General features: G+C 35.0%; 2 protein-coding genes and 1 non-coding gene across 4 annotated transcripts; 2 read left to right on the plus strand and 1 right to left on the minus strand.

The window, feature by feature from the left end:
* The first annotated feature begins 6284 nt into the window (after positions 1-6284).
* On the plus strand, positions 6285-58044 carry LOC130981237 (lupeol synthase-like). Its single transcript, XM_057904843.1, has 18 exons — positions 6285-6364; positions 6761-6958; positions 7113-7197; positions 7300-7466; positions 7961-8149; positions 8240-8353; positions 8680-8799; positions 8901-9023; positions 44644-44742; positions 44844-44900; positions 45583-45629; positions 45730-45873; positions 46538-46715; positions 47394-47474; positions 53205-53288; positions 53394-53507; positions 55768-55852; positions 57920-58044. Exons 2-18 carry the CDS (start codon positions 6806-6808, stop codon positions 58042-58044), a joined length of 1965 nt encoding a protein of 654 aa, XP_057760826.1. The 5' UTR covers positions 6285-6364; positions 6761-6805.
* LOC130980008 (uncharacterized) lies at positions 38002-41414 on the plus strand. 2 transcript variants are annotated; one of them, XR_009086841.1, is made up of 4 exons: positions 38002-38229; positions 38314-38412; positions 38526-38652; positions 41170-41414. XR_009086841.1 is itself a non-coding variant. In XM_057903596.1 (3 exons), exons 1-3 carry the CDS (start codon positions 38282-38284, stop codon positions 41266-41268), a joined length of 357 nt encoding a protein of 118 aa, XP_057759579.1. In that variant the 5' UTR covers positions 38002-38281; the 3' UTR covers positions 41269-41414. The 2 variants fall into 2 exon arrangements, 1 of the variants encoding a protein (XP_057759579.1); XM_057903596.1 differs by having other exon boundaries at positions 38002-38412.
* An 8824-nt stretch (positions 58045-66868) lies between the features above and the next one.
* On the minus strand, positions 66869-66977 carry LOC130983517 (small nucleolar RNA R71). Its single transcript, XR_009087502.1, has one exon. It is a non-coding gene; the product is annotated as a small nucleolar RNA R71 (small nucleolar RNA).
* Positions 66978-72089: the final 5112 nt, after the last annotated feature.

The following is a 72089-nucleotide window of genomic DNA, read 5'->3' on the forward strand; positions in this document are numbered from 1 at the left end:
GGCATAAGATTTATGCCTGACCTTAGGTCACACAGAGCCTTCTCAAAGGTCATGGTACCTATGGTACAGGGTATTAAGAATTTTCCAGGATCTTGTCTCTTTTGAGGTAAAGTTTGCTGAATCCAAGTATCTAGTTCATTAATGAGCAAGGGAGGTTCACCTTTCCAAGTCTCATTACCAAACAATTTGGCATTCAGCTTCATGATGGCTCCTAGATATTGAGCAACTTGCTCTCCAGTTACATCTTCATTCTCTTCAGAGGAAGAATAGTTTTCAGAGCTCATGAATGGCAGAAGGAGGTTTAATAAAATCTCTATGGTCTCTATATGAGCCTCAGATTCCTTTAGGTCCTCAATAGGGAACTCCTTCTTGCTTGAGAGACGTCCCATGAGGTCTTCCTTATTAGGATTTACGTCCTCTCCTTCCTCTCTAGGTTCGGCCATGTTGATTATGTCAATGGCCTTGCACTCTCTTTTTGGGTTCTCTTCAGTGTTGCTTGGGAGAGTACTAGGAGGAGTTTCAGTGATTTTCTTACTCAGCTGGCCCACTTGTGCCTCCAGATTTCTAATGGAGGACCTTGTTTCACTTATGAAACTTAAAGTGGCCTTAGACAGATTAGAGACTAAGTTTGCTAAGTTAAAGGTTCTCTGCTCAGAATTCTCTGTTTGTTGCTGAGAAGATGATAGATAAGGCTTGCTATTGCTGAGCCTATTTCTTCCACCATTATTAAAGCCTTGTTGAGACTTTTGTTGATCCTTCCATGAGAAATTTGGATGATTTCTCCATGATGAATTATAGGTATTTCCATAAGGTTCACCCATATAATTTACCTTTGCTATTGCAGGGTTCTCAAGATCATAAGCTTCTTCTTCAGAAGATGCCTCTTTAGTACTGTTGGATGCATTTTGCCATCCATTCAGACTTTGAGAAATTATGTTGACTTGCTGAGTCAACATTTTGTTCTAAGCCAATATGGCATTTAGAGCATCAATTTCAAGAACTCCCTTTTTTTGAGGCTCCCATTGTTCACAGAATTTCTCTCAGAAGTGTACATGAACTGGTTATTTGCAACCATGTCAATAAGTTCTTGAGCTTCTGCATGTGTTTTCTTTAGGTGAATGGATCCACCTGCAGAATGGTCCAATGACATCTTGGAGAACTCAGATAGACCATAATAGAATATATCCAGAATGGTCCACTCTGAAAGCATGTCAGAAGGACACCTTTTGGTCATCTGCTTGTATCTTTCCCAAGTTTCATAGAGGGATTCACCATCTTTTTGTTTGAGAATCTGAACATCCACTCTAAGCTTGCTCAGCTTTTGAGGAGGAAAGAACTTAGCCAAGAAGGCCGCGACCAGCTTATCCCAGGAGTCCAGGCTATCTTTAGGTTGTGAATCTAACCATATTCTAGCTCTGTCTCTTACAGCAAAGGGGAAAAGCATGAGCCTGTAGACTTCAGGATCTACTCCATTAGTCTTAACAGTCTCACAGATCTGCAAGAACTCAGTTAAAAACTGGTAGGGATCTTCTGATGGAAGTCCATGGAACTTGCAGTTCTGTTGCAGTAGCACAACTAGTTGAAGTTTCAGCTCAAAATTGTTTGCTCCAATGGCAGGAATTGAGATGCTTCTTCCATCAAATTTGGAAGTTGGTGTAGTATAGTCACCAAGCATCCTCCTTGCATTCTTATTTTTGGCTGCCATCTCCTCTTCCTTTTCAAAAATTTCTGTAAGGTTGTCTCTGGACTGTTGTAATTTAGCTTCTCTTAGTTTCCTCTTTAGAGTTCTTTCAAGTTCAGGATTTGCCTCAACAAGAATATTCTTGTCCTTGCTCCTGCTCATATGAAAAAGAAGGGAACAGAAAATAATAATAGGGATCCTCTTTACCACAGTAGAGAGATTCCTTTATGTTAGTAGAAAAAGAAAGGAATAGAAGAAGGAAAAGATAAGAATCCAAACACAAGGGTGAAGATAGGTTCTGATTCTTGAGATGAAGAGAAGTGTTAGTAAATAAATAAATAAATAGAAGAAGATGAGAGGGAGAGAATTCGAAAATTAATTTTGAAAAAGGGTTAGTGATTTTCGAAAATTTAAAAGAAGAAAAATTAAAATTAAAATTTAAAACTTAAAACAATTAGTTAATTAAAAGAATTTTGAAAAAGAGGGAGGTAATTTTCAAAAATTAGAGAGAGGAAAGTAGTTAGGTGGTTTTGAAAAAGATAAGATATAGTTAATACAAACAAAAAGTCAACTAGCTAGTTGAAGAAGATTTGAAAATCAATTTTGAAAAGATAAGAAGTTGGAAAATACATTTTAAAATCAAATTTTTGAAAAAGATTTGATTTTTAAAATTAAAATTGATTACTTGACTAACAAGAAACTAAAAGATATGATTCTAGAATTTAAAGATTGAACATTTCTTAATAAGAAAGTAACAACAAATTTTTTAATCAATCACATTAATTGTTAGTAAAGTTTTTGAAAATCATGAATTAAAGATAAGAAAAAGATTTTAGAATTCAAATTAAAAATTTTCGAAAAGTAGTAAAAAAAAATGAAAAAGATTTGATTTTTTTGAAAAAGTTTTGAAAAGATAAGATTTTTTTAAAATTGAAAATTTGACTTGACTTATAAGAAATAGCTAAGTTTTTTAAAAATTTTTTACTAAGTCAACTCAAATTTTCGAAATTTTGAGAGAAAAAAAAGGAAAAGATATATTTTTTATTTTTAAATTTTTAATGATGAGAGGGAGAAACATAAAAATGACCCAAAATATGAAAATTTTTGGATCAAAACTAATGATGCATGCAAGAACACTATAAATGTCAAGATAAACACCAAGAACACTTTGAAGATCAAGATGAACATCAAGATTTATTTTTGAAAAATTTTCAAGAAAAGAAAACATGCAAGACATCTAACTTAGAAATCGTTAATGCTTAGACACTATGAATGCAAAAATGCATATGAAAAACAACAAAAGACACAAAACAAGAAAACATCAAGATCAAACAAGAAGACTTACCAAGAACAATTTGAAGATCATGAAGAACACCATGCATGATTTTTCGAAAAATGCATATTTTTTTTATTTTTATTTTTTTTAAAACATGCAATTGACACTAACTTAAAATTTGACTAAAGACTCAAACAAGAAACACAAAAATATTTTTTTGATTTTATGATTTTATAATTTTTGTATATATTTTTCGAAATTTTATAGGAAAAAAAAAATAAGAAATTCAAAATTTTTAATAAGAATTTCAAGAATCTTTCAATGTTAGCCTAAAACTCCAATCCAAGGGTTGGACATGGCTTAATAGCCAGCCAGTTTTAGGATATAAATCAGGCATGCAATAGCTGATACTTCATCCAACTCCATATACATGCCTTTTATGTTGACAAGTGGAAGCCTCAATCCAAAAGAATTTGGACATGGCTTTACAGCCAGCCAGGCTTCAACATGTTACCATGAAACTCTAGAATTCATTCTTAAAAATTTTGAATAATTTTCGAAAACAAAAGGAAAATTTTTTTTTTCGAAAATAGAACAAAAAGAAATTTACCTAATTTGAGCAACAAGATGAACCGTCAGTAGTCCAAACTCGAACAATCCCCGGCAACGGCGCCAAAAATTTGGTGCACGAAATTGTGATATCTAATAATGGCATTCAACTTGGTATGCGCATCTACTAACTCAGCACTTTCTTCACAACTCCGCACAACTAACCAGCAAGTGCACTGGGTCATCCAAGTAATAAACCTTACGTGAGTAAGGGTCGATCCCACGGAGATTGTTGGTATGAAGCAAGCTATGATCATCTTGTAAATCTCAGTTAGGCGGATAATAAATGGTTATGGAGTTTTCGAATAATAATAATAAATAAACAGAAAATAAAGATAGAAATACTTATGTAAATCATTGGTGTGAATTTCAGATAAGTATATGGAGATGCTTTGTCCCTGTTGGATCTCTGCTTTCCTACTGCCTTCCTTCAATCTTTCTTACTCCTTTCCATGGCAAGCTGTATGTAGGGCATCACCGTTGTCAATGGCTACTTTCCATCCTCTCAGTGAAAAAGGTCCAAATGCTCTTGTCACAGCACGGCTAATCATCTGTCCGTTCTCGATCATGTCGGAATAGAATCCATTGATTCTTTTGCGTTTGTCATCACGCCCAATAATCGCAAGTTTGAAGCTCGTCACAGTCATTCAATCCCTGAATCCTACTCGGAATACCACAAACAAGGTTTAGACTTTCCGGATTCTTATGAATGCCGCCATCAATTCTAGCTTATACCACGAAGATTCTGATTAAGGAATCCAAGAGATATGCGCCCGGTCTAAGGTAGAACGGAAGTGGTTGTCAGTCACGCGTTCATAGGTGAGAATGATGATGAGTGTCACGGATCATCACATTCATTATGGTGAAGTGCAACGAATATCTTAGAACAGGAATAAACTAAATTGAATAGAAAATATTAGTAATTGCATTAAAACTCGAGGTACAGCAGCGCTCCACACCCTTAATCTATGGTGTGTAGAAACTCCACCGTTGAAAATACATAAGTGATTGTCCAGGCATGGCCGAATGGCCAGCCTCCACAAAATACATATGAATTCGAAAATAGGGAAAAGGACCAGATATGTGGTCAAAAGATGACTAATACAATAGTAAAATGTCTTATTTATACTAGACTAGCTACTAGGGTTTACAGAAGTAAGTAATTGATGCAGAAATCTACTTCTGGGGCCCACTTAGTGTGTGCTTGGGTTGAGCTTGAGCTTTACACGTGCAGAGGCTTCTTTTGGAGTTAAACGCCAAGTTGTAATGTGTTTTTGGCGTTCAACTCTGGTTCGTGACGTGTTTCTGGCGTTTGACTCCAGAATGCAACATGGAACTGGCGTTGAGCGCCAGTTTGCGTCATCTAATCTCGAATAAAGTATGGACTATTATATATTGCTGAAAAGCTCTGGATGTCTACTTTCCAACGCCGTTAAGAGCGCGCCATTTGGAGTTCTGTAGCTCCAGAAAATTTATTTCGAGTGTAGGGAGGTCAGAATCCAACAACATCAGCAGTCCATTGTCAGCCTTCTTATCAGAGTTTTGCTCAGGTCTTTCAATTTCAGCCAGAAAATACCTGAAATCACAGAAAAATACACAAACTTATAGTAAAGTCCAGAAATATGAATTTTACATAAAAACTAAGAAAAACATCCCTAAAAGTAGCTAGATCCTACTAAAAATTACCTAAAAACAATGCCAAAAAGCGTATAAATTATCCGCTCATCACCTATCACCAATGTTACCGTTATTGGTGCGAACTACAGCACATGGAGCAAGGCCATGGTCATTGCTCTCACTTCAAAAAATAAATTAGAATTTGTTGATGGCACCATATTGAGACCAGAGAAAACTGATCCGATTTTCAAGGCATGGCAGCAATAATGTAACACATATGTTGTAGCCTGGATAAATCTTTCCCTCAATCCAAACATCTATGAATGCACCAAGTATATTGAGGCGGACTGTCATATTGTACGTGACAAATTACAGGAACATTTGATTCATCTTTTATCCATCTCTACTGACAACCAAACTGCTGACATTCGCACCAAACCACTTAATTCCTGGTTCCTGTGCTGCAACTTACTCTTAGCTTGGAGCCTTGGACTATTACACCTCTTCTCTTTCAATACTCCAACCTTACGAAAGGATGTTACTTAATTATACTGGTTGTTAATTATTATTTAATAGAAAATTAGAAATTGTTAGTATTTCCTTGCTTAGTTAGGCAATTTGTTAAGATCTATTATCATTAACTTTGCTGAACTGTACAAAATTAGTTAGAGCAATATAATTATATATATAGTTATCATTAATATTGTAAATAGTGTGATTCTTCATTAATGCAAGTTTGTTATTCACTTTCATCTCCATTTCTATGATTATGTGTTTTTTTTCACACACACATCAAATTATCACAAGCTTTAGTATTTTAAAACCACAATTTCAGCCTTATGCTTATACCACCTAGCTAGCAGCTAGCTAGGTTATATTAAAGTTTTCATATGTAAATTGTTTTTTATATTTATTAATAATGATGTCATTTTGATAAGTTGGCAACTTGGTATTACATTTGATCATATTTGGTAATCTTATTTATTTTTGAGATGATGTCATATAAATATAAATATAAATATATATGCATGGATGTTAATGAGCATTTTTTAGCTTTACTTATTGATTCAATTGACCATGATTATCTGCAGGTAATGGCATTATATATTACAGGATCCCTTGATGTTGTTTTAGGAGCAGAACACAAGAAAGAAATTATTCGTTATTTGTATAATCACCAGGTAGCTACTATACACTTTTTCACCATTCCATGCATGGGATCTTTATATTAAAGATATAATATAAAATTTATGTAATTTTTTTAATATCACAATAAAGACTCAAATTATTTTCATATAAAAATATTTTTTTTATTTATTATATTGTTGAATTTAATTTTGATATGTTATAAAAGTATTATTTTTATTTAAAAATATTGTTATTCTCTTTAAATTGTTACTTTTTTTACAAGTTAGGTTCGTTTTTACAGTGTAACTAAATAAATATCTTTGTAAAAAATTAAAATATATATATTTTGTAAGAAACATGTCCATTTAATTTAAATTGGCAATAAGTGAAAAGATGAATAACCAATAAAATTATTGGTTGGCATTTTCCCATGATAATTAATGGGACAGAGCAAAGATGGCGGTTGGGGTTTCCATATAGAGGGACACAGCACAATGTTTGGATCAGCATTGAGTTACATTGCATTAAGAATACTTGGAGAAGGACTTGAAGATGGTGAAGACATGGCAATGGCTAGAGCCAGAAAATGGATCCTTGACCATGGTGGTTTGGTGGCTATTCCTTCATGGGGAAAATTCTGGGTTTCGGTAAACTTATCAACTATTATTTTTCTATTACAAGTAATGTTCAATTTAGTCGTTAATAATGTATATGTGCTTCATTTTACTTGTTGAATAAGTAAATTATTTTTTTCCATCTAAAATGAATATGAATCATGTTTAATTTGATTTATTGGTGAAGGTACTTGGAGTTTATGAGTGGTCAGGGTGCAATCCACTTCCACCAGAGTTCTGGCTTGTTCCCAATTTCATCTCTGTTCACCCAGGTATATATATCTCAAGATTCATAATTTGTTATTCTCTTTTCTTTTTTATTTTTGGTACTACCATTTAATTTCTCTAAGTGGTTTTAACAAATATTGTGCCAGGGAATATGTTATGCTACTGTCGCTTGGTTTATATGCCAATGTCATATTTATATGGAAAGAAGTTTGTGGGTCCTGTCACCAATTTAATCACATCTTTGAGAGAAGAAATGTACAATAAACCTTATGACCAAATCAACTGGAATAAAGCTCGAAATTGTGTTGCTAAGGTTCATTGAATATTTATTTAATTTCTAATAATGATTAATACTCATTTAAATATTGTGCTTTGTGTCATGCATGCAATTAGGTACTATTTATTTTGAGAGAGTATTGAGACTAAAACTAAGGAATTGGATTCAATATTGTGTTCCATAATTAAATATTGGAACTAAAATTTCAGTTTTAGAATATAAAATTTAGTTCTTTTAGTATTTTTCAAAAATAGAACATAAAAAACTAAAATTTTAATAATATATTTTTTTAAAATATTTATATTTAGTTTTTTAAATTTTAAATTTATTTCTCAATCTTTATATTTATTTTAAACTAAACATACTACTGATCAATCTAATATATTTTATACCAGAAATTTAATTTAACTTCTATCTTTTAATTTTCTTTTGGTCTCATCTCTCAGCGTCAATTTATATTTCAAGCGCAGTCTTATATATATGCCTAATTAGTGTCAATAATGACATACATACATGATGCAAATATATAGGAGGATTTGTATCATCCACATCCTTTAATCCAAGATATGTTATGGGGATTTCTTCATCACGTGGGAGAGCCTTTGCTGAATTCTTGGCCCTTTTCTAAGCTTAGACAAAAAGCATTAGAAATTGCAATTAGTCATGTCAGATATGAGGATGAGAATAGTAGATACCTTTGCATTGGAAGTGTAGAGAAGGTAAATAAAATAATCTTATATTTTATTCATTTACAATGCAATAATCTTATATGAATAATTGAAGGAAATGAAAATCATGACATAGTGCAGGTTTTGTGTTTGATTGCGCGTTGGGTTGAAGATCCTAATTCGGAGGCATACAAATTCCATTTAGCCCGAATTCCTGATTATTTTTGGCTCGCCGAAGATGGCTTGAAAATTCAAGTAATTATTGCTTTTTAAAAATAATTTTGTTTAATTATACTCACCTCTGTATTTTTCAATGATAATGTAGTTAATTAATATTAAAGAATCAATTTAAATTGATTTTCCAATATTGGTATAATAACTAACTATGATTCACTGTTTTCTTACGGCATTAATTATTATAATTATTTCTTTTTCGTAATTTTAAGGTAATTATTGTAAAATTTATAAAATATTAAATTAAATTAAATTATACAACAAGCTGTAAAATATAAAAAAGTTTTACACTAAATGAAATTTAAGAAAAAATTAGTAATTAATAATTGTTCTTCAAAATGATGTAGAGTTTTGGTAGTCAAATGTGGGATGCAGCATTTGCAATCCAAGCAATACTTGCTTGTAATCTAAGTGAAGAGTACGGTCCTACACTTAGAAAAGCTCACGATTTTGTAAAGGCTTCACAGGTACGACCAATTAATACCTATTAATTAATTAATTAATTAATTAATGTTTCTTCATTATACATATCTATACTATTAAAAGAGACTTTAATTTGAAATTGAAGGCTAGTGAAAACCCTAGTGGTGACTTCATGGGAATGTATAGACACATCTCAAAAGGTTCATGGACATTCTCAATGCATGACCAAGGTTGGCGAGTCTCTGATTGCACAGCTGAAGGATTACAGGTTCATACAAATTCTGTCGAAATTAATCTTTTAATTTATATTAGATATATAATCAATTATATATCATGACCTAATAATTTAATTTTTTTTTAGAATAAATAATTTTATAATATAATATTAAACAATGACATAAATCTACACTAATTGATCACTTATTTTTATTTGTAAATTTTTCACCTAGTACATAGTTGAGTTATATTTTTTTCTAATACAATAATATATGATTAGACAGATGTTTAAATCTTATATTTATAATATATTAAAATTAAATTCATTTATAATTGCATTAAACTAAAGAGAGATGGGAGTGTTTTTATCATTTGTTTACGGGTCAGAGAAGAAAATAGGAGTTGGCTTGTTGTAATTGGGTGATATGGGCGTGTAATGTTTGTAATTGTTCTTGGGCCTGAATGGTTTTATTTTGAGTATATACACATTTTGGTCCTCAAAGAATTTCAGACTGGACACTTTACTCCCCAACTAAAATTAATTACTCGATTGGTCCCTAACAATTAATTCCGTCAGTCACTTAGGTCCTTTACTCCGTTAACTCTAACGGAGGACAAAATAGTCCTTGACAACTCTAATAGGGGACAAAATGGTCCCTAACAACTCTAACAAGGGACAAATGATCCCTGACCCCTTTATTCGAAAACGACACTATTCTTCCCCAATTTTTTTCATATCTCGCATAACCCTAACATTCATACTCTCCTTCTTCACCTTCACAGTCTTCTTTTCCATCTTTTCCTTCCTCCTCTTTAACTCCAAGATTAAGCCATTGTGTAATTGTCATACGTGTCGCTCCTACCTCAACATGTCATGGACCACACACTTCCTAAATCTTTGTGACTCGTACATCCACCCCCTCTACACTTCACCCACCAAAAACATCCACTTCCACGTCTTCGATAACATCACCTCCAACCCCGACATGTCTACGACATCCTCAAGACCAAGTTCCACAACTACTCCAAGGGTACACCTTTCTCCACTCTCCGACAAGCAATATAGATTGTTGGACATTAGGACATCATGAGAAGATTCTCCTTCGACATCATATGCAAATTCTCATTTGAAATAGACACCGAATGCTTCATTCCTTCTTTTCCAGAGTCCAAGTTGGCAGACATCTTTGACCTCACATCCAAGCTATCAGTACAACGAGCAATGTCGCCATTGCCGCTTATATGAAAACTGAAGCGATTACTTAACATTGGTTCAGAGAAGAAGTTGAAGGAAGCGATCGGAGTGGTGGACAATGTAGTCATGGTGATGATAGGGCAGAGGAGGAGGAAGATGGCAACGACGACGACGGATCTTAACAAATCAGACTTGCTGTCAAGATTCATGGGATCCCTCGAAGATGATAACTAGTTGAGAGACATACGCATTAATTTCCTGAATATGAATTGGTTGAGAACAAGTTGAGGATTTTTTTTCTTATGAACATTAAATTTATAGAGTGTGCATTGTGTAGTTTGAAGTTACAGTGTTAGACTGCTAGTGTTATGCGAGATATGATGGAAATCGGGAGAGAACAGTGTCGTTTCTGAACAGAGGAGATCAGGGACCATTTTGTCCCCTGTTAGAGTTGTCAGGGACTATTTTGTCCTCCGTTAGAGTTAACGGAGTAAAGGACCTAAGTGACTGACGAAATTAATTGTTAGGGACCAATCGAGTAATTAATTTTAGTTGGGGACTAAAGTGTCCGGTCTGAAATTCTTTGAGGACCAAAATGGGTATATACTCTTTTATTTTTATTAGACGCCTGCACAATGAACACACACACATCTCATTTATTTTCGCGTTTTCAACCCAAAACTATCATGTTGGTCATCATTTATTATTGTTATTTTTTTAAAACCCAGCATCTCCTTCTTGATGACAAACATTAGAAATAAATGAATTGAAATTAAAGGAAGTAAGAGGAGTTTTATGATGCTTCTCTTTAATGTTTCAACTTCAGGTTAATCTCCCCATTTTTTTCGTTCAGATGGCTTCTCCTGTGTACTTTTCTTAACATGTAATTATTAATAAACAGGCATCTATATGCGTCACCAAAAAAATAGGCATCTATATGCAGAACTTATAATCAAATCACTTCCTTAAAGCATTGAACCAGCATTTCAAAAACTATCAAGCTTCAAAGTTCATAATGCAGCATCAACCAATAAGAAACTGTTAAACAACCAATAGCATCAAACAGATAGTCTACAACTTAATTAATTCAATTCATTTTTATATTCACTTCCTCTTTTGTTATCAAAGAGGTAACATATGTCCTGCATAAAATGTTGTTAGATAGAAACAGTCATCAGTTCAAATTTTTAAATCCCATCAATCAGATTACAATCATCCAAATAAAGTAAAGAGTATAAAAAGATCATAACATAACAACAAAAACAATTTTAAGCAACAATAATAGAGACAATGGACTAGACATCAGATCCCTTATCCTTGGATTCCAAGATCTCTTTATCTTTTTTATCAATGGTTCCTTTTCCAAAGAGTCAATATACTTAAGAAGCACTTCAACTCGGCTTTGAAATTTTTTCAAGAAATTTTCATTTTGAATTGTCAATTTTCTTGCTTGCTTGCTCGAATTAATTAGATGTTTGGTCAAATTCACAAATTCTTAGTCTTTCACTACGCCATTGACCAGATACTTGTTGGAGGAGGATGTGCCAACAGCCGAGGGAGGAGGAAGACTTTTATTTTCTTTTTCTTCCATGACAGTGTCATTTTCATTTCTAGTCCCTTTTTTCTTAGATTGTTTTACTGGACCACCGCCTTTTAGATAAGAAGTTCTATTATCTTGTTTTTCATCAATTAGATCAACACCAAAATGTTCGAAAAATTAGGTTAAAAATATACATTTCGTAAGAAAATATTTTTGTCACTGCGGATGCAATCGTACATGTGACACATCATTAAGTATGCAAAAAGAGATTTCAGCTTTGTTAAGAATGGCAAATAGAACCAAGGTGTCACAGAGAGTAACTCTTTGATAGGAACCACTTTGAAACAAGAGAATATGAGTGATGATATAATGCAGCTGGACTCTAACAAGACCTAGGATCGGTGTAATGGCTTGTAGTGACATCAACCATAAGAAAAATGTTCACATCTATTGACCAAAACATCTTTGTATAAAATGTCCATATCATTATTCCACTTACCAAAGGTGTAAATATTTACACCTAGGTCATTATAATATAGGACTTTACTGATTGAATCTTTGTTTAAATAAATTCCATGGCCATTAACATATGAATGAATAGTTTTTTTTATAATAGTACATGTTAGCATAGAACTCTCAAAACAATTCAAGATAAACTGGTTTTCTAATTTTAACAAGATTTTTCCATTTTAGGTAAACAATATTTTCAACAAAATTTAAACCTTTTTTAGCCAAGACATCTAAATAAGCCAGGTATGTTAAATGTAAGGGGCGATTAGACACAATAGCCCTGTGAAATTTGAAGTTCATGCTTGAAAAGAAACAAAATGGGTCAAAATGAGAATGAGAAAGGTTGCCAAAATCAGTTGAAATCGACAAGATCAAAGTCATAAGGTTCCTTTTCAGATTGAAGAGAAGGTTGACGATTACCTTTGGTCGAACGGTTTGATGAGGCTTTAAGAGTAGAACGTCCTTTTGGACGAGAAAAAGATTGAGGAGGAAGAGGAGACAAAGGTGGTTCTTCCTTGGTTATAGGCTTCTTCCTTGGCCACATTTGCCCTAAAAGTGCCAACATTTGGAAGAAGTGTTGATGGATGATGAGAGGTTGCTTTCATTTGAGTCATTGTCTCTGAAATAGGTGAGGAGTGTGATGAAGAGTGAGAATGAATGTGGATATGGGCGTGTACTTAATTCTTTGGAGGAGGATTTCTAGGTGGAGGGTTTGCTAGAGAACCTCTGCAGGCTACCTTCTTTCTCATTATAATAAACATCGATGAATTCAGTTTTTGAGAATAATGGAAGTTAGACGAGGAAGATGAGCGATTTCCGATAAGTAATTAAAATGAATACTTATTTTGAAAACACAAAATATCTTTCAAAATACTTTGAAAAGGTGTTTCAAAAATATTTTATAAATATATGGAAGTAAGCATGTGAAAAGAGAAGTAAAAAAAAAATTTGGGAATCTAAACATGATTTGACTTGGTAAAAAATATAAAAACAAATATTTTGGATTTATGATCAAAGGTATGATGAGACCTAATTCATAGAATACAACTTTTTTTAGCCCAATGGTGAAGTTTAAGAAAACACAAGGGACCTCCAAAAATATTCAGCTTGACCCATATCAAACAGAAGGTAATACTCAGCGTTGATTAAGAAAATCTAGAGGGGTTCATCATTTGTCCAGTTTTGTCTCCTTTCGACTTGAGAGACAAAAACACAGAAAATTCACCATCAAGTTAGTTTAAGGATTCAACACAAATAATACCCAAGGTTATTCTCAACTTGCAAAATCTGTTTTTAGATAGTGGTTTAGTAAATATATAAGCAAGTTGGTCATTAGATCTTACAATTTAAATGTCAATGTTTTTCTTTTGAATGTGTTCTCTAATAGGGTGAAATATTATTTCAATGTGTTTGGTTCTAGAGTGCAAGTTGGGTCTTCATCTATAGCAATTGTGAACAACATGAGGATGTAGCTATGTATTCAGCCTCGGGTGTAAATAAATCTACAGTAGCTTGTTTCTTACTTGACCACACATTTAGTGACTGTCCAAGAAAATAGTAGATTTCAAATGTGCTTCTTCGGTTTACTTGATCACCGGCAAAATCTGCATCACAATAATCCACTATAACTCAGCAGATTTAGGATACCATAAGCCAAAATCAGATGTGTCATTTATATATTTAATGATCCTTTTAACGGCTGAAAGATGGGATTCTTTAGGATACGATTGGAATCTAGAATAAATTTTAACATTTTGAACTATATTCGATCTAGAGGAAGTGAGATACATGAGTGAACCGATCATTCTTCTAAATCTAGTTTCATCCACGTCTTTGTCATTTTCATCCTTTTCAAGTTTAGAATTTGGATGCATTAGTGTGCTCATTGGCTTAGCATTTTTCAAACCAAATTTTTTTACCAACTCTTTGGCATATTTTTCTCGGTGCACAAAAGTGTCACTAGGAGTTTGTTCGATTTGGAGTCCAAGGAATAATGTAAGTTCTCTCATCATACTCATATCAAACTCACTAGTCATTAATTTGCTAAAACCAGCACATAAAGATTTATTAGTCAAGCCAACGACAATATTATCCACATAGACTTGAACCAGAATGAAATGATCATTATATTCTTTGATAAATAAAGTTGTATCTGTGGTACCTCTTAGAAAACTATTTTTCAATAAGAAAGAGCTATGTCTTTCATACTAAACGTTAGGAGCTTGTTTCAAATCTTAAAGTACTTTTGAGAATTTAAAAATATGGCTTGAAAAATCTTTATTTTTTAAAAATCTTCATTCAAGAAAACACATTTAACATATATTTGAAATAGTTTAAAACCACAATGGAAAATAAGCAAGAAAAATCCTAATTTCTTCCATTTGGGCTACTGAAGTAAAGGACTCATCAAAATCTATTTCTTCCTCTTGGTCATATCCTTGTACCACTAGTCTTGCCTTGTTTCTTACTATGCTTCTGTCTTCACCCAATTTATTCCTAAAAATCCATTTTGTTCCTGTCACTTTTTTTCTCAATTGGAACCAGCATTAATGTTCACACCTTATTTTTCTCAAATTGTTGCAACTCCTCCTCCATAACTTTGACCCAAGAAGAATCACCAAGAGATTCTTTCACATTTTGTGGTTCTATTTGAGAAATAAGTACTAAGTTATTTTTTTTAAATTTTTTCTAAATGAGGATCTAATTGTGACTCATTGAGATGAATTTTCAATGATAAAGTCTTGAGGGTAGTTCTTCAGAAATTTCCATTCTCTAGGTTTGGAGATTTAGAAACAGATTTGGACAGGTTTGATTCATGGTTGCTTGATATTTTAGAAATTTTTACAGTATCAGGAGATAAAATGAGATTGTCTCTGTAAATTGGTCTGTAATATCAGGATCAGGGACAACTTGCACGAATCCATATTTGACTTGACTTTGATCTTCAGTTTACTTCTTTTCAACTTGATTTCCTGTATCATTATCTACTATAACACTAGGAACAGAATTAGAATCAAAGAAAATAATGTGTATGATTTTTTCAATGGTCCTTGAAACTTTAAGGTATACTCTATAAACTTTGTTAGAGGTTGAATATCCCACAAAAAGATATTTATATGACTTTGGATCAAATTTTTTAAGATTGTCTTTTGTATTCAAAATAAAGCATTTACAGCCAAAGGTATGAAAGTATTTAAGATTTGGAAGAGTTTCTTTTCATAGCTCATAAGAGGTTTTCTTTAAAAATATAATTGGTTGTATTTACAACTTCAGCCTAAAAGAATTTAGGTACATCACTTTCACAAAGTATGACTCTAGCCATTTCTTAAAAGCTTCTATTTTTTCTTTCCACAACATCATTTTGTGGAGTGTTCTAAAACAAGAGAAATTGTGTGAAATACCTAATTTATCGCAAAATGATTCAAAATCTTAATTTTCAAATTCTTTCCCTGATTACTTCTAATAGAAGTAATTTTTAAATTTTTTATTTTGAATTTTTTTGCACAAAATATTGAAGATTGAAAAAGCATCATTTTTATGAGTTAGTAAGAGAACCTAATCAAATCTAGTATAATTATCAACCACAACTAAGCCATAGTATTTTTCTCCTAGGCTTTAAGTTCTAGTAGGATAAAAAAGATCAATATGTAACAACTCTAAAGGTCTCTTAGTTGAAACATTTTTCTTTGGTTTGAAAGAACTTTTAGTTTGTTTACCCATTTGACAAGTATCACAAGTAATGTCTTTGTCAAATTTAGTTTTAAGAAGACCTCTAACTAAGTCTTTTTTTATAGCTTAGAGATTTGAAACATGCTTGCATGTTCGAATCTCTTGTGCTATAAATATTTTTTCAAATCCATGGAGGTGGAGCATGTTACATTTTGTTCTTTAAGTTCTTCTAAAGAGAGACCATACACATTATTACATTTTTTTAAACAAATAAAATATCATTAGAATTTTCATTTACAACTAAGCATTTCAACCTTTTGAAAGTAACCCAATAACCTAAATCACAAAGTTGACTAATGATTAAAAGGTTGTGCTTCAATCCATCAACTAAGAATACATTATCTATGAAGATAGAAAAATTCTTACCTACTTTACCTACGGCAATGATTTTGTTCTTTCCATCATCACCGAAAGTTACGAATTCACTATTGTACTTGTTGAGTTTGATGAAGAACGTAAACTTTTTAATCATGTGCCTTGAGTATCTACTATCTAAGTTCCACATATCTTTCTTTTTATTGGATGCAAGACAAATTTGCACAACACTTTAGGTAAATTTAAGTATCCAAATCACTTTGGATCTTTTGATATTAAACCATCTTGATTGTCCACGAGTATTGAAATTGCTAACAACCTTATACACTTTATTTCCAACTTTTCGTTCAAAAATAAAATATTGATGAGATGAATAATCATATTTTTTACATGTTTGACAATGATTTCTCTTTGCTAATTTTTGTAAGTGATAAGAGATTTGAAGTTCTTTGTTTTTAGAAGTTGAAGCTTCTATTTTAGTATGAGCTTTTTCAAAAGCAGTTTTATTTTTGTTAAAATATCACAAGCCAAATTTTTTAAATAAAGGTCTTTGACCAGCTAGTAATTAGTTCAAGTTTTCAAAACTTTAAGCAAATTTCTCTATGTCTAAGTTCAAACCTTTGATCAATTTATGCAATTTTTCATTTTCATCAATTCGGTCCATTAAAGCAATAACCTAGTGCTTCCCCTTAAATTTTTTATTTTTAGATTTAAGACATTATTTTCTTCAATTAAATCAATAACACCTTCGGTTTCGTTTGATTTTTCTTTGAGGAATACATTTTCAATTTTTAAAGAATCATTTTTAGTATAGCATTTATCCAAAATATTTCTAACATGTGCAGTCAACTCATCAATTATTTGACATAATTCTTCATTAGTTAGGATAGGATAGTTTATCTCTTCCATTTGATCTTGGCTGGCCATGAAAGTTTGTGTTTTGTCTTCTGATTCTTCATCATTGTAAGACTCAGAACCTTTGAAAAGTCTTTTTATGATCAAGTCCCAAATCATATAGTTATTTATAGCCTTAATTTCAGAAATTGTTTTATTAAGGATAATTAAGACAAGTTTTGATTTATTGGGTTTGAGACGAGTTATGATCCTTATCCAATTTTATAATTGTTGGATTATTTTCTATATTTGAATTATAAGGTTGATAGTTGTGAAATAATAAGGATTTTATATGTTATGGACTAAATAATCAATATTTTAATATATTGATATTGCTATTTTGAAAAATAGAGAAATTAATTATATTATTTCTAAAGTTTGGATTTGGACACTTTATTGAAAATAATTTGTGAAATTGATGAGCAAATAGTATTTTTATACATTACTATTGTTGGATTAGAATTTATTTCTAATTACTATACTATGCCTATTTTTTTTGTGAAATTACCAAAATGTCCCTAACCCTAATCTTTAAAAAAAAAAAAAAAGAAACTCTAAAACCCTACCCGGTGACCCGTTGCTCCCCCATGCCCCAGCAGCCACAACACACACGGTTTCTTTCCTCTCTTTCCATGAAAAGGGAAGAAACAGAAGCAGAAAAAAAATGAAATTGAGGGAGAAGGGAGAAGGGTTCGCCGGCGTGGAGGGGGAAGGGGGCTCACCGCGCCACCATCGTCCTCAGCCGCCTCACCGCGAGCTGTGCTTCGCAGCCCACACCCACACGATTTTCTTCACCGTGAAAGAAGAGAAGCTGAAAGGGGGACCTGAGAGAGGGAGGAACAGGCAAGAGAGCGAGAGGTCGCGCCGCCACGGTCGTCCAGGAGGAGCGCCAGAGAAGCTGCTGCGCGGCCCAGAATCCGCGTTCAACTCGCCGCCGTTCAGGCTCCAATTGCTGTCACCCTCGTGCAGGCGCCATCACGAGGTAGCCTTGCATCCGCCGCCGTCTTCGCGGGGCTTATGTGTGGCCGTGGTCGCTCCTTGCCGTGGAGCCCGTGTCGTCGCCGTTCAGCTATCGCCAGAGCAGAGACGCGCGAGGGAGATGGACACCGCCAGGAGTGTCGCGTCACTGCCGCTGCCTGTGCCGCCGTCGTCATCGCCGGCCTTCTTGAGCGCCGCCGTCAGAAAGGGTTCTGGTCGCCGTTAATGGAGTTAGCCGGGACTGTTCCAAGGCCTTGCCGCCCATTCCGATCTTGCTCTGTTCTGGTTAATGCTGTTGCCATTGTTCTGGCCGCCGGAAAACCTCACTGCCGCCACCTCTGCTACGGAAACAGCCGCTGAGTCTTCTATGATGGTAAAATCTAACTCTGCCTCAGCTTCTTTATCCGTTAATTTCTCCATGGGCCATGAGAGTTGTTGCTAAGGCTGGTTATGTCAGGAGTTTACCACGAGTTACTGTCGCTCTGGTCACCGGCTGTGACGTTGGTGTTACCGAAACCGCCACTGGTGCGGCCGCTACTTGGTTCCCTCGAGTACGGTAAGCGTTTTGTTTAGAAGAGTCCTTTAATCGCTGCTTTATTATCATACGCTGACGTTTTGCGGCGTTAATTGCTATACGATTGAGTTTCGGTTGTTGTATGTTGCGATTAGAGTGTTGAGGCTGTTGCGAAAGTGGCTTGGAACCGAGGTTTTGGATGCCGGGGTTTTGATTGTTGATATTGGGTCGAGGCGGAAAGGATTATGTGACGCGTTTGGGTTATGGAATTTGCGTTTTGAGGTAGGGGCGCTTTCCAAAAACTATGTTTTATGTAATGGAATTATTACATATGGATACTGATGTGAGATATTGTGTGTATCTGCCTTATGTATTATTTGATTGACTCGAATGATTATGGATGTTGGTTTGCTGAATTATTGTGCGGCTTTGTGAATTGTATGTTGAAGTCGATTCTTTAAAGATTTGAAATCTAAGTTTAATCCGTTGAGGATTGATTTGATTTGAGTTATTATTTGATGATTTGAGAAGTTGAATGCACTTTTGAATTCAGCCTGGTTTACTTTAATTGACTTGGTTTTGGACAAATGATTTATTTCTGAACCGATTCTTTTAAGCTTTGGAAATGAGTTAAATTGGTTGATATTGTGTTGATTTTGAAATGGTTTCCTTGAGATATGCCACTGAGGCAACTGTTGGATTTAGCTTGCTTTTGAATTGATTTCTGGTTTTGAGCTGTTGAAAAGGATTGTGGAACGGTTTAGTTGGGACCCGAACCGGGTGGCAAAGTCCAAGTTTTAGGGGAGATGCTGCCGAAATTTTTATAAAATCCGAGTTTTCAATTGAAATGTTATTTGGGAAATTTTGAGTTCAGTGCCTTTCCTAATTATTTGGAGGATTGTGAATTTAGGGCTTCTTTTATTATCTTTACTTAAAACAATTATGAAAGCGATGAAGCTACGCTTTGGAAGAATTATTGAAAAGGGAATCATAGTTTCTTCTTATTTTTCTAAGAAGCATAGTATGTTTTTGGGTACAAGTCATTCGAAAGAGAATTTTGCCTTGAGGCTGTTTTAAAAAGGTAAAACGGTTTTATGCTTTTAAACATAAAGATTGCCCTTTTGGAAGAGTTTTCGTTTTGAAAAGGATTTGGATTTGATTGATGAACCTTATTATTTTGACGTTTTAAATAAGCTTCAGAGTACCCTTTGAACTCTAAATTAACACAACGAAAATGATTCTCTTAGCAATTTAAAACGCTTCAGATTTAATTATGGAATTGAAGCCGATTTGTTTAAGTAAAGAAAACGGCTTTGAAAAGAGTAATTGATTACATACTCGGATTGGCTTAGATCCTATTTTACTACTCAAATCAGGAAGCCAAGGTTTTTAATGAATTTAAAATGAACTTGGCGAAATGAGTTATGTTATTCTCCCCTAAAGACTTGGGACTCTGCCGAGAAACTTTTGTATAAAATCCCATTGTTGGATGGGTGATTTTGAATGCTTTGAATAAATCCTTAACTTGCCATGGTTTTGGAAGTTTTGGAAAGAGAATGCCGAGAGTGGCTCTGTTTTAAAAAGGGAACTCACTTTGAGTAAATTTGGCTTATGAGCCTGAGATGATTTGAGAAACGAGATTTCTAAAGCCAAGGCTGAAAAGAGTTGAAACTTGATTTCAAAGTGAAATGAATAGAGAAAATGATTTATGGCTTAAATGCCAATTTCATGAATTTGATGTTTGAATGTGGAAGTGCTGTTTTGTTGAGAGCCGGATTGGCTGTGTATGTTTATACATATTGATTGGTTCTGGATTGAACCGTGAGCCAGAATGGCTGTGTGAAATGAATAGAGAAAATGATTTAGGCTTAAATGCCATTTCATGAATTTGATGATTTGAATGTGGAAGTGCTGTTTGTTGAGAGCCGGATTGGCTGTGTATGTTTATACATATTGATTGGTTCTGGATTGAACCGTGAGCCAGAATGGCTGTGTATGATATGAATTGGCTGGTTCTGGAATGAACCGTGAGCTGGATGGCTGAGATGGATGGTGATCCATGAATGAGATTGAATGCATGTTTATGTGATTCATTGATAAATGTGAATGTTGCACTTCCACTATCGGAGATGAGAGTTTCCCTGGGTAGCAGTGGCTAGCCACCATGTGCTCTAGGTTGAGACTTGATACTCTATTGACCCTGTCGTAAGTGTGGCCGGGCACTGTGAAAGCCCCGGATGAGCTCGCCCCCGAAATATTCACCAGTGAGGGGGATGGATGGATCATGTTTATGATCAAGTTTATGATGAGTATAACTCGAGTTGGGGATGCGCGACAGAGGGACAGTCCAATGGTTAGCTACCAGGATTGTCGGGTTGGCTCTATAACCGACAGATGATATCATCAGCCACTAGGGACAGGCATGCATCATATGCATCTATGTGACATTGTTGGGTATGCATATTGTACTTGGTTTGCCTATGTGATTAACTGCTAATTGTTCTACTTGCAATAACTGTTTGTTTGTGTTTGCATCTTCCTACTTGTGTTTGCTTCTGGAACATGTTAGATTGTGGTGGATGATTGTGGTTGGATTGTTTGGGCCTAGGGCCGTGGTTGAATGAGATGGACCGATGGTTGATTTCGGTTTTGTGGTTCTGGTTTGGAATAAGATATGAAAGGTTATTTTGGTTCAGTATAGATAAACCTTTTGGAATGCTTTGATGTTTTGAGAATTGAACGGTTCCTCTTTCAGAAAAGATTTCTGACTTTACTTTTATTGTAAACTGTGTTTTTGAAAAGAGGCATAAGATGGTTAATAATCACTGGTACGGTTTATCTTCATGTATCCTATTACAGTAATTCCCAAAAAAAAAACCTTCTACTGAGAACCCTTTCGAGGATGATGTTCTCACCCCTTACATTTTTCCCCTTTCAGGATATGGGCGCAGAAGTTACGAAGAATTATTTAGTTATTGTGTGATGTTCTGTATTGCTTTAGATTATTAATTATTGTACCCTCGCCTTTATCTTGATATATTCTGTAAGAGGGATAGGAATTGTATTGGTTAATGTCTGTAATATTATTTATATATATGTGTGTATATATATGGATGTACTCTTTATGAGTTTTTGTAAGTTGTATGGTTTCTTTGGATGTACGTTATCGAACGAAAGTATTTTTGGGAACGGTTTTTGCGGTTTAAAGTTTCAAACAGGCTCATATTTTAGTAATAAATAGTATAAGAGTCGTCGTAATGTCCGAGCTATCAGAGTAGCGCAGCCGGAAGCGTGAGCTTTGGTAGTTAGGGTATTACATTATGGTATCAGAGCAGTTCTTCCTGTAGAGCCTGAGGAGTGGACTGACTATGCTTCAGTTGCATACTCTGAGTATTTGTCATGTATTAGGTCTTGTCGAATGACGAGAATTAGAGCTTTATGCACATGACGATCTATTGATTTAACGCTGTTAGTCTTGCATTGCATAACTCCTAATATTAAGTTTGGCCGGCTTAATACTAGTGAATTATGTATATGAAAGCACTAATGGGTTATCATAGGTGAAATCCGAGTTTTGAGTAAAGCGAATCGCGGGTTTTGGGAACGTTGGAAACTTTTTCTCGAGGCTATTCAGTTGTGTGTCTTGAAATTCTATTCGAGTCGACCTGTTCTTTCATATCCTAACTTGAAGTTCTTGTTTGCTACTCCTCTTGAAAAGTAGTTTGATGTTCCACTCTATTCCTCTATTCATATGCATTCCTGTTTGAACTTAATTGCATATGCTTGTTTGGAATCCTTGTTGCATCTATCTTCCTCGGTTTGAGTTCTTCTCGATTCATGTAGTCTTTGATATAGCTTTGAACTTGTTCTATTGCGTTGTGCATTTTAACTCCAGATTCTGAGTCCATTCTTAGGGAACTTATTGATTCAGTTTTTTCTCTTATTTGACAGTGAGCACAGCCAATTGAGATTTTATAAAAATTGCTGTTGATTAGATATATATTTATCTATGTATAAAACTTTGAGATTTCTTATACAGTTTGACAGCTATTTATCCCTAATATCCCGCCTGTACTTTTACTGGTTTATGGAACTGTATTTACCTTAAATTACAATTTGACTTTCTAGTAATTTTACTATAGTTCCAATGCACATCTTCATTTGATTATGTATTGGATATTTTTCAAAATTTTGGAAAGGAAAGCTTTTCACTTTATCCCAGTTGAGTTTCATTGATAAGCTTTACTTAACTATTTGAATTGAGTTTGATTTAGCATGCTATATAGTTTATGCCATTGTTGTTCTTTTAAAAGTGCTGGACTCATAGCTTTCTTCCTATGAACGGAATAAATTCTCTATTTAACCTTCCATCTCTATGAATATCATACTTGACTTTATTTTAACTAATCTTTTTACAATGTGAACATTACCATGATCTTGGTTTTCCTTCTCTTGTGGATTTCATTCTTATGAGTTCAAAATAGTGCATCATTATCCTCTCATTATCTTTACAAAAGTTTTTAGTCAAAGATTTATCCTTGAGAAATTACTAATGATTGGGTTGTCTTTTCCTACGACTTTCTTTGGATCAATGGAAGCTTGTTGGATGTCTCACGACTAGTGAAATGTTTAAACTACTTTGATTTAAGATCTTTTCTTGTATGGCTTGACTCCTTTTCGAGTACATTCTAATTTTCTTGAATATCCTTCTGAGATGGTGATTTCAAGAACACTTTGGAGTCTTGTTTTGAACTCTTAAGAAGAAAAAAAAAATTTGAATTTTCTTTGAAGCAATTCTAAACGGAAATTTTCTGTTGCTTGATTGTGATTGAAACCATGTTCAATTTTTGACAAAATTGTTTTAAAATTGACATGCGCCATTTTAAATGAGGTTCTGAAAAGTTTTTGTTTAATGGAAACCTGTTTGTTTGTAACACACCGCTTGTTTCCTTACCAGATTGTAAGCAAAATTTTTACCTCGGGATTTCTTTTCTAAAAAGAGTTTAACTTCCTTTTGTTCTCGCTATAAATGTTATACACGCTTGTTCGAATATGGATTTTGAGGATTTTTGAACGAGCATTTGATTCTCCGAGTTTTATGATTGCTTTTGATTTAGATTGTACACCTAACTATCTTCCAAAATAGTTGAGGAAATACTTTTGCCCTTAGCCAAAACCTGTGTACAGTTGTTTTAAAATTCTACATGATCAGTTTCAACATGAAATTGTATTAAAGCAAAGCCACGTTTATGTTTTGTTACTTTTGAAGGATGTTATGCTTACCTTCTTTTAAACTGCGAGGTGACTTTCTTGCAAGTTTTCGATTCTTTTAAAAACAATGTACGAAAGTATTTGTAATCGTGCTTAAGTTCTGTGAGCTTTGCCTTGGGTTTGAGATATTCTCTTCTGTAAACCTCATACTTCTTTGACTCAGCTTAAATTTGTTTAAACCATGCGCTAATTTTCTTCCTATGGATCCTATTGAATCTTTGATCCAAGGGTCATCTTTGAGGTTGTCAATTGATTTATTTCTAGCAAAATTCATTGCTTGAGCATCCTTGTTTGTCTGGAATTGGATATTCTTTCTAATCTATGAGTACTATCCTGACATTTGACTCTCCTTCCTAAATCTTGTGTCCTTCTGAGTAGACTCGAGAATTGTTTGATATCACGTGCGACTTATAGACGTAGTGACGCGATGCGTTAGTTCCTTAAGACGTGATATGTGTATATGGAAGTTGAAACGGTAGGTGTGCAGCGTTAAGAGTGGTGGGTGTTTTGTTCCTTGCGAACGGACTTGCGGTCGTTAGGCTTATGATCGGTTATGGGGATTGAAAAGTGCCTGATGAGGTTGGAAAGTTGAAGCCTTGAGGCTGATATGAGATTAATGTGCGGATGTTGAACACGTTGTTTTAACCCCATCATGTGTTATACCCTTCGAAGCCTTGCTTTACTATCACATGATTGACCCATATCATCTTTTGTTTTGAGCCTACCTTGTAATGTTGCTTTGCACTCACATTTCTACCTTTGTATCTTTATGCATATGACCACCCAAGTTTGGAAACCGATGTATGTTTATATGTTGAGATATTTTTGCTTCTTCCTCAAATGTGTTCAAGGGTGGAACTGTTATGAAATTTTTTCATTTTGTATCATTTTCGAGGGCGAAAATTTTTATAAGGTGGGTAGAATGTAAGACCCAGAACCTTTGAAAAGTCTTTTTATGATCAAGTCCCAAATCATATAGTTATTTATAGCCTTAATTTCAGAAATTGTTTTATTAAGGATAATTAAGACAAGTTTTGATTTATTGGGTTTGAGACGAGTTATGATCCTTATCCAATTTTATAATTGTTGGATTATTTTCTATATTTGAATTATTGATGAGCGGATATTTTGTACGCTTTTTGGGGGTAATTTCATGTAGATTTTAGCATGTTTTAATTAGTTTTTAGTTAATTATTATTAGTTTTTAAAAAATCATATTTCTGGACTTTACTATGAGTTTGTGTTTTTCTGTGATTTCAGGTATTTTCTGGCTGAAATTGAGGGAGCTGAGCAAAAATCTGACTTAGGCTGAAAAAGGACTGCTGATGCTGTTGGATCCTGACCTCCCTGCACTCGAAATGGATTTCTTGAGCTACAGGAGTCCAATTGGCGCGCTCTCAACGGCGTTGGAAAGTAGACATCCAGGGCTTTCCAGCAATATATAATAGTCCATACTTTGCGCAAGGATAGACGACGTAACTTGGCGTTGAACGCCAAGTACATGCTGCTGTCTGGAGTTAAACGCCAGAAAAACGTCATGATCCGGAGTTGAACGCCCAAAACACGTCAAAACCTGGAGTTTGACGCCAAGAAAGGCCTTTACACGTGAAAAGCTTTAGTCTCAGCCCCAGCACACACAAGTGGGCCCCAGAAGTGGATTTCTGCACCAATTATCTTAGTTTATTCATTTCTGTAAACCTAGGTTACTAGTTTACTATTTAAACAACTTTTACAGACTCATCTTGTACCTCATGACATTTTCAGATCTGAATTACATACTTTTACGGCATGAGTCTCTAAACTCCATTGTTGGGGGTGAGGAGCTCTGCAGCGTCTCAATGATTTAATACAATTCCTTGTTTTCCATTCAAACACGCTTGTTCCTATCTAAGATGTTTATTCGCGCCTAACTGTGGGAGAAGGTGATGATCCGTGACACTCATCACCTTCCTCAACCATGAACGTGTGCCTGACAACCACCTCCGTTCTACATCAGATTGAATATCTCTTAGATTCCCCAACAGAATCTTCGTGGTATAAGCTGGATTGATGGCAGCATCATGAGAATCCGGAAAGTCTAAACCTTGTCTGTGGTATTCCGAGTAGGATTCCGGGATTGAATGACTGTGACGTGCTTCAAACTTTAACCTGCTGGGCGTTAGTGACAGACCAAAAGAGGGATTCTATTCCAGTAGGAGCGGGAACCAACCGGTGATGGCCGTACTGTGACAGAGTGCGTGCATTAGCTTTCACTGCGAGGATGGGAAGTAGCCACTGACAACGGTGACACCCTACAAAGAGCTTGCCATGGAAGGAACCAGGCGTGTGAGAAGAGGACTTCAAGGAAGAGTAGAAATTTAAAGGACAAAGCATCTCCAAAACTCCAACATATTCTCCATTACTGCACAACAAGTAACGCTAGTACTCTTTATTATTCCAATATCCATAATCCTTTATAAAAAATAACTCTGTTGTTCAAGTAGCCCAAACAATTTTCTTGAAATCCTGACTAAGACAAATAAAATAAACATTGATTGCTTCAAACCAATAATCTCTGTGGATTCGACCCTTACTCACGTAAGGTATTACTTGGACGACCCAGTACACTTGCTGGTCAGTTGAACGAAGTTGATCTTGGACCATATTCTATATCATATTCTATAAAGAGATACAATTTCGTCCACCAAGTTTTTGGCGCCGTTGCCGGGGATTATTGAGTTTGGACAATTGAAGGCTTATTTATTTAGATTAGGAATAATTTATTTTTATTTTATTTTTTATTGTTATAGAGTCATTAAATTGATAGGATAGTTTATTTTCAAAAAAAAAAAAATTTGTTTCACTTGTTTTTCTTGTGCTTTTTCAAAATATTAGTTTTCAAAAATTTAGTTATCCATAAAAATAATACATCTTTAAAATACATTACATTTTAATTCAGTTGGTTATAGTGTTGGCTTATGTTCTTGGCAATTGGGCACCAGTTCTTTTGAAAATCTTTTTCAAAATAATTTTTCTGGTTTAATCTGTGCCAAACTTTAAGTTTGGTGTTTTCTTGTTAATTTTAATAAAATTTGCGAAATTTGTCTTGGTTTTCTAAAAATTTTAAGTTTGGTGTTCTTTCTTGTGTTCTTGGTGTTCTTGTGAATCTTCAAAGTGTTCTTGAGTTTTCTTGTGTCTTGATCTTAAAATTTTTAAGTTTGGTGTTCCTTGGTGTTTCCCTCCAAAAATTTTCGAAAAATAAGGAGCATTAGATCTAAAAATTTTAAGTTTGTGTCTTTTGTGTTTTTTTTTCTTCATCATAAAATTCAAAATTCAAAAAAAAAAAATTTTATATTTTCCAACTACTTTTCGATTTTCTTCTTCTTTTTATTTTATTCCATTTTTATTTATTCCATCACCATATTTCAAACTATAAATTCTCAACTTGTATTCAATCATGGAAGCAAGTAGGAATGAACAGTCCAAGAGGACTCTGGGGTCATATGCCAACCCCACTACTGCTTCATATGGGAGTAGTATCTGTATACCCTCCATTGGAGTTAGTAGCTTTGAGCTGAATCCTCAGCTTATCATGGTGCAGCAAAACTGCCAGTATTCTGGTCTTCCACATGAAGAACCTACAGAATTTCTGGCACAATTTCTGCAAATTGCTGATACAGTACATGATAAGAAAGTGGATCAGGATATCTACAGATTACTACTGTTTCCATTTGCTGTAAAAGATCAAGCTAAGAGGTGGTTAAATAACCAGCCTAAGAACAGCATAAAAACATGGAAACAGCTGTCAGAAAATTCCTGAATCACTATTTCCCTCCCAAACGGATGACACAGCTAAGGCTAAACATCCAAGGCTTCAAACAAGGAGATAATGAATCCCTTTATGATGCTTGGGAGAGATACAGAGAGATGCTAAGAAAATGCCCCTCTGAAATGTTTTCAGAATGGGTGCAATTAGACATCTTCTACTATGGGCTTACAGAAAAAGCTCAGATTTCTCTAGACCACTCAGCTGGTGGATCTATACACATGAAAAACAATTGAAGAAGCTCAAGAGCTTATTGATACAGTTGCCAGAAATCAACATATGTATCTAAGCAGTGAATCTTCCATGAAAGGAGAAGCTAAAACAGTAACTGCAGAACTCAGTCCGGTGGATCAGGCTAATGAATTTAATCAGCAATTAGACTTTCTAACTCAGCAGCTAGCCGAATTCAAGGAGATATTACAGGAAACAAGAATGGCAAACAGGAACATGGAAGTGCAATTAAAGCAAACAGAAAAATGACTGTCAAAACAAATAGTAGAAGAATGCCAAGCAGTTCAATTAAGAAGTGGGAAAACATTAAATACCTCACTTCAAAGCAGCAAGAAGCAAGGACATGAACGAATAGCTAATCAAATCCCTCTGAGGACAAGCAGAGCCCAGAAAGGGATAAAGCTGGCGCTGAACGCCCAGACCATGCTGATTCCTGGCGTTCAACGCCAGAAACAAGCTTGAATCTGGCGTTGAACGCCCAAAAGGAGCATGGTTCTGGCGTTCAAACGCCAGTAACAAGCAAGGAAGTGGCGTCTAACGCCACTCCAGCTCCTACCTCTGGCATTCAAATGCCAGTAGGGAATCAGTCACATACAAGTGCTGATAACAAGGCTTCCCAACCCACTTCTGTAGGTAATAAACCTGCAGCAACTAAGGTTGAGGAATACAGAGCCAAAATGCCTTATCCTCAAAAACTCCGCCAAGCGGAACAAGATAAGCAATTTGCCCGCTTTGCAGACTATCTCAGGACTCTTGAAATAAAGATTCCGTTTGCAGAAGCACTTGAGCAAATACCCTCTTATGCTAAGTTCATGAAAGAGATCTTAAGTCATAAGAAGGATTGGAGGGAGACTGAAAAGGTTTACCTCACTGAAGAATGCAGTGCAGTCATTCTAAAAAGCTTACCTGAGAAGCTTAAAGATCCTGGGAGCTTTATGATACCATGCACATTAGAAGGTAATTGCACCAAGCAAGCTTTATGTGACCTTGGGGCAAGTATCAACCTAATACCTGCATCTACTATCAGAAAGCTTGGTTTAACTGAAGAAATCAAACCAACCAGGATATGTCTTCAACTTGCTGATGGCTCCATTAAATACCCATCAGGCGTGATTGAAGACATGATTGTCAAGGTTGGGCCATTTGCCTTTCCTACTGACTTTGTGGTGCTGGAAATGGAGGAGCACAAGAGTGCAACTCTCATTCTAGGAAGACCTTTCCTAGCAACTGGCCGAACCCTCATTGATGTCCAAAAAGGGGAAGTAACCTTGAGAGTCAATGAGGAGGAATTCAAGTTGAATGTGGTCAAAGCCATGCAACATCCAGACACCCCAAATGACTGCATGCGTGTTGACATGATGATTCTCTGGTAAGAGAGGTCAATATGGCTGAGAGTCTCGAATCAGAGCTAGAGGACATCTTTAAAGATGTTCAGCCTGATTTGGAGGAGTCAGAGAAGATAATAGAACCTCTGAAAATCCCTCAGGAAGAGGAGAAACCTCCAAAACCCGAGCTCAAACCATTACCACCATCCTGAAATATGCATTTCTGGGAGAAGGTGAAACCTTTCCTGTAATTATAAGCTCTACCTTGGAGCCACAGGAAGAGGAAGCACTAATTCAAGTGCTAAGGACGCACAAGACAGCTCTTGGGTGGTCCATTAGTGATCTTAAGGGCATTAGCCCAGCCAGGTGCATGCACAAAATCTTGTTGGAAGATGACGCCAAGCCAGTGGTTCAACCACAAAGGCGGCTGAATCCAGCTATGAAAGAAGTGGTGCAGAAAGAGGTCACTAAATTACTAGAGGCTGGGATTATTTATCCTATTTCTGACAGCCCCTGGGTGAGCCCTGTCCAAGTTGTCCCTAAGAAAGGAGGCATGACAGTAGTTCACAATGAAAAAAATGAACTGGTTCCTACAAGGACAGTTACAGGGTGGCGTATGTGTATTGATTATAGAAGGCTCAATACAGCCACCAGAAAGGATCATTTTCCTTTACCATTCATAGACCAGATGCTAGAAAGACTAGCAGGTCATGAATACTACTGCTTTCTGGATGGATATTCAGGTTATAATCAAATTGCAGTAGATCCCCAGGATCAAGAGAAAACGGCATTCACATGCCCTTCTGGAGTATTTGCATACAGAAGGATGCCATTTGGCTTATGCAATGCACCTGCAACCTTTCAGAGGTGCATGCTCTCAATTTCTCTGATATGGTGGAAAAATTCCTGGAAGTCTTCATGGATGACTTTTCAGTATTTGGAGACTCATTCAGCTCCTGCCTTAACCATTTAGCACTTGTTCTGAAAAGATGCCAAGAGACTAACCTGGTTTTAAACTGGGAAAAATGTCACTTTATGGTGACTGAAGGAATTGTCCTTGGGCACAAAATTTCGAACAAGGGGATAGAGGTGGACCAAGCTAAGGTAGAAGTAATTGAAAAATTACCACCACCTGCTAATGTTAAGGCAATCAGAAGTTTTCTGGGACATGCAGGGTTTTATAGGAGGTTTATAAAGGATTTTTCAAAAATCGCCAAACCTCTGAGCAACCTGCTAGCTGCAGACATGCCATTTATCTTTGATGAGGAGTGTCTGTAGGCATTTGAAACTCTGAAAGCTAAATTGGTCACAGCACCAATCATCTCTGCACCAGACTGGACATTACCATTTGAACTAATGTGTGATGCCAGTGACCATGCCATTGGTGCAGTGTTGGGGCAAAGGCATGACAAGCTTCTGCATGTGCTAAATGATGCACAAAAGAATTACACAACCACAGAAAAAGAGCTACTTGCAGTGGTTTACGCCATTGACAAATTCAGATCTACTTAGTAGGATCAAAAGTGATTGTGTACACTGATCATGCTGCTCTTAAATATCTACTCACAAAGCAAGATTCAAAACCCAGACTCATCAGATGGGTGCTGCTTCTGCAAGAGTTTGATATAGAATAAGAGACAGAAAAGGGACAGAAAATCAAGTAGCAGATCACCTGTCCCGAATAGAACCATTGGAAGGGGCGTCCCTCCTCTCACTGAAATTTCTGAAACCTTTCCGGATGAGCATTACTAGCCGTCAGGAAGTGCCATGGTTTGCAGACATTGCAAACTACAAGGCAGTGAGATTCATACCCAAGGAGTACAGTAAGGTGCAATCAAAGAAATTAATCACAGATGCAAAATACTATCTCTGGGATGAACCATATCTTTTAAGAGATGTGCAGACGGAGTAATCCGTAGATGTGTGCCTAAAGAAGAAACACAGAAGATCCTTTGGCATTGCCATGGATCACAGTATGGAGGACATTTTGGAAGTGAACGAACAGCCACAAGAGTCCTCCAGAGTGGCTTCTACTGGCCTACTCTCTATAAAGATTCCCGAGCATTTGTGCTTAACTGTGATAGTTGCCAGAGATCAGGCAACCTGCCCCACAGTTATGCTATGCCTCAACAAGGAATCTTGGAAATTGAGTTGTTGATGTATGGGGTATTGACTTCATGGGACCTTTCCCACCATCATACTCAAACACCTATATTCTGGTGGCAGTGGATTATGTATCCAAATGGGTGGAGGCTATTGCAACACCACTAATGACACTAAAACAGTGTTAAAATTCCTCCAGAACATATCTTCAGCAGATTTGGTATCCCCAGAGTGTTAATCAGTGATGGGGTACTCATTTCTGTAATAAGCAGCTCTACTCTGCTCTAGTCCGTTATGGAGTCAACCACAGGGTGGCTACTCCATATCACCCACAGACTAATGGGCAGGCAGAAGTCTCAAATAGAGAACTTAAAAGAATCTTGGAACGGACTGTAATTAACCGCAGAAAGGATTGGGCAAGAAGCTTGGATGATGCTCTGTGGGCATACAGAACAGCATTTAAGACCCCTATAGGGACCTCTCCATACCAGCTTGTGTATGGAAAGGCGTGTCACTTGCCAGTGGAACTGGAACACAAGGCCTACTGGGCAACCAGATTCCTGAACCTTGATGCCAAATTAGCTGGAGAAAAACGATTGCTCCATTAAATGAGCTAGAAGAGTTTAGACTCAGTGCTTTTGAAAATGCAAAAATTTACAAGGAAAAAGCAAAAAAATGGCATGATAAAATTGTCATCCAGAGTCTTTAAACCAGGGCAGAAAGTTCTGCTATTTAACTCTAGGCTCAATTATTCCCCGGGAAATTAAAATTCCGGTGGAGGGTCCATATGTAATTACAAGTGTATCACCATATGGCTACATAGAGCTTCAAGATAATGACTCTAACAAAAGTTCATTGTCAATGGACAAAGAGTTAAACATTATCTTGAAGGCAATTTTGAGCAAGAATGCTCAAGACTGAGACTTAATTGAAGAATCAGTGATAGTCCAGCTAATGACATTAAAGAAGCGCTTGCTGGGAGGCAACCCAGCCATATACAAAGTTTAATTACTAATTAAATAATTTTCTTTCTTTACAGGTTTAGGTCTAAGTATCTTCAAAGGTGAAATAACAAATTAACTGAAGTCCAAGAGTTACAGAGAAATTTGGAAGTTCACTGGCATGAAAAAGCCAGTAAGAAACACTTTGGGCGTTAAACGCCCAAAAGAAGCACCCACTGGGCGTTTAACGCCAGTAAGGGTAGCCTTCTGGGCGTTAAACGCCAGAAAGGAGCATCTTCTGGGCGTTAAACGCCAGAAAGATGCACCTTCTGGGCGTTTAACGCCAATCTGCTAGCATTCTGGGCGTTTAGAAAAACGCCCAGTAAAGAAGGACTTCCTGGCGTTCAACGCCAGAAAGAAGCATCACATGGGCGTTGAACGCCCAGGAGAAGCATCACATGGGCGTTAAACGCCCAAACCATGCACCATGTGGGCGTTTAACGCCAGGATGGTGGGAGGAGGTAATTTCGTTTTTCTTTATATTTTTTCCAAATTTTTATGTTTCAATTCATGAATTCTTGCATCAACATATTTCAAATTATCATCTCTCATCCCAAATTAGAGTTCTAAAAATCCTAATTTCTAATATCCCTTTTTCAAAATATCAAAGGTATCTTAATCCATAAAGGACAAATTAATTTTCAATCCAATCAAACTCTTTTAAAAATTTGTTTTCAAAACTCAATTATTTTTTTTTAAAAAAAAAAAAAATCTTTTTCAAATTAAATTTTTCAGATTTGTCTTTTAAATTCTTATTCATATCTTTCTCTTTTAAAAAAATTATATATCTTTTTCTAATCATATCTTTTAAAATCATATCTTTTATCTTATCTCTTTCTATTTTTCGAAAAATAACCCACCCCCCTCCCTATCTTGTGTTCGGCGCCCTCCTCATCATCCAAACTGCTCTCCTCCTATCCTCTTCTTTCTTCTCTCTCTTTTGCTTGAGGACAAGCAAAGCTCTAAGTTTGGTGTGGATATCCGTGATCATCAAATTCATGGCCCCAAGAGGAAAACAACCCACCCAAAAGGGCAAGAAAGCTTTCTTATTTTTCGAAAATAATACCCACCCCCCTCCCTATCTTGTGTTCGTGCGCCCTCCTCATCATCCAACTGCTCTCCTCCTATCCCTCTTCTTTCTTCTCTTTTGCTTGAGGACAAGCAAAGCTCTAAGTTTGGTGTGGATATCCGTGATCATCAAATTCATGGCCCCAAGAGGAAAACAACCCACCCAAAAGGGCAAGAAAGAAAGCGCTCCAAAGCCACTTTGGAATCAAGGGAAGTTCTTATCTAAAGAACATTCAGATCATTATTATAAAATAATGAGTCACAGATCATGATCCGGAGTCAGATTTGATTTGAAAGAAGATGAATATCCGCGATCCAAGAGCAAATCAGAAACAGGCATTGGGAAATTCTGGCCAATCCTGAACAAAAGTGGGAAGAAACATGGTTCAAGAGTTCTATGCTAATCTATGGCAGACAGAAAGGCAAGAATCGTTGGAGCTGCTATCTTTGATCATAAAACCGTGGTCAGAGGAAAGATCATTCATACCAATCCTGACAGGATCAGGGAGATATTCAAGATTCCTCAACTAAAAAGACGACCCAGACTCCTTTAATAGGAGAATGATGAGGTCAATAAAGGATTGGCAGGATCTGGAAGATATATGCGTTCCTGGAGCCAAGTTGGACTACCAGCACAACTGGCGACCCAGTTCAACTAAAAGGGAGGATCTAAAACCAGTAGCCAGAGGCTGCTGGATTTCGTAGGGCGTTCCATATTGCCCACCATCAACCGTTCTGAAGTAACCATCAAAGAGCTGTCATGATTCACTGCATCATGTTGGGAAAAGAGGTAGAAGTCCATCAACTGATCTCATGTGAGCTATACAAGTAGCAAACAGGAACTCTAAAGACGCCAGATTGGCCTATCCAAGCTTATTTCTATGCTCTGCAAAGATGCCGGAGTGAAGATGGGAATAACAGAGTACTCCCAGTTGAAAAGCCAATTACTGAATATCAATGGTCAGACAGCAACAAGATGATTCAACCAGGAAGAGAGCACAGAAGCTCTCCCAGAACTGCCTCAATTCGAATATTGGGAACATCTTGAAGCCTCTATTTCCAGATTGCAAGAAGCTATGGATCAAATAAAGGAAGAACAGAATAATCAAAGTAGCATGCTTTGCAAACTGCTCAAAGAACAGGAGGAGCAAGGGCGTGATCTAAGGGAGCTGAAGCGCCAAAAATTAATCCTTGAACAACACCCCAGAATTAGAAGAACACGTCCTTCCTCAAAACAAAGGTTGCTGAGTTCCAATTTTCCTGCTTTAATTTAGTATAGCATTTTTTATTTGAAATTCACCTTAGAGATATTTAGTAGTAATTAGTATGTCTATTTTGATTTTATTTCCAATTAAGCTATTTATTTTTTCTCATCATCATCAGCATGAATAAATTAGTAGATTTTATTTTAGAATAAAGAAGTAATCTATATTTTCGAGTTCTTAATAATAAAATTTATAATTATTATATGTGGTGGCAATACTTTTTGTTCTCTGAATGAATGCTTGAACAGTGCATAAATTGTATTTTGAATTTGATGAATATTGGCTCCTGAAAGGATGAGGAACACGAAAAATATTATTGATGATCTGAAAATCATGAAATTGATTCTTGAAGCAAGAAAAAGCAGTCAAAAAAAAAAATATATATATATATATATATATATATTATATTATATATATATATTACAATCAAAAGGAATAAAAGCCAAGCAGCCTTTAAAACCAAAAGGTAAGGGTAAAAAGGATCCAAGGCTTTGAGCATCTATGGATAGGAGGGCCCAAGGAAATAAAATCCAGGCCTAAGCGGCTAAATCAAGCTGTCCCTAACCATGTGCTTGTGTCATGAGGTCCAAGTGAAAAGCTTGAGACTGAGTGGTTAAAGTCGTGATCCAAGCAAAAGAGTGTGCTTAAGAGCTCTGGACACCACTGACTGGGGACTCTAGCAAAGCTGAGTCACAACCTGAAAGGTTCACCCAGTTATGTCTGTGGCATTTTGTATCCGGTGGTAATAGGAAAACAAAGTGCTTAGGGCCACAGCCAAGACTCAAAAATAACTGTGTTCAAGAATCAACATACTACACTAGAGAGTCATAATACTATCTGAATTCTGAGTTCCTAAGGATGCCAATTATTCTGAAAATTTAAAGATACAGGGGGATGCCAAAACTGTTCAGAGACAATTAGTTTTAGTTATTATTATTAGTTTTTAGGCAAAAAATCATATTTCTGGACTTACTATGAGTTTGTGTGTTTTTCTGTGATTTCAGGTATTTTCTGGCTGAAATTGAGGGAGCTGAGCAAAAAATCTGACTTAGGCTGAAAAAGGACTGCTGATGCTGTTGGATCCTGACCTCCCTGCACTCGAAATGGATTTTCTTGAGCTACAGGAGTCCAATTGGCGCGCTCTCAACGGCGTTGGAAAGTAGACATCCAGGGCTTTCCAGCAATATATATAGTCCATACTTTGCGCAAGGATAGACGACGTAACTTGGCGTTGAACGCCAAGTACATGCTGCTGTCTGGAGTTAAACGCCAGAAAAACGTCATGATCCGGAGTTGAACGCCCAAAACACGTCAAAACCTGGAGTTTGACGCCAAGAAAGGCCTTTACACGTGAAAGCTTTAGTCTCAGCCCCAGCACACACCAAGTGGGCCCCAGAAGTGGATTTCTGCACCAATTATCTTAGTTTATTCATTTTTCTTAAACCTAGGTTACTAGTTTACTATTTAAACAACTTTTACAGACTCATCTTGTACCTCATGACATTTCATATCTGAATTACATACTTTTAACGGCATGAGTCTCTAAACTCCATTGTTGGGGGTGAGGAGCTTGCAGCGTCTCAATGATTTAATACAATTCCTTTGTTTTCCATTCAAACACGCTTGTCCTATCTAAGATGTTTATTCGCGCCTAACTGTGGAGAAGGTGATGATCCGTGACACTCATCACCTTCCTCAACCCATGAACGTGTGCCTGACAACCACCTCCGTTCTACATCAGATTGAATGAATATCTCTTAGATTCCCCAACAGAATCTTCGTGGTATAAGCTGGATTGATGGCAGCATTCATGAGAATCCGGAAAGTCTAAACCTTGTGTGTGGTATTCCGAGTAGGATTCCGGGATGAATGACTGTGACGTGCTTCAAACTTAACTGCTGGGCGTTAGTGACAGACGCAAAAGAGGGATTCTATTCCAGTAGGAGCGGGACCAACCGGTGATTGGCCGTACTGTGACAGAGTGCGTGCATTAGCTTTCACTGCGAGGATGGGAAGTAGCCACTGACAACGGTGACACCCTACAAAGAGCTTGCCATGGAGGAACCATGTGTGAGAGAGACTTCAAGGAAGAGTAGAAATTCAAAGGACAAAGCATCTCCAAAACTCCAACATATTCTCCATTACTGCACAACAAGTAACGCTAGTACTCTTATTATTCCAATATATTCCATAATCCTTTATAAACAAATAACTCTGTTGTTCAAGTAGCCCAAACAATTTTCTTGAAATCCTGACTAAGACAAATAAAATAAACATTGATTGCTTCAAACCAATAATCTCTGTGGATTCGACCCTTACTCACGTAAGGTATTACTTGGACGACCCAGTACACTTGCTGGTCAGTTGAACGAAGTTGATCTTGGACCATATTCTATTATCATATTCTATAAAGAGATACAATTTCGTCCACCAATTATAAGGTTGATAGTTGTGAAATAATAAGGATTTTATATGTTATGGACTAAATAATCAATATTTTAATATATTGATATTGCTATTTTGAAAATAGAGAAATTAATTATTATTCTAAAGTTTGGATTTGGACACTTTATTGAAAATAATTTGTGAAATTGATGAGCAAATAGTATTTTTATACATTACTATTGTTGGATTAGAATTTATTTCTAATTACTATACTATGCCTATTTTTTTGTGAAATTACCAAAATGTCCCTAACCCTAATCTTTAAAAAAAAAAAAAGAAACTCTAAAACCTACCCGGTGACCCGTTGCTCCCCCATGCCCCAGCAGCCACAACACACACGGTTTCTTTCCTCTCTTTCCATGAAAAGGGAAGAAACAGAAGCAGAAAAAAAATGAAATGAGGGAGAAGGGAGAAGGGTTCGCCGGCGTGGAGGGGGAAGGGGGCTCACCGCGCCACCATCGTCCTCAGCTGCCTCACCGTGAGCTGTGCTTCGCAGCCCACACCCACACGATTTTCTTCACCGTGAAAGAAGAGAAGCTGAAAGGGGGACCTGAGAGAGGGAGGAATAGGCAAGAGAGCGAGAGGTCGCGCCGCCACGGTCGTCCAGGAGCGCCAGAGAAGCTGCTGCGCGGCCAGAATCCGCGTTCAACTCGCCGCCGTTCAGGCTCCAATTGCTGTCACCCTCGTGCAGGCGCCATCACGAGGTAGCCTTGCATCCGCCGCCGTCTTCGCGGGGCTTATGTGTGGCCGTGGTCGCTCCTTGCCGTGGAGCCCGTGTCGTCGCTGTTCAGCTATCGCCAGAGCAGAGCGCGCGAGCATGGACACCGCCAGGAGCGTCGCGTCACTGCCGCTGCCTGTGCCGCCGTCGTCATCGCCGGCCTTCTTGAGCGCCGCCGTCAGAAAGGGTTCTGGTCGCCGTTAATGGAGTTAGCCGGGACTGTTCCAAGGCCTTGCCGCCCATTCCGATCTTGCTCTGTTCTGGTTAATGCTATTGCCATTGTTCTGGCCGCCGGAAAACCTCACTGCCGCCACCTCTGCTACGGAAACAGCCGCTGAGTCTTCTATGATGGTAAAATCTAACTCTGCCTCAGCTTCTTTATCCGTTAATTTCTCCATGGGCCATGAGAGTTGTTGCTAAGGCTGGTTATGTCAGGAGTTTACCACGAGTTACTGTCGCTCTGGTCACCGGCTGTGACGTTGGTGTTACCGGAACCGCCACTGGTGCGGCCGCTACTTGGTTCCCTCGAGTACGGTAAGCGTTTTGTTTAGAAGAGTCCTTTAATCGCTGCTTTATTATCATACGCTGACGTTTTGCGGCGTTAATTGCTATACGATTGAGTTTCGGTTGTTGTATGTTGCGATTAGAGTGTTGAGGCTGTTGCGAAAGTGGCTTGGAACCGAGGTTTTGGATGCCGGGGTTTTGATTGTTGATATTGGGTCGAGGCGGAAAGGATTATGTGACGCGTTTGGGTTATGGAATTTGCGTTTTGAGGTAGGGGCGCTTTCCAAAAACTATGTTTTATGTAATGGAATTATTACATATGGATACTGATGTGAGATATTGTGTATTTGGTGATTGTATCTGCCTTATGTATTATTTGATTGACTCGAATGATTATGGATGTTGGTTTGGCTGAATTATTGTGCGGCTTTGTGAATTGTAATGTTTGAAGTCGATTCTTTAAAGATTTGAAATCTAAGTTTAATCCGTTGAGGATTGATTTGATTTGAGTTAATTATTTTGATGATTTGAGAAGTTGAATGCACTTTTGAATTCAGCCTGGTTTACTTTAATTGACTTGGTTTTGGACAAATGATTTATTTCTGAACCGATTCTTTTAAGCTTTGGAAATGAGTTAAATTGGTTGATATTGTGTTGATTTTGAAATGGTTTCCTTGAGATATGCCACTGAGGCAACTGTTGGATTTAGCTTGCTTTTGAATTGATTTCTGGTTTTGAGCTGTTGAAAAGGATTGTGGAACGGTTTAGTTGGGACCCGAACCGGGTGGCAAAGTCCAAGTTTTAGGGGAGATGCTGCCGAAATTTTTATAAATCCGAGTTTTCAATTGAAATGTTTTTGGGAAATTTTGAGTTCAGTGCCTTTCCTAATTATTTGGAGGATTGTGAATTTAGGGCTTCTTTTATTATCTTTACTTAAAACAATTATGAAAGCGATGAAGCTACGCTTTGAAAGAATTATTGAAAAGGGAATCATAGTTTCTTCTTATTTTTCTAAGAAGCATAGTATGTTTTTGGGTACAAGTCATTCGAAGAGAATTTTGCCTTGAGGCTGTTTTAAAAGGTAAAACGGTTTTATGCTTTCTCTATTAAACATAAAGATTGCCCTTTTGGAAGAGTTTTCGTGATTTTGAAAAGGATTTGGATTTTGATTGATGAACCTTATTATTTTGACGTTTTAAATAAGCTTCAGAGTACCCTTTGAACTCTAAATTACACAACGAAAATGATTCTCTTAGCAATTTAAAACGTCAGATTTAATTATGGAATTGAAGCCGATTTTGTTTAAGTAAAGAAAACGGCTTTGAAAAGAGTAATTGATTACATGACTCGGATTGGCTTAGATCCTATTTTACTACTCAAATCAGGAAGCCAAGGTTTTTAATGAATTTAAATGAACTTGGAGAAATGAGTTATGTTATTCTGGGACTCTGCCGAGAAACTTTTGTTATAAAATCCCATTGTTGATGGGTGATTTTGAATGCTTTGAATAAATCCTTAACTTGCCATGGTTTTGGAAGTTTTGGAAAGAGAATGCCGAGAGTGGCTCTGTTTTAAAAAGGGAACTCACTTTGAGTAAATTTGGCTTATGAGCCTGAGATGATTTGAGAAACGAGATTTCTAAAGCCAAGGCTGAAAAGAGTTGAAACTTGATTTCAAAGTGAAATGAATAGAGAAATGATTTATGGCTTAAATGCCAATTTCATGAATTTGATGATTTTGAATGTGGAAGTGCTGTTTTGTGAGAGCCGGATTGGCTGTGTATGTTATACATATTGATTGGTTCTGGATTGAACCGTGAGCCGGAATGGCTGTGTATGATATGAATATTGGCTGGTTCTGGAATGAACGTGAGCCGGATGGCTGAGATGGATGGTGATCCATGAATGAGATTGAATGCATGTTTATGCTGATTCATTGATAAATGTGAATGTTGCACTTCCACTATCAGAGATGAGGGTTTCCCTGGGTAGTAGCAGTGGCTAGCCACCATGTGCTCCAGGTTGAGACTTGATACTCTGTTGACCCTATGTTGTAAGTGGCCGGGCACTGTGAAAGCCCCGGATGAGCTCGCCCCCGAAATATTCACCAGTGAGGGTGATGGATATGGATCATGTTATGATCAAGTTTATGATGAGTATAACTCGAGTTGGGGATGCGTGACAGAGGGACAGTCCAATGGTTAGCTACCAGACTTGTCGGGTTGGCTCTATAACCGACAGATGATATCATCAGCCACTAGGGACAGGCATGCATCATATGCATCTATGTGACATTGTTTGGGTATGCATATTGTACTTGGTTTGCCTATGTGATTAACTGCTAATTGTTCTACTTGCAATAACTGTTTGTTTGTGTTTGCATCTTCCTACTTGTGTTTGCTTCTGGAACTATGTTAGATTGTGGTGGATTGATTGTGGTTGGATTGTTTGGGCCTAGGGCCGTGGTTGAATGAGATGGACCGATGGTTGATTTCGGTTTTGTGGTTCTGGTTTGGAATAAGATATGAAAGGTTATTTTGGTTCAGTATAGATAAACCTTTTGGAATGCTTTGATGTTTTGAGAATTGAACGGTTCCTCTTTCAGAAAAGATTTCTGACTTTACTTTTATTGTAAACTGTTGTTTTTGAAAAGAGGCATAAGATGGTTAATAATCACTGGTACGGTTTATCTTCATGTATCCTATTACAGTAATTCCCAAAAAAAAACCCTCTACTGAGAACCCTTTCGAGGATGATGTTCTCACCCCTTACATTTTTCCCCTTTCAGGATATGGGCGCAGAAGTTACGAAGAATTTATTTAGTTATTGTTGTGATGTTCTGTATTGCTTTAGATTATTAATTATTGTACCCTCGCCTTTATCTTGATATATTCTGTAAGAGGGATAGGAATTGTATTGGTTAATGTCTGTAATATTATTTATATATATGTGTGTATATATATGGATGTACTCTTTATGAGTTTTTGTAAGTTGTATGGTTTCTTTGGATGTACGTTATCGAACGAAAGTATTTTTGGGAACGGTATTTGCGGTTTAAAGTTTCAAACAGGCTCATATTTTAGTAATAAATAGTATAAGAGTCGTCGTAATGTCCGAGCTATCAGAGTAGCGCAGCCGGAAGCGTGAGCTTTGGTAGTTAGGGTATTACAATCATCCTTGGAGTCATTTTCCAAGTCCTCCCATGACGCCATCAACACCTTTTTTTTGTCTTTTCTTATGTTGTTCTCCTTTTTGAGCTTGGGGCAGTCACTTGAAGTGACCAGCTTCCTTGCAATGATAACATATGACCTTGCTAAAATTCTTGTTGTGTTCTTTTGAACTTGAGTCTTTGTTCTTTTTTTTGCTTCTCATGAGTCTTCTCAGTCTCCTAGCAAAAAATACAATTTTATCATCTGAAAAATTATAATTGAAATCTTTTTCCAATGAATCAATATTAGATTTTAAGGTCACTCCTTTTTTTTGTGTCACGGTTCATGTGGGTGGTTTCATAGGCAAGTCATTTTTCTCTCAATTCATTGTATGACATTTGGTTCAGATTGCTACTCTCAGAGATGACATTTGCTTTTATTTCCCACTCCTTGGTGCGAATTCTAAGTATATCTTTCTTACTAGCACTTGTTCAGTGTGAGTCATCCCATAGTATCCAAACTATTGATAATGATTGAGAATCTCTCAAATATCTCATCAATGATTTTTTTATTGTGAACATTTCATATTCTTTTCTTAGCATATCAATTCTTGTTTTCTTAACTTGTTCGACGCCCTCATGAGTGACTTGGAGTTTATCCCAAATTTCTTTTGTTATTTTGCACCTTGATACCTTTTGGTATTTCTCAAAGCTAATTGAGTAATGCATTATGTTACTTGCCTTTGCGTTTAGCTCCATCTTCTTCTTATCTTTGTCGTTCCATTCGGCTTTATCTTTGGGAGTCATCACTCCTTCTACACTTGCTTTGTTGCAATTTACGGATCGTTCATAATGATCTTTCAAATATTATAATCAATGGACTAAATAAATATCCTCATTCTCTTCTTCCAATAGGTGAAGTTCTTGCTATTGAAGAATGAAGGTCTGTTATTGGACTAACCCTCAATGAGTGTGTAAGCCATGATATTCGCACCCATGTTGTTCGCCATTAGATCTTTGCTCCAAGGTGTGAAGCTTGATTCCTTGAGATCAAACTCTGATACCAATTGAAGGTTCTTTATGGCCTAGAGAAGGTGAGGTTGAATCTATGGTCTCTTTTAAAACTTGTACTCTTTAACTTCAATCTAAGTTAATCTCAGTGTTACTGTTGAATCTGCAATATTGATTATACAAGAGATAATTTTGTTTTATCTCTTAACGATTAAACAGGAATAGAACAAAGAAGTTTCTTTTGAGTGAACTGAGATGTTGTGACTTCTTTTGGATTGATTATGCAGGAGACAATTTTATTTATCTCTTATCGAATAAAACTAGAAACAAAACAAAGAAAAGAGAACGACACAACCATAGATCCTGATTTAACCACTATATGCAATGTGACTTATATCCAATCTCCACCACAACTTTGGTAGAATTTTCACTATCTTTTACAAAGAATATAATCACCAATTTCCTTGAATTCTATCTAATCCTATCTGGGACAAATCAAACTTCTACCCAAACTTGATTTTGTTAGGTTCACTCCCTAGACTTTCAACCACTAAGTGCTCACCTAACTTAGCAAAGAAATACACTCAAGATCATAAATACAAAATAGAAATACATACAAAAGAATTTGAAATAATTTTATAACTTTTTTCCAAGAATACCTTCTTTGTCTTTTCTCTCAATAGCTTTTTCTAATACCTCACATAATGCCTTTTCCAATTGATAAGAAACAAAGAAAGATGAAAACTAAAAAATAGAAAATTTAATGTAAAGTCATGAAGGGGAAGAAGGTTAAGCCCGAAAGTTATGAAGACCTAAATAGTGTGCTCACTCTCTTTGCTTTAATTTTTAGCCGATTACCCTTTTTAAAGAAAAGTAAAGCTTCCAAAACTTGAGTTTCATTGAAAACTTTTGACTTATTCTTTTTCTCTAAAATCAGAGCAGTAACACAGAAAAGAGATGAGACAGCAGCAATGATTAGAGTAGTTGGCATGTATCCTTACCTAGATGCTTCTCTTTCTTTCATTTTCTTTTGGCTTCAAAGATCTAAGCCATTCATTCTTTAGCTCCAAGTTAGGTTTTCGACCTTTAATTTATAGTAGTGATACAAAAATAAAAATGCTGTTCTGATTCATCTTTTAATTTAATTTTTGTTTTTGTGTCCTAATCTCTTACTTTTCTTCTTCTTTTTTCTTTGTTACTTAGATTTGGTAATCACCTTTTTTTTTTCTTTTGATTGAACCTTGAGTTGAGTAATTCCTTTTTACTTGTAAAAATTCTCTTTCTTCCTTAATCTAGAGTTAGTCACGTGGGTCACAAACTAAAGAGAGATGATAGTATTTTGATCATTTGTTTACGGGCCAGAGAAAAAAGAATAGGAGTTGGTTTGTTACAATTAGGCCATATGAGCGTAGAATATTTGTAATTGTTCTTGGGCCTGAATAATTACATTTTCATTATTAGACTTGGTTTGCACAATAAATACACACATCTCATTTATTTTTGGACTTTCAACCCAAAATTATAATGTTGGTTATCATCAAATTATTTTTTTTTCTCAAACTCAACAATACAAAATGACAATGGATACTTATTGGTCCATTGGTGTCTCCCGATACAACACGACCATGTGGGCGCCTAAATGTACCACTTCATTATTTTTTATTAAGTACAAACAGAAAAAATATACCAAGGACTAATTTGTCTGTTAGAAAAAAATTTTAAGAATATTTTTGTGTATTAATTTTTTTGGAGATTAAAATATTTTAGAAACTAATTTAGATACTCATAAAAATATCATAACTAAATAAATTCTAACTAATTTGATTAAAAAAACCAATATTTCAAAGAGTTATTATATGACTTCGATCAAGATTTCATTCAACTCAAAGTATAACAGAGTACAATTTAATATAAACTCTAAATTTTAAGCTTTGACCCAAAATATTTTTGGATTTGCCAAAATGTTGGATCGTAACAACCACAAATTGTTATTCATTGGAGGATGACTGTACTTGTTTGGAGGATTATAATAATTAATTTTTCAATTATTACATATTACATCTCCTGAACTTTGACATTATTTGCTACTAAAATTATGTATAGGCTTCACTCCTATTATCAGAGATGTCAATTGATCTAGTTGGAGAAAAAATGGAACCAGAGAGATTTTATGATGCTGTTAATGTCATTCTTTCTCTACAGGTATGGTTTCCAATTAAATTCTATCTCCCAAGTTATTTCTATTAGTAAATTTGAGCATTTAAGTACTAGATGCATGCTTGATATCTTCTTTTATTATTCAGAGTACCAATGGCGGTTTTCCCGCTTGGGAACCTTCAAAAGCATACCGTTGGCTAGAGGTAATAAGAATTATTAGAATAAAAAATTTATAATTTATGTGACATCAAGTTTCTGTTCACATTTTTATCTTATATTTTTTAATCTATTTTTGGATTCTATTTAAGAATTGAATTATTTGTTAATTTAGTATTCAATGCATATATATAACATATTTTATGTTAAACTAAGGTAAATTAAAAATATTTGCATATGAAATATGTAGGACTGCATGCTTTTCGTTTATTATACCATTATTATATTAAATATCACAAAAAAATTAGGTAATTGTGGTGGTTATAAATTAAAACAAAAAATAAAATATTTCATATTTTTAAATAATAATGGTTTAACAATTTAAAACCGCTGCAATAAAATAATAAATTTTATAATAAAACATGATGGTTGTAAATCATCACAAAAATATACAAATAATTTATATTTTGATATAGCAGCGGTTATATCAATAATTATAAAAAATCACTGCGAATATGTTTGTTTGTGTCTTAAAGGCCAGTGGTCTATCAAACACCCTAGATTCAATTTGTTCCGGCTTAAAACCGCCACAAATTTCTTATAAAATTGCTACCATTTTACATGTTTCTTGTAGTAATAAAGCCTACATTAAATGTGTTTTAAAATTATAAAAGATCTTCAAGATTAAGTACATTATTTTATTTGAGTGAAGACTGATGTGTATTGCAGAAATTCAATCCAACAGAATTTTTTGAAGACACTCTCATTGAAAGGGAGTAAGATAATTATTATACTCATAAACATCTTAATTTTTGTTATTCTTGGCATGTTATCTTATTCTTCCAACTTATTTGTGGTTCATGTTGAGTAAAATAGGTACGTAGAATGCACAGGATCAGCAATGGAAGCCCTAGCTCTGTTTAGAAAGCTATATCCAAACCATAGAAAGAAAGAAGTTGATCATTCTATCGTCCAAGCAATCCGCTACATTGAGAACACACAAAATTCTGATGGCTCATGGTATTGTAAATTTTATTCTAATTTATTATTTTACACTTGAAGATTATATACATTTAGGATTTAAATTAATATCTATCTGAATTGTTGGTTATAATATAAGATAGATTAAATTACTCATAATTTGTATAATTAATTATAATTATGGTAATCCTCCCTTTTCTAAAACAACCGTTATTTTTGAACTCTAATGGAATATATTAATAGTAATAATAATTTGATATATTTAGATATAAATAATATCTAAATATATTGAATTATGGATATACCAAATTTCTAAAGTAAATTTTGAAATAAAAAGAGTATCTTGTAACGTATTAATGCTACATTTAGTTGTTTAACTTCTCTTAACCTATATTTAGTTTAATAGAGGTTAATATTTCATTATATTTTAATTATACATAAGAAATAGTAATGCTAGGAAAATAATATCTAAAATTATCTTATATAATATAACATCTATAATTTTATACACATAATATCTATAATTATATATTTGTTACATTTAAAATTGTATAATTATTTTAACGATAATTAATAAATATTAAATAAGACCATTTTAGATTATTCTAACTGATTTTTTATTATTTCAAAAATATTATTACTAAGAAAAAATCAAAATAAACAAAGTTCATAATTTACAACTATGGACAAAACACTTATACAGGTATGGTTGTTGGGGTATTTGTTATACCTATGGAACTTGGTTTGCTGTAAAGGGACTGAGAGCATGTGGAAAGAACTATCAAAACAGTGCTTCATTGCGCAAAGCATGTCAATTTCTGTTGTCCAAGCAACTTCCCAATGGTGGTTGGAGTGAAAGTTACTTATCAAGTCAAAACAAGGTCCATTATCTACATTTTCTTTGGAATTATGGCTCCACAAATATTAGAGTACAAAAAATCAAAAATAAATAAAGATTTAATTATTTTGTTGGTCTCTATAATTTTACGAAATTTTTAATTAGATCTCTATACTTTTTTTAATTGGAATTTTGCACTAATTTTATTTTCAATTAGGTCCCTTTTGATAGTAATTGGTTTAATTTTATAGGGACTCAACTAAAAAAGATTAGTTCAGGAATTTAAATAAAAGAGAAAAAAAATGTAGAGATCCAATTAAAAAATTTTGGTGTAAAAACTCAATTAAAAAAAGTACAGAAATCTAATTAAAAATTTTGTAAAATTATAGAAATTAATAGAATAATTAAACTATAAATAAATTAGGATAAATTACACTGGATTTCTTTAAGATTAGAAGATATTATATGTGATTCATTTTGATTTATCATATTTAAATTGACCTTCAATTCATGGTACAATTTAGTAATTTACAATGGGTGTGGTCACATAAAGATTTCACTATTTCAGGTGCAGTGCAATGTATGTGACCCAAAATCCAAATAAGATTAACGTCATATTTTAATTTACGTATAAAAAAAACATGTGGTGTCTAGTAACTTTAGCTTTAGGAGCTTAATATATAATTTACCCATGAACTTAATTATATTAATTAACAAATAGGTGTATACAAATTTAGAAGGCAATCGTGCTAACGTGGTTCAAACTTCATGGGCTTTGCTATCCCTTATTGGTGCTGGCCAGGTTAGTAATAATTAGCCTATCTCCATATTCTTTATTCATAATTTTGAGACTTAAGAAATTAAATGGAAGGTTTATTAAAGATAGATTTAAATAGTTTATCTAATAACAAATATTATTCTTGTAATGGATAATATAATGTTCAGGACCAAAAGGTTGAGAAAATAATAAACTGTGTTACCCAAAGAGAATACATGATATTAAGGATAGCTTTAGATAATTTATTAGATAATTTGATTTTTTTAAATAATTAATATATGCTTAATTCTCAAAAAGAGAAGTCAAAAATAGAGATGGTAACGGAAGAGGACGGAGGATATCTCCCTATTCTCCGTCTCCATTTCCAGATTTGCTCCTCGTTCTTGCTCCTGATTCTTATCGTGAAGAAATATTGTCTTTCATTCTTATTTTTTTGTAAGATCCATTTTTCGTATGGTCCTATTTTCTATCTGATAGTTCTGACTGATCATTAATTTTTATAGGAGTAGAGTTGTAAATATCCATCTTATACAAAAAAAAACAAATATTTATACAAATACACTAAACGACAGACAACGACTTCTTTTGAACTGACGCAGTGAGAAAAGTGACGGCGAGGCAGAGTACAGAGCAGTCGACGAGGTGGGGGACGCGGCACCGGAGAAGAGAATGGATGTGTTCTCGAAGAGGATAAAGAACGCCGCAAACAGAGAGAACAGCGTGGTAAAAGGTGACGGTGCCGTGAGAAGGGAGTGGTTATAAAGAGGTTAAATGGGGTATGTGAAATGACTAAAAAGGACTAGGAATTTAGGGTTTATATATATATATATATATATGGTATGTGAAATGACTAAAAATAAAATATATATGAGAAATAAACTAATTATTAAAGACAATTAAGTAAATCTATAAATTTCGGGGATTAGCGGGATGGAACAAGAATTCTCGCTCGGATTTTCACGCCTACTTTGAAGGAATTTTGCACCCCGTTTTCGTCCCTGCAAAAAATTTTCTACAATTAAATCCTCATTCGAAACAGTTCCCACTAGAATCCCCATATTTTAGAGAATTTTACCATCCCTAATCAAGAATACAAAGATTTTTAAAAACAAAATATTCAAATATAAGAGCTACACAATTATACAGTTTAGGATTCTCTAATATATACTCATAAAAACATTACTTCTCACTAAGGTTTTGAAAATCAGTTTAAAGTGATAGGTCAAACTGATTGAACCGTGAACTAAAAAAAATAATTTAGTCAAAAGATATAATCACCTATTTTAAAAATTGTGATTGAATTGTTGAACTGGCTGAAAATTGTTCGGTCGAATCAAACTGAGACTTGGCTAGTTTTTAAAAAAAAAACTCAGATGGTAGCATAAGAAGCAACCTAGATCCAACAAGTAGTGAGCAAAAAAGAAGGCAACTTGAAATGGCGAGACAGAGTAGTTCACACAACACAGTTCACAGCTACGCGGATGAAGCGAGGAGGCAAGGAGAAATGGCAAGGCGGAGGAGTAGTTCACAGCTTCACGCCACGTAGATGAGGAACATACCCGTACGAAATGCTAGGGGAAGAAGCGAGGAGAAACGCAAATCTTCAGTGTAGTTAAAAACGACGTGGCAATGACACTGACAGTGACGCAGCAGTGACATTATTGGTGGTGCGGTGGGCACTGGAACACTGCTGCTAAGTTGTTGTGGGTGTTGTTGAATGGTTTCCTTTTTAAATGATTCTCGATCCTCTAACTTGTGATGTCTAAATAACCAAGTTCATTAAGATTGACAAAGGAATGTAGAAGATCTCTAATTCGCAATATGCTTAAGAGAAATATTAATGGCTTATCCATCTTTTCTACTATTTTCAGTAAGTGGCTAAGTCTATGATGAACGAACACTGACACAATACGGAATACACGGATATGTGAATTTAAAATTTTTATAAGACCCGGGGATACCACATAAAATAATTTTTTAATTAGGATAAAGTACTAAATTAGTTCTCTACGTTTGGGCGTAATCCTATTTTGATCCTTAAAGTTTAAAGTGTTCTATTTGAATCTGAAAAAATTTCATTTAGTTTCAATGTAGTCCCACCATAAGGTTAAAGTTAAATAATTAACAGAATATCCTACATGACAGCAGTACAAGAATAAGGTCGATAATCTAGAGAACAAGTATAAGCTCCAACGGCACAAAATCAACCATAAATGCATCAATATATTTATTTATCATTTTTCTTACAATTTAAATCAAACTTTTTTGGATTCAAATAGGACACTTTAAACCTTAAGAACCAAAACAGGAATACGCCCAAATGTAGGGTCCAATTTAGTATTTTACCCTTTTAATTATTTTTAATATCTTTTTATGATTATATAAAGTATTTAAAATATTTTTTATTTTAATAATATATACTATTTATAAACTCATTTCAAAAACACATATTAAGAATAAAATTGAACATGTCGACACATGATGGTATTTAAGTGTGTCCAAATGTGTTCAGAAAAATTTTTTTATTTTTTATTAAGACACGATTAAATACAAAAAAACATGTGTATCAGACAAATGTCGATAAATGTCATGTTCAAAATGTGTCCGACATACGGACACGACAAATAAAAAAAGTGTTTGTATTTCATAGGTTCAAGTGTGGTGCGGATCTCAGAGGGTGCTACTGATTAACAGTGGGGCTAAGTAACATTTAAAGTTTGTTAAAATTTTAACATTTGGGTCACTTGTAGCCCAATAAACAAAGTGTATTTTTTTATAGATCCACTACACATCCAAACAATATTGTCATCCAAATCCAATCAAGTAGATTTAACACCAACAAAACCCACTTTCATTAAAAAGCACATGATTACACGCGCACACACCATTTATGTTATCATCGTCATCGTCGTCTTCTTTTTCTTCGCGTTCCTCCTTCTCCTCCTCCTACTCCTTCTCCTTCTCCTCCCGCTCTTTCTCTTTCTCTTTCTCTTTCTCTTTCTCCTTCTCCTTCGCATATTTTTTTCTCATCGTTATTCATTTGTTGATGTTATTATTACGGTAGAAAGTGAAGAAGGAAGAGAAAAAAGAGTTTTGATTTGTGCAGGAGAAGAGTTTTGAATTGTGCAGGAGAATGAGTACAAATGCACCTTAATTCATTCAAAAATGAACCGAAATTATATAATGATTGCGACACAATTAACTCAGAAATGAACCGAAATTACATAACAGACTATGATACAATTAACTCAGAAATGAACCAAAATTACATAACAATTGCGATACAACTAACTCAGAAATGAATCGAAATTTACCATCATGATTACAACACATAAACTCAATTCGAAAACAAGTGTACAAACAAGACTGAATCATGAACAAAAACATATCCAAAATCAATTTTGGATCAGACAACGTCATTAATATGTTTCTTTTTCTTTTTTGTTTGATATTTTTTTTTGTTTAGTGAAACAAGAAGAACTATAAGAAAAAAAAGATGAAAAAGAAGAAGAAGAATCAACAGCAGCAAAAGATGAGGAGGAAGAGGAGAATGAGTTTTGAATTTTGCAGGACAACGAGTCCAAATGCACCTTAATTCACTCAGGTATGAACCAAAATTATATAATGATTGCGACACAATTAACTCAGAAAATGAACCGAAATTACATAACAATTGCGACACAATTTACTCAGAAATGAACCAAAATTTACCATAATGATTGCGACACATAAACTTAGTTAAAAAATAAGCATACAAACAAGACTGAATCATGAACAAAAACACATTCAAAATCAATTTTGGATCAAACAACGTCATTAATATATTTTTTTCTTTTTTGTTTGATATTTTCTTCTCTTTTTTTTGGTCTTATTCCTCTCAAAAGAGTAAATCAAAAAGAATTTTGAGAAAATAAAATAAGAAGATGAAGACGAAGATGAAGAAGAAAAAGATGAAAAAGAAGAAGAAGAAGAAGTAGAAGATACGGAGAAAGAGGAGAGATAGTTTTGAATTATGCAAGACAACGAGTCCAAATGCACCTTAATTCACTCAAAAATAAAGCGAAATTATATAATGATTACGACACAATTAACTCAGAAATGAATCGAAATTACATAATGGACTGCAATATAATTAACTCAGAAATGAACCGAAATTGCATAATGATTGCAACACATAAACTCAGTTTGAAAATAAGTACACAAATAAGACTGAATCGTAAACAAAAACACATCTAAAATCAATTTCAGACACATCAAAAATTCAACAATAACAATAACAATAACAATGATATGTATAACGAAAAACAATATGCATGCGCAAATTTGAAATGCATGCTTGAATTTGAAACAAGAAGCGCGAGGAACAAGAAAACAGAAAAAAGAAGCCGTGATCTAAAATTGCTTGGATGAACTTGGATATTAAAATTGCTTGAATGTGGAGAATAGTTCATTTTTTTATTCATGAGAAATTTTTGTAATATTTATTTTATCTTTTTGTTTGTTATAAATTATATTTTTTTCTAATATTTTAACATAATAAATTTAATTTATATATATATATATTAAAGAATATATAAAATATACCATTTTTAAAATAATATATTTAAATCAAATAATTAAAGATAATTTATATATATATATATATATATATATTAAAATTTAAAAATGTAGAATATAATTATTTTTAAATTAAAAAATTTACAAGTTAAGATATAATCAAAATAATATTTTTTATTTAGTTATTTGTATTATTTTATAACATAAAATATATAATATCATGAATATTATACATTTATCAACTTTGACATTTGATTATTTTATTTTCTATTTAACTTGTGTGTTATATTTATATGGAATCATAAAACTTATTTGGTCTATGAAATTTTTTGTTTTTGTTCATTAAATTTTGGTTGGGTTTTTTTCTTGGACTGAGTTCTCTTTTACTAGTTCCTATATAAAGTTTTGGGCTAACTCTAGCCATAGGTTCATCCTTATTCTCATAAGTGGACCAAATAAAATTTGGATAAATCAACAATATGAATGCATACATAATTTTTATGAAAGCTTGGGACCTAATATATTGGGCCTAGAAACTCGAATAAGTATTGTTGTGAGTTGGCCGAATAGAATTTTGTGCTAGTTTGAAAAGAGGTTAGAATGAAGACCAAAACAAAAAAAAAGAAAAGAAAAGAGGTTAGAATTACAATATAAAAAAAGAGGTTTGAATTAAAAATGAAAAAATAACGCTAAGACTTTAGTTTAAATGACAAATCATATGTCTCTTATGCTGCATTCGGGTTCAAAACTTGACGAAGTCCAAGTATAAATAGAAACCCTTAAGTGTTAGATGTGTGAGTGTATAGTATAAATAAATTTATGATGTTTTTTAGTACTAGGTATCTGATTATGTAATGCACGTGAGTTTGTGATATAATTTCTAAAATTAAAAATTGTCTAATTTATCTGATCAAAAATTAAATTAGAATTTGTTTTGTCTAAGGAATTTTTTTAACTACTATATAAAAATGCTCATGAGATTTTTAATTCTCTCATTAATATTTTCCTATTTTTATTGTCTTATTTATAAAAACTAGAAAACGAAATAAATTGAAAATAAAATGAAATATTTTTATATTGAAAAATGAAAACATAAATAATGAATCAATTATTCAATGAAACCGAATATAGTTGCTGATTATGCTATTTGTTACTAATATATAATTATAATTTTAATGTTTGTTTAAAAATAAAAAGGCTGAAATTGATCCCACACCCATACACCGTGGAATAAAGTTACTAATCAATTCACAAATGGAAGATGGAGACTTTCCTCAGCAGGTAATTAATTTTCACTAAACTAATTTAGTTACAATTAAAACACTTTAGCATCTTATATCTATGTTTCTCTCGCTAATATTTTGTTTATCCATTAAAAAAATACAGGAAACTACAGGAGTGTTTATGAGGAACTGTATTCTAAATTACGCATCGTATCGAAACATATTTCCCATATGGGCTTTGGGAGAATATCGTCGCCGAGTTCTATATGTTTCACGTGTATATATGTGGTGCAAATGTGTAGTCCTTTCTTAATAAACATCTTATCTATGTTTTAAATAAAGGTGAATGTTATGGTACTTAAAAAGTGGTGCCTATTTACTAAAAGAGGTTAAAAGTTATTATTTAATTTAAAAGATATAAAAATAAATAATTTTAAAAAATCAAAATTTACTATAAAAATAAGTTAGGTAAAATTTAGGTAAAATTTATAGGCATTATAGAATTGACCTTAAATAAAACTATATATATATATATATATATATATATATATATATATATATATATATCAAACTAATAGTCAAATTTATCTCTAAAAGATTACGTATTTTTTATTTTGGTCTTCAAATATTTTTTTAGTCATATTGGTCTTTAGAAGATAAATTGTAAATCAAATTAGCCATTCCGTCAGTTAGATAATGATGTATCACGTTAAGTGCTATGTGACATGATGATATGATAAGATAATGCCATGCATTACAAGATGATTGGTTGACGTATCAAATCAGTAACACCTAACATATCATGTATGATTTGATATTTTACAAATTTATTTATAGTTAAATTAGTCCCTAAAATTATACACATAAATTATTTTCATCCTTAAAATTTTATAAATTGATCAAATTAATCTTTATATAAATTTTGTTTTTTTTCTTTAATATATTAAAATTTTAATATTTTTTAATTCTACTCATTTTAATCTTATTTCCTACACTTTAATAAACAAAATTTTCTTCAAATAAGATAATAAAAATATGTAACGTTGTTACAAAATTATGTTTTCATTTGTATTTTTAGATTTTCATTTTTAAATTTTAGTTATTTCTAGTGAAATTTTTTATATAAATAAATTTATCAAATTATTATTAATTATATACTAAAGTTTTAATCTTTTAAATTTTACTAGATAAATATAATAATTATTTAAAAAAATTATGTAGTGATTATTTTAAAATTTAAAATTTTTAAAATTATAATTTTTATTATTATTTAATTTATATTTTTTAAAAATAATTATTATATTTATTTAGTGAGATCAAAAGATTAAAATTTTTAGTATATAATTAATAATAATTTAATAAAATTATTTATATAAAAATAATTCACTAAAAATAACTAGAATTTGGAAATAAAAAATCAAAATATACAAATGAGAAAATAACGTTGTAACAACTTGATTATTCTTATTATTTTATTTGAAGAAAATATTGTTTATTAAAGTATAAAAAATAAGATAAAATGAGTAGGATTATATTAAGAAATATAAAAAATTTAATATATTAAAAAAAAATTATATAAAGGATTAATTTGATCAATTTTTATGACTTACATATGTATTTCTGAGGACTAATTTGATTATAAATAAATTTATGATATATCAAATAACATGTGACATGCTAAGTGTCATTGGCCTGACACATCAACCAATCATCTTGTGACATGTGGTACTTAACGTAACACATCATTATTTAACTGACGGAAGGATTAATTTGATTTACGTTCTATCTTTCAAAGATTACAAATAATAATAACAACAACGAAGTCTTGTCCTATTAGGTGGGATCGGTTACATGGATCAAACGACGTCATTGAGCTTTATCATGTATTATGTCTATAAAGAGACTGTTTACGTATATATCTTATTTGACCACCTCATTAACGGTCTTCCTAGGTCTTCCTCTGTCTTTTACTCTTTATCCATCTTTCATCTCATCCATTTTTTAATGGGGTGCTTTGTCGGTCTTCTTCTCACACGATCAAACCACCTGAAACACAATTCTATCATCTTTTTTATAATAGGTGCTATTTCAACTCTCTTACTTATATTTTCGTTCTTTATTTTATTATTTTTTAAGTACTAATATTACTAAAAAAATTATTTAAGGACCAAAATAAAAAATACCTGATCTTCTATAAATTTGACGATTAGCCCTCTTTTTATTAAATTAGAATTGTACTTATATAACATGATTAATTTCTTTATTAAAGAGGTGTATACAAATTTAGAAGGCAACCGCGCAAATATAATTCAAACATCGTGGGTTTATTATCTCTCATCGTTGCACGGCAAGTAAGTAATAGGATAGGATCTTGAGATGGAGAATTTGCTATTTGCTATTTGTTTTTAGTTTTTTTTTTTTTAAATGCCCAATATATTTTATTACTTTCCCTTAGTTTATATATCTAGTTTGCAAACTGCAATGATCATATGTGATATATAGTATTGTTTCGGCAATAATATTCCTCTGTGCTATAGGTCGATTTCGCACTGTTCTTGCGAGCTCTTGAAACTTCTTGCTTAAAAGTGAAGTATCTTCGTAAAAAATTTGGATCTAAGCGTGGTACTTATAAAAAAAATTCTGACATTTAAGTCAGTAAAAATATCTTAACAAATATGGATATAACATCATATGCTGTGTTAGTGATCTTCTACCCTTTATTGTTGGTTCAGACAGTGATTTATAGTTGCTATAACTGAATTATTTATCGGTTTATTAGTTCGAAATATCCGTAGCCGACGATTAAGTGCGAGATTCGAAAAAGAAGTGTTATGCTAAGGAGTTAATTATTTTGAATTTGTTTGACTATAGCGAAGTATAACCTGGTTTCACCGATATATTAGAGATACATTACATAGCCCATAAACTTAACTTGCCAAACTTACGGTTAGCAAGTTGAACTTTTGTCGTACAGTTATACCTCGATTATGGACAAATATCTTAGCCCCAAAGTTCAACGCGCGGTGTTGTTCTTCAAGCTAGGATTTTTAACGAAATAAATGAAATATTGACAATAATAACCATAATTAAAATACGTAATTAATAATGACTCTACCTTGTTAACCGGGCTGCAATAAATTCATGTTTATTTCTCTAGGTAAGATCTGGACCGTTCATTCTGTCAGAGTATATGAACAATCACATTTCGAATTACCCACTAAGTTAGTGGGTAATAATGATGCTTTTTTATCGTTTTTCATCTTGGAAAAAGACACAAACCTCTTGACTCAGGTCTTGTTGCTTAAGTGGTGAAAAAGACATGACTTCAAAAGGTTAGTTTTTTTTTTGTCTTTGTCTATGTCTTTTTGCTTTGGTGATGGGTAGAGAAAAAGAAAAAGAAAAAAGTGGTTGAGGTTAAAAATTAAAATCCATGTCACTGGGTGCATGTTGATGTTAAAACTCGTGCTTATGCTTACTGTGATAACGACTCACTGCTCGAGCTTAAAGCTCTGAAATTGATCAAAGAGGGTTCGCCTATTGGCGTCGAACTTCTCCTTTGTGGTAGTGAGGAGAGGGTTTGTGAGAGAAGGGGGGATTGGGCTTTCTTCTATATGTATACCCTTTGTTTTACAGAACTCTATTTGAAATTTTCTTTTTCTGACTTTGAGTGCAAGGTTCTAACGCAACTGAACTGTGCCCCTCGCAGTTACACCCAAACTTGTGGGCGTTTTAGTGGGCTTTTGAATGTTTGATGTCTTTTCTGGAGTGTTTTACATCTTTGAATATTTTCTTTTCTTTATTTCAATCTAACGGGGTGCGAAAAGGTTTGTGGGTTTACCTTAGTAGCTTCCCTGGTCATTCCATTTTTTTGCATTATAAATCTTATTTTAAGAGTTTTAAATTTATGTTTGTGAAAGTTTGGTCATTAGAGACAGAATGCCCTTTCTATTTGGATAGTAAATTGATAGAGAGATTTTTTCTGTATTGGTACTCGGAACCAATGCAAATTCTTGAGGCTATAGAGAGAAGTGAAGAGAAAAATATGTTTTTAGACTTTTTGATAGAGTGTTTCACAGTTGGTGAATGTTTATCCATTCCAAAATTATTGAATTTTGAGAAAGAAAATGAAAAAGAGGGTTTGAAGGCTTATATAGGTAATGTGTTTTCGTGTCTTTTTAATTGGTTGGTTGCTAAATGTTAACATAACACTATTTTTGTTTGTAACTGGAAAGGTTCCTAACTAGACAACTTCTCGGCTTCAGTCTTTTCTGAAGAAGAAAGGCGAGAAAGACAGTAGTGGTTTGGGGTTAGTGAAGAAGGCTTGTGGGGACATTGCCTACTCTAGTACTCGACCTCATCCTTCTCCAAAAAGAAAAAGGGTTGAATCACAGAAGTCACTGGAGGTGCTTTTCGAAGAGGACAAGGGTGATATGTCGGTATTTGAGAGGTAGAAAAACTTCATGGGTTTTTGGAGGGGGTGAATCCTCAATCCCTTTGGAATGAGCAATATCCCATCTCCGAGCTGGCGGATAGAGTTTCTCAGTACCCTGGAGATATGAGGCTAACTCGTCGTACGGGTGTGGAAGGGATGAAAAAGTTTATTCAGGTTGGTATACTATCGTCACTATTTGGGTTGTGTTTGCTTGTATGTATGCTTTCTTATTTCTCTATTTTTGTTGTAAATTGCAGCTTCTCGTTTGTTATGTATTGGTCGTGCTACTGAGTTGCTAAGGGTAGAGCAGCATGTTGTTGCCGAAAAGTTGTGGGTTTGGAGCGATCTGTCAAAGAGAAGGAAAACATCATCATTGATGTGACTTGTAAGATGAAAGCTAGGGAGGAGGAGGTTGCTAAGTTTCAGGATCAGATTCGCCTTCTACAAAGTCAAATTAAAGAAAATGACAAGACCAAAGGTGAAATGCCTGCCCATGTTCATGAATTAGAAAATGATGTTCTGGAAATGTTTGTTGCCGGTTTTGACCAAGGTGTGAGTCAGGTTTTCGTGTTTGCGCCCAAGTTTGACGTCGGAAAACTCGATGTGACAAAATTTGTGGTGAATGGCGAGCTCGATGACGGTGAGGCGGGTGAAGAGCATGACGAGAACGTACCCTCTCCCCTCTGATAAAGATTAAGTAATATGTTTATGAATATTTTTTGGTATTTTTATATTTTGACTTTGGTTTGGTGACCGATCTAGTATCGATATGTTGTTGAACTGATTTTCCGACATTTGATGTCGGTTTAGACTTAGAATATTCTGAATGTTTAATATTCTGAATGTTTAATATTTGTTGTATCAACAAGTGCGCTGGGTCATACCAAGTAGTACCTCAAGTGAATGAAGGTCGATCCCACGAGGATTAATGGACTAAGCAACAATGATTGAGTGATTTACTTAGTTAGACAAACAGAAAATGGTTTTTTGAGGGTTCAAAAGCACTAATAGTAAATTCAGAAGATTAGAAAGCAAGCAGTAAATTGATAAGAATAATATATGGAAAAAACAGTTAAGGTTTCAGAGATATCTATCTTCCAGATTGATTTTTCTTACAAACTATTTTAATCATGCAAGATTCAATTCATGACAAACTATATTTGACTAAACCCTAATTTCTTAGACCTTTTTAGTCTCCTCTAACCTTCATCAACCGCCAATTCTTTGGTCACTTGATTCCAATTAGAGGGTTAAGTTCAATTCTAGTTTATATGCCACAGAAACCCTAATTACCCAAATATAATAGGATTATATGTCACGTATCCCGTTAAGTCCAAATAATTAGAAATTTAGGAGAAATTATTTTCAAGCTGTTGTTCAAGTAAAGAGCTTTTTCAAGTTATACAAGAACTCAATTAGAACAAGGGTCATACTTCCGTTCCACCCAGATTCATAAGATAAAGAGCGAAAATAATTCTTGAAATAGAAACCAGTACACGAATTAAAATAGAAAAATAATAGTATCAATCTATACAATAGACAGAGCTCCTAACATTAATAGTGAAGGTTTATTTGCTCATGGTTCAGAGAAAAAATTAGGATTCAGAAAAATGGTAACTTGGGAATGAGGAAGAAGAGAAGAAAAGAGCCCGAATGGCTGATTCTTTTCCCTTTTATATCTAATCCTAATTAATGAAAAAAAAACATATTTTCTAAAACTGAATAATATCTCTTCCTATTTATAAATAAAATAAAAGTTTAATAAAAAATAAATTAACATCTCGTGCAGGCCTGGAGGATCGAATGAGGACCACTTGGTTTATTAAAGGTGGTGCCAAACTTGAGCTAAACCAAGTTTGGCGCCGTCACACCCGTATGCATTCTTCAAGTCTTCTTAGTTGGCGCCAAACTTGAGGTATCTCAAGTTTGGCGCTTGAATGCCATATACTTCGTGGAGTAGGTGAGTGTGGAGAATCCCAAGTTTGGCGCCGTTGTGGCCAAGAGCAATGGGAGTTTGAAGCACTCCTGGTGCCAAACTTGGAGAATCCAAGTTTGGCGCCACCTCCTTATTCTGCTGTGGCTTCGTTTCTTTATGCAAACTCTGTCAAATTCGTCTAAAATGCTACCTGAAATAAACAGAATTGCACACAACTCAAAGTAGCATTCATAGTGGCTAAAAGATATTTAAATCTTGATTAAATTTAACGATTCAAATGCAAATTCACTAGGAAAAGATAGAAAAGATGCTCATGCATCAGTATCCAACTTTTTTATTTGTGTTGATTTGAATGGAATGATCTTAGTAGATAGACTAATGTAAAAAAGAATTGGGAGAAAATAATATGTTTCATTGTAATATGGAAAAAATTTCCAATTTGAAAGGTGTGGAGTGGTCGGCCTCGTTAAAACCTATCCGAGTAAAACCCTCCTTAGGAAAAAAAATCTGTGATCAAGAAAAAGAGTACCTGCCCACTCCAACTTTACAATGAAAAATTAACCATAATAGAACTTTAAAGATGAAATGTTCCAAGTGTTGGGTAAAGTCGTCCTGTCTAAGGTTTCTAGGCAATAAGCCCCCTTTCCGATGACTTTAGAGACTCAAAAAGGTCCTTCCCATGTTGCTGCTAATTTTTCATGTCCTATGGGTTTTCGAACTTCTTCTATTTGTCTTAGCACTAGATCTCCTTATTGTAGTACCCTTGGTTGTACTTTTTTGTTGTACTTCTTTTGCATGGTGGCTAATTGCATGGACTTATGTCAAATTTTGACTAGGCATCGTTCTTCATTTATTGTGTCGAGTTCGACTGATCTTGCTTCCATATTGGCATCTTCGTCAAAGTACTTGGTCCGAGTTGAGTCTTGACCGACTTCTATTGGAATCATAGAGTTTGTGCCGTATACTAACCGGAACAGGGTTTCATTAGTTGTGGATTGTGGTGTCATATTGTAGCTCCCCTGTATTTCTAGTGTTAGCTCGGCCCAACATCCCTTTTCATCTGTTAATTTTTTCTTTAATGCCTACAATATGGTCTTATTAGTTGCCTCTTCGAGCCCGTTACTTTGCGGGTGTTCGACAGAGGAAAAATGATGCTTAATGTGAAGGTCAGTTAAAAATGATGCAATTTTCTTATCAATGAATTGTGGACCATTATCAAAAATAATCTCTCAAGGCAGACCATATCTACATATGATGGATTTCCAAATAAAACTGCATACCTTGTCCGAGGTTATTTTTGCAAGTGGATGTGCATCTATCCACTTGGTAAAATAATCAATTGCTACTAACAAAAATTTTACCTGTCCTCGTGATATTGGGAAAGGTACTAGAATATCCAACCTCCATTTGTAAAAGGGCCAGTGATAAGCGGATAATTGATACGTTTTTTGGCATTGTTTTTAGGTAATTTTTAGTAGGATATAGTTACTTTTAGGGATGTTTTCATTGGTTTTTATGCTAAATTCATATTTCTGGACTTTACTATGAGTTTGTGTGTTTTTCTGTGATTTCAGGTATTTTCTGGCTGAAATTGAGGGACCTGAGCAAAACTCTGATATGAAAGCTGACAAAGGATTGCTGATGCTGTTGGATTCTGACTTCCCTGTACTCGAAATGGATTTTCTGGAGCTACAGAACTCCAAATGGCACGCTCTCAACGGATTTGGAAAGTAGACATCCAGAGCTTTCCAGCAATATGTAATAGTCCATACTTTATTCGTGATTAGATGACGTAAACTGGCGCTCAACGCCAGTTCCATGCTGCATTCTGGAGTCAAACGCCAGAAACACGTCACGAACCAGAGTTGAACGCCAAAAACACGTTACAACTTGGCGTTCAACTCCAAAAGAAGCCTCTGCACATGTAAAGCTCAAGCTCAGCCCAAGCACACACCAAGTGGGCCCCGGAAGTGGATTTCTCCATCAATTACTTATTTCTGTAAACCCTAGTAGCTAGTCTAGTATAAATAGGACATTTTACTATTGTATTAGACATCTTTGGTCTCGATTTTATTCCATTATTCATCTTAGGAGACTATTGATCACGTTCATGGGGGCTGGCCATTCGGCCATGCCTGGACCATCATCACTTATGTATTTTCAATGGTGGAGTTTCTACACACCATAGATTAAGGGTGTGGAGCTCTACTGTACCTCAAGTTTTAATGCAATTACTACTATTTTCTATTCAATTCAGTTTATTCCTGTTCTAAGATATTTGTTGCACTTCACCATGACGAATGTGATGATCCATGACACTCATCATCATTCTCACCTATGAACGCGTGACTGACAACCACTTCCGTTCTACCTTAGACTGGACGTATATCTCTTGGATTCCTTAATCAGAATCTTCGTGGTATAAGCTAGAATTGATGGCGGCATTCATGAGAATTCGGAAAGTCTAAACCTTGTCTGTGGTATTCCGAGTAGGATTCAGGGATTAAATGATTGTGACGAGCTTCAAACTCACGATTGTTGGGCGTGATGACAAACGCAAAAGAATCAATGGATTCTATTCCGACATGATCGAGAACCGACAGATGATTAGCCGTGCCGTGACAGAGCATTTGGACCTTTTTCACTGAGAGGATGGGATGTAGCCATTGACAACGGTGATGCCCTACATACAGCTTGCCATGGAAAGGAGTAAAAAGGATTGGATGAAGGTAGTAGGAAAGCAGAGATTCAAAAGGAGCACAACATCTTCATATGCCTTTCTGAAATTCCCACTAATGATTTATATAAGTATTTCTATCTTTATTTTCTGTTTATTTATTATTATTATTATTCGAAAACTCCATAATCATTTATTGTCCGCCTAATTGAGATTTACAAGATGACCATAGCTTGCTTCATACCAACAATCTCTGTGGGATTGACCCTTACTCACGTAAGGTTTATTACTTGGACGACCCAGTGCCCTTGCTGGTTAGTTGTGCGAAGTTGTGAAGTTATGTTTGGACCATGGTATCATGCATAAAGTTTTTGGCGCCATTACCAGGGAGAGAACGAACATGAATGCCATTATCAGAAATCACAATTTTGCCTACCAAGTTTTTGGCGCCGTTGCCGGGTATTGTTCGAGTTTGGACAACTGACGGTTCATCTTGTTGCTCAGATTAGGTAATTTTCTTTTCAAAAACTTTTTTTCAAAAATTTATCCCTATTTTCAAAATAAATAAATAAATAAATAAATAAATAAATAAATAAATAAATAAATAAATTATTCTATGACTTCAGAATTTTTAAGAATGGATTCTAGAGTTTCATGTAACAAGTTGAAGCCTGGCTGGCTGTAAAGCCATATCCAAATTCTTTTGGATTGAGGCTTCCACCTGTCAACATAAAAGGCATGTATATAGAGTTGGATGAAGTATCAGTTGTTGCATGCCTGATTTATATCCTAAAGCTGGCTGGCTATTAAGCCATGTCCAACCCTTGGATTGAAGCTTTAGGCTAACATTGAAAGATTCCTGGAATTCTTCTTAAAAATTTTTGAAATTCTTATTTTCTTTTTCCTATATGTTTTTCAAAAAAAATAATTAAAAAATACAAAAAAATCATAAAAACATAAAAACCAAAAATATTTTGTGATTCTTGTTTGAGTCTTGTGTCATGTTTTAAGTTTGGTGTCAATTGCATATTCATCTTGTTCTTGCATTTTTTTGAAAATTCATGATCTTCAAGTTGTTCTTGGTAAGTCTTCTTGTTTGATCTTTAAATTTTCTTGTTTTGTGTTGTATGATGTTTTTCTTGTACATTTTTACATTCATAGTGTCTAAACACGAAAGATTTCTAAGTTTGGTGTCTTGCATGTTTTCTTTGCATCAAAAGTTTTTCAAAAATATGTTCTTGATATTCATCATGATCTTCAAAGTGTTCTTGGTGTTCATCTTGACATTCATAGTGTTCTTGCATGCATCATTGGTTTTGATCCAAAAATTTTCATGTTTTGGGTCATTTTTATGTTTTTTCCTCTCATCATTAAAAATTCAAAAATAAAAAATATATCTTTTCTCTATTTCTCTCAAAATTTCAAGAGTTTGAGTTGACTTAGTGGTGGACGAAATTGTGATCCATGTTTTAACTATTTTGAGATGAAGGCTTCTAAGGGGCACCAGCTGAATTCACAACTCCGTTCAACTAACCAGCAAGTGTACTGGGTCGTCCAAGTAATAAACCTTACGTGAGTAAGGGTCGATCCCACAGAGATTGTTGGTATGAAGCAAGCTATGGTCACCTTGTAGATCTCAGTCAGGCGGATTAAACATTATTTATGGGTTCGAAGATAGAAATAAAGATTAGAAATAAGAAAAGGGATAGAATACTTATGTAGATTCATTGGTAGGAATTTCAGATAAGCATATAGAGATGCTATATGGCTCAAGGACGCCTGCTTTCCCACTGCTTCTACTCAATCCTTCTTACTCCTTTCCATGGCAAGCTTTGTATAGGGGTTCACCATCAGCGGTGGCTACTTTCAATCCTCTCGGGAAAATATCCTATGTGGCTGTCACTCGCACAGCTAATCATCTGGAGGCATCACCCATGGTTGATGGCTACATCCCATCCTCGCAGTGAAAACTAATGCTCACGCACTCTGTCACAGTACGGCTAATCACTGGTTGGTTCCCGCGCCTACTGGAATAGAATCCCTTGATTCTTTTGCGTCTGTCACTAACGCCCAGCACTTGCAAGTTTGAAGCACGTCACAGTCATTCATTACCGGAATCCTACTCGGAATACCACAGACAAGGTTAGACTTTCCGGATTCCCAGGATCCTACTCGGAATACCACAGACAAGGTTAGACTTTTCGGATCCTCATAAATACCGCCATCTATCTAGCTTATACCACGAAGATCCTGTTGGGGAATCTAAGAGATACACATTCAAGCTCTGTTGCATGTAGAACGTAAGTGGTTGTCAATCACGCGCGTTCATAAGTGAGAATGATAATGAGGGTTATCTAACTCATCACATTCATCATGTTCTTGGGTACGAATGAATATCTTGGAATAAGAATAAGAGAGATTTGAATAAAAGAAAATAGAACTTCATTAATACTTGAGGTACAGCAGAGCTCCACACCCTTAATCTATGGTGTGCAGAAACTCCACCGTTGAAAATACATAAGTGAAAGAGGTTCAGGCATGGCCAAATGGCCAGCCCTCTCCATGATCAAGTGACCGAATGAATAAAGAGTTAAAGTGGTCAAAAGATGGTCAAAAGATGTCTAATACAATAGATGAATGTCCTATATATACTAGACTAGCTACTAGGGTTTACATGAGTAAGTAATTGATGCATAAATCCACTTCCGGGGCCCACTTGGTGTGTGCTTGGGCTGAACTTGATCTATCCACGAGCTGAGGCTTCTCTTGGAGTTGAACTCTGAGTTATGACGTGTTTTGGGCGTTCAACTCCGGATCATGACGTTTTTCTGGCGTTTAACTCCAGACAGCAGCATGTACTTGGCGTTCAACGCCAAGTTACGTCGTCATTCTTCGAATAAAGTATGGACTATTATATATTTCTGGAAAGCCCTGGATGTCTACTTTCCAACGCCGTTGAGAGCGCGCCAATTGGAGTTCTGTAGCTCCAGAAAATCCATTTCGAGTGCAGGGAGGTCAGAATCCAACAGCATCAGCAGTCCTTTTGTCAGCCTTTTTCAGAGTTTTGCTCAAATCCCTCAATTTCAATCAGAATTTACCTGAAATCACAGAAAAACACACAAACTCATAGTAAAGTCCAGAAATGTGAATTTAACATAAAAACTAAGGAAAACATCCCTAAAAGTAGCTTGAACTTACTAAAAACTACCTAAAAACAATGCCAAAAAGCGTATAAATTATCCGCTCATCACTTAGTCAAAATTTTTTAAAACTTAACTATTTCTTATAAGTCAAGTCAAATTTTCAATTTTAAAAATCTTATCTTTTCAAAAACTTTTTCAAAAATATTTTTCAAAATCTTCTTCTTAATTTTATTTCAAATTTTCGGAACTTAACTAACAAGTAATGTGATTGATTAAAAAATTTGAAGTGTTACTTTCTTGTTAAGAAAGGTTCAATCTTTAAATTCTAGAATCATATCTTTTAGTTTCTTGTTAGTCAAGTAATCAATTTTAATTTTAAAAATTAAATCTTTTTCAAAATATCTTTTTCAATCATATCTTTTTAAAATATCTTTTTCAAAAATTCAACTTCAAAATATCTTCCAACTTCTTATCTTTTCAAAATTAAATTTCAAATCTTTTTCAACTAACTAGTTGACTTTTTGTTTTGTTTTAACTATATTTTATCTTCTTCAAAACCACCTAACTACTTTTCTCTCCCTAATTTTCGAAAATTACCTCCCTCTTTTTCAAAATTCTTTTAATTAACTAATTGTTTTAAATTTTAATATTAATTTTATTTCTTCTCTTAATTTTCGAAAATCACTAACTCTTTTTCAAAATTTATTTTCGAATTTCTCCTTCTCTCATCCTATTCTATTTATTTATTTATTTACTAACACTTCTCTTCATCTCAAGAATCTGAACCTATCTTCACCCTTGTATTTGGATTCTTACCTTTTCCTTCTTCTATTCCCTTCTTCTTCTACTAACATAAAGGAATCTCTCTACTGTGGTAAAGAGGATCGCTATTATTATTTTCTGTTCCCTTCTTTTTCATATGAGCAGGAGCAAGGACAAGAATATTCTTGTTGAAGCAGATCCTGAACCTGAAAGGACTCTGAAGAGGAAACTAAGAGAAGCTAAATTACAACAGTTTAGAGACAACCTTAGAGAAACTTTCGAAAAAGAAGAGGAGATGGCAGCCGAAAATAATAATGCAAGGAGGATGCTTGGTGATTACACTACACCTACTTCCAAGTTTGATGGAAGAAGCATCTCAATCCCTGCCATTGGAGCAAACAATTTTGAGCTGAAACCTCAACTAGTTGCTCTACTGCAACAGAACTGCAAGTTCTATGGACTTCCATCAGAAGATTTCTACCAGTTTTTAACTGAGTTCTTGCAGATCTGTGAGACTGTTAAGACTAATGGAGTAGATCCTGAAGTCTACAGGCTCATGCTTTTCCCTTTTGCTGTAAGAGACAGAGCTAGAATATGGTTGGATTCCCAACCTAAAGATAGCCTGGACTCTTGGGATAAGCTGGTCGTGGCCTTCTTGGCTAAGTTCTTTCCTCCTCAAAAGCTGAGCAAGCTTAGAGTGGATGTTCAGACCTTTAAACAAAAAGATGGTGAATCCCTCTATGAAGCTTGGGAAAGATACAAGCAGATGACCAAAAGGTGTCCTTCTGACATGATTTCAGAGTGGACCATTTTGGATATATTCTATTATGGTCTATCTGAATTCTCTAAGATGTCACTGGACCATTCTGTAGGTGGATCCATTCACCTAAAGATATTGCCTGCAGAAGCTCAAGAACTCATTGACATGGTTGCAAATAACCAATTCATGTATACTTCTGAGAGGAATTCCGTGAGTAATGGGACGCCTCAAAGGAAGGGAGTTCTTGAAATTGATGCTCTGAATGCCATATTGGCTCAGAACAAAATGTTGACTCAGCAAGTCAACATGATTTCTCAAAGTCTGAATAGATGGCAAAATGCATCCAACAGTACTAAAGAGGCCTTTCCTGAAGAACAAGCTTATGATCTTGAAAACTATGCAATAGCAGAGGTAAATTATATGGGTGAACCTTATGGAAACACCTATAATTCATCATGGAGAAATCATCCAAATTTCTCATAGAAGGATTAACAAAAGCCTCAACAAGGCTTTAATAATGGTGAAAGAAATAGGCTCAGCAACAGCAAGCCTTATCCATCATTTCTTAGCAATAGACAGAGAATTTTGAGCAGAGCACTTCTAATTTAGCAAACTTAGTCTCTGATCTGTCTAAGGCCACTTTAAGTTTTATGAGTGAAACAAGGTCTTCCATTAGAAATTTGGAGGCACAAGTGGGCCAGTTGAGTAAGAAAGTCATTGAAACTCCTCCTAGTACTCTCTCAAGCAATACTGAAGAGAATCTAAAAAGAGAGTGCAAGGCCATTGATATAATCAAAATGGCCAAACCTAGAGAGGAAGGGGAGGACGTGAATCTCAATGAGGAAAACCTCATGGGACGTCTCCCAGGCAAGAAGGAGTTCCTTATTGAGGACCTGAAGGAATCTGAGGCTCATATAGAGACCATATAGATCCCATTAAATCTCCTTCTGCCATTCATGAGCTCTGAAGACTATTCTTTCTCTGAAGAGGATGAAAATGTAACTGGAGAGCAAGTTGCTCAATATCTAGGAGCCATCATGAAGCTGAATGCCAAATTATTTGGTAATGAGACTTGGGAAGATGAACCTCCCTTGCTCATTAATGAACTAGATACATGGATTTAGCAAACATTACCTCAAAAGAGACAAGATCCTGGCAAATTCCTAATACCATGTACCATAGGCACCATGACCTTTGAGAAGGCTCTGTGTGACCTAGGGTCAGGCATAAATCTTATGTCACTCTCTGTAATGGAGAAGTTGGGGATCATTGAGGTACAGCCTGCCATATTCTCATTACAAATGGCAGACAAGTCAGCAAAACAAGCTTATGGATTGGTATAGGACGTGTTGGTAAAGGTTGAAGGCCTTTACATCCCTGCTGATTTCATAATCTTAGACACTAGGAAGGAGGAGAATGAATGCATCATCCTTGGAAGACCTTTCCTAGCCACAGTAGGAGCTGTGATTGATGTTGACAGAGGAGAATTAGTCCTTCAATTGAATGGGGACTACCTTGTGTTTAAAACCCAAGGGTGTTCCTCTTCAATCATGGAGAGGAAGCATGAAAAGCTTCTCTCAGTGCAGAGTCAAACAAAGCCCCCACAATCAAACTCTGAGTTTGGTGTTGGGAGGCTACAACCAAACTCTAAGTTTGGTGTTGAATCCCCACATCCAAACTCTAAGTTTGATTGTGGGAGTCTACAACATTGACCTGATCACCTGTGAGGCTCCATGAGAGCCCACTGTCAAGCTAGTGACATTAAAGGAGCGCTTATTGGGAGGCAACCCAATTTTTATTTATCTAATTTTATTTTTATTTTATTTCTTCTTTATGTTTTATTAGGTTCATGATCATGTGGAGTTACAAAATAAATACTAAAATTAAAAACAGAATCAAAAACAGCAAAAGAAAAAGCACACCTTGGAGAAAGAGCTTACCCGCGTTTAAACGCCAGTAAGGAGCATCTGGCTGGCGTTCAACGCCAGAACAGAGCATGGATCTGGCGTTAAATTCCAGAAACAAGCAACATCCTGGCGTTTAAACGCCAGGAATACACCCTGAGGAGAGCTGGCACTGAACACCAGAAACAAGCATGGAACTGGCGTTCAACGCCAGAAACATGCTTCAAATGGGCGTTGAACGCCCAAAACAAGCATAAAGCTGGTGTTCAACGCCAGAAACAAGAATCAATCTGGCGTTGAACGCCAGGATTGCATGCAAAGGGCGTTTTACACGCCTCATTGATTCTTGAAGCAAGAAAAAGCAGTGAAAAAGCAAAAGCTTGCAAAAAAAATATAAAAAAAAACAAGCAGAAAAAGCCAATAGCCCTTAAAACCAAAAAGGCAAGGGTAAAAAGGATCCAAGGCTTTGAGCATCAACGGATAGGAAGGCCCAAGAAAATAAATCCAGGCCTAAGCGGCTAAATCAAGCTGTCCTTAACCATGTGCTTGTGGCATGCAGGTCCAAGTGAAAAGCTTGAGACTGAGTGGTTAAAGTCGTGATCCAAAGCAAAAAGAGTGTGCTTAAGAGCTCTGGACACCTCTAACTGGGGACTTTAGCAAAGCTAAGTCACAATCTAAAAAGGTTCACCCAGTTATGTGTCTGTGGCATTTATGTATCTGGTGGTAATGCTGGAAAACAAAGTGCTTAGGGCCACGGCCAAGACTCATAAAAGTAGCTGTGTTCAAGAATCAACATACTTAACTAGGAGAATCAATAACACTATCTGAAATTCTAAGTTCCTATAGATGCCAATCATTCTAAACTTCAAAGGATAAAGTGAGATGCCAAAACTATTCAGAAGCAAAAAGCTACAAGTCCCGCTCATCTAATTAGAACTAATATTCATTGATATTTTGGAATTTATAGTATATTCTCTTCTTTTTATCCTATTGATTTTCAGTTGCTTGGGAACAAGCAACAATTTAAGTTTGGTGTTGTGATGAGCGGATAATTTATACGCTTTTTGGCATTGTTTTTAGGTAATTTTTAGTAGGATATAGTTACTTTTAGGGATGTTTTCATTGATTTTTATGCTAAATTCACATTTCTGGACTTTACTATGAGTTTGGGTATTTTTCTGTGATTTCAGGTATTTTCTGGCTGAAATTGAGGGACCTAAGCAAAACTCTGATAAGAAAGCTGACAAAGGACTGCTGATGCTGTTGGATTCTGACCTTCTTGCACTCGAAATGGATATTCTGGAGCTACAGAACTCCAAATGGTGCGCTCTCAATGACGTTGGAAAGTAGAAATCCAGAGCTTTCCAGTAATATGTAATAGTCCATACTTTATTCGTGATTAGATGATGTAAACTGGCGCTCAATGCCAGTTCCATGCTGCATTCTGGAGTCAAACGCCAGAAACACGTCACGAACCAGAGTTGAACGCCAAAAACACGTTACAACTTGGCGTTCAACTCCAAAAGACGCCTCTACACATGTAAAGCTCAAGCTCAGCCCAAGCACACACCAAGTGCGCCCGGAAGTGGATTTCTGCATCAATTACTACTATTTTCTTTTCAATTCAGTTTATTCCTGTTCTAAGATATTCGTTGCACTTCACCATGACGAATGTGATGATCCGTGACACTCATCATCATTCTCACCTATGAACACGTGACTGACAACTACTTCCGTTTTACCTTAGACCGGGCGCATATCTCTTAGATTCCTCAATCAGAATCTTCGTGGTATAAGCTAGAATTGATGGCGGCATTCATGAGAATCCGGAAAGTCTAAACCTTGTCTGTGGTATTCCGAGTAGGATTTAGGGATTGAATGACTGTGACGAGCTTCAAACTCGTGATTGTTGGGCGTGATGACAAACGCAAAAGAATCAATGGATTCTATTCCAACATGATCGAGAACCGACAGATGATTAGCCGTGCCGTGACAGAGCATTTGGACCTTTTTCACTGAGAGGATGGGATGTAGCCATTGACAACGGTGATGCCCTACATACAGCTTGCCATGGAAAGGAGTAAAAAGGATTGGATGAAGGCAGTAGGAAAGCTGAGATTCAAAAGGAGCACAACATCTTCATACGCCTATCTGAAATTTCCACTAATGATTTACATAAGTATTTCTATCTTTATTTTCTGTTTATTTATTATTATTATTTGAAAACTCCATAATCATTTATTTTCCACCTAACTGAGATTTACAAGATGACCATAGCTTGCTTCATACCAACAATCTCTGTGGGATCGACCCTTACTCACGTAAGGTTTATTACTTGGACAACCCAGTGCACTTGCTGGTTAGTTGTGCGAAGTTGTGAAGTTATGTTTGGACCATGGTATCATGCACCAAGTTTTTGGCGCCATTACCAGGGAGAGAACGAACATGAATGCCATTATCAGAAATCACAATTTTGCCTACCAGCCAGCTGACATCTGAGGTATGTAACAATTCAGCCGGATTGTGAATGAGCGGTGCACATTTCTAACATGCGTCACATTTCTGTACTTTGTTCATGCAATCTTTGCGTAAGCTCTGCCAATAATATCCTTCTCGTAGGATTTTCGTGGCCAAACTCCTGCCTTTAGTTTGGTGGCCACAGATGTCATTATGGACTTCGGCTATGGCTGCTTGCGCTTCTGATGGTCCAAGGCACTTTAATAGTGGTCGAGAGAAACCTCGTTTATACAGGTCATTTCCCATGAGAGTGTAATAGCTTGCTTTATGCCTGAATGACTTTGGTTGTCTGTTATTTGGTGCTTCTCTGGTTTTTAAATACCGAATACGTGGACTTCGCCAGTCTTCTTCCTGTGACACACTTAAAATAATCTTGATATCTAAACTCGGTTCTGTTAGTGTGAGATGTGACATAGTATCTATTGAATCAGTTATTCTAGAATTGGCTAATTTAGATAAGATATCTGCTCTATAAATCTGTTCCTAGGTATATGTGATATTTCAAAATTTGAAAATGTTGTATCATAAGTTTTGCTATATTTAGATATTTTTCTAAGAGTAAATCTTGTACCTAAAAGTGACCGGTTACCTATTGTACTACAAGGAGAGAGTCGAAGTATAACTTTAGATTTTGGATTCCAACCTTTCTTGCCAGTCATAATTCGGCTAGTAATGCCTCATATTTGGCTTGGTTGTTGCTAGCTTAAAAAGGGAATTTTATTGACTGT

The sequence above is a fragment of the Arachis stenosperma genome, chromosome 5 (assembly GCF_014773155.1).
Source record: "Arachis stenosperma cultivar V10309 chromosome 5, arast.V10309.gnm1.PFL2, whole genome shotgun sequence".
Lineage (NCBI taxonomy): Eukaryota > Viridiplantae > Streptophyta > Magnoliopsida > Fabales > Fabaceae > Arachis > Arachis stenosperma.

Excerpts from the sequence above, each read along its gene's own strand:
- LOC130981237 (XM_057904843.1), top strand. The coding sequence starts at position 6,806 with ATGTTTGGATCAGCATTGAGTTACATTGCATTAAGAATACTTGGAGAA. Across the intron at positions 8,354-8,679 it reads AAGATGGCTTGAAAATTCAA|AGTTTTGGTAGTCAAATGTG; the intron begins GTAATTATTGCT and ends AAAATGATGTAG. Across the intron at positions 53,508-55,767 it reads GAGTTCTATATGTTTCACGT|GTCGATTTCGCACTGTTCTT; the intron begins GTATATATGTGG and ends TCTGTGCTATAG.
- LOC130980008 (XM_057903596.1), top strand. The coding sequence starts at position 38,282 with ATGAGAGTTGTTGCTAAGGCTGGTTATGTCAGGAGTTTACCACGAGTT. Across the intron at positions 38,413-38,525 it reads ACTTGGTTCCCTCGAGTACG|AGTGTTGAGGCTGTTGCGAA; the intron begins GTAAGCGTTTTG and ends TGTTGCGATTAG. Across the intron at positions 38,653-41,169 it reads TATGGAATTTGCGTTTTGAG|GATATGGGCGCAGAAGTTAC; the intron begins GTAGGGGCGCTT and ends TTCCCCTTTCAG.